Genomic DNA, 67,334 nt, shown 5'->3' with positions numbered 1-67,334 from the left:
GAAGCGGGTGCGAAAGGGGACGGGACCGCTCGGCGGACACCTCAAACGTTTATCAGAGACGGCTCAGAGTTGCTCTTGCCGCGAAACGGGCGATGAAGCGCAGCGAGACGCGCGCCAAGGGTTTGTCCGCGAGGAGACTGAGAAGAAGACGATACGCAATCCAGAATGGAAGCAGCGGAGGCGGAGGCCCTGGCGCTTCAGATTCAGCGAGATCTCAATGAGGAAGGTGAGGCTGCCGCGCGGGCGTTCGCTCCCCTCTCTGCCTCTCAGGCTGCAATTATTCTCGTGGAGCCTGCGCTCAGAAGAGCCAAGCAGCTCCGCGAGCGTCTGTTGTACAAGAGGAGGAGGTCACGCGAGAGAGATATGCTACATTACCACGTGAACTTCACTTTTCTGGGGAGCACACTCTTGATCTCGCCTTTAGCAGGACCTCAAAGCACCAGAAGCCGTGTGTTGCGTATAGGTAGTTGACGAGACAGACACGCACGTACCGGTGCTGTGCTGGAGGCCTCGCCTGTGTAGGCCTGCGGGGAGTCTATCGGTGGAATCGAGGCTTTTTTATCTCCTCGCTTATGCGCCTTGTGTGCAGCTGACATGTTGCGTCGAGACCGCCGGATGGCGGCCTCGATATACTTCTTTTACGGTTTCTGCCTCATGGGCTTCACTGCCTGCCTCGTGGCGCTTCTCGTCCTCTACAGGCACGACTGGGATCGCGTAAGCTGACGCGCGCTGACGGTCTAAGGTTGAGGCATTTCTGGATAGCGTTCTCTATCGGCCGCAGCCTATGCAAATTTCTGAGCTATTTTCCCAGTTGACTTGGCATTACCCACCTCTCTCATTCAGTATCTACATTCATCTACGTTTTCGCGTCTATGTATATATGTTTGCCTTAGCTATCGGCACACACTGAGCGTGTGAGGGCAGGGAGGCAGGTGGATATTGTCTGTCTGAGTTTGAAATGCTGCGTGTGGGGCTGCCGGTCGTGCGCAGATCTCCTCGATGCATGCCATCCCTTCTGTTTTCGAAGATAGTTTGGTGAAAGCAGCTCCCTTCACCCGCGTCCCTAGCCTTTTCTCCGTGTGGCGACTCCCTCGCTGCCGCGTGCTTTGCTTCCGTCCTTGTCTGCCTGTCTGTCCATGTGAATCTGCCTGCATATATGTCCGCATGAGGGCCTGCGTGCCTCCTCGTGAGAAATAGAACGGTTGCGTTCATATACATATCCACATAATTATACATCTATATTGAGTTGTGTATGGCGTATCCGTTTCGCGTGGGGCTTTCGCGTCCATCCCGCTCGCTTCTCGTATACAAACATGTGACTTGTGTGCTCGTTGCGGCGCTCCGGTTCTGTCTGATGCCCTGCGTAGACGATGTGTGCTTCACACCCCACAGATGCCAGCGTGCGTCTTTTTTTCAGGGTTGCGACGCGGGCGTCAAGCTGTGGGGTCTGGTCTGGCTGGGGCGGATGATTGTTCAGCTCGTGTTGAACACACTCGTGACCTCTTGGCGCATTCGCGCGAGCCTCGCTACCGTCCCCCGAGTCCTGGTGATCTTGACGCGCCTCGTCCACGCCTTCGGCTTCACCTGGTGGCTCTTCGGCGTGGAGCAGCTCTACTTCGAGCCTCACTGCGGCGAACGTGAGCACCGCCTCGGAGGCCACGCTAGTGGGAGCCCTTCGCCGTCGAGCTTCATGCATGCGCATCCAGGAGCGGGTCCTGGGGCAGAGATCCACTGATTTTTGAGTGCGCATGCGCAGTCGATATGCTTGCTAGTGCGAATGCGGCTTTGCCGAGAAGGCGGAAGAAAGCGGCGTGACGGGTCGCTATGCGTCTTGAATGCTGCTGCTACGGCGGTGGCGAGCGCGTGCCGTCTCAGCCGCACTCCGCGTCCACCTCGCGGGGGCTGGCGCGGAGGAAATCGTGAATTGCTTGCATGGGCGCCCGTGGGGTTGTTGTGTTCCTTTCTGCGTGCGCCGGTCGGCAGAGAGGCTGACTCTGCGTCAGCGGGCGGAGCGCTTGATGCGTAGGGTCGCGAGATCTCGAATGATTTCTCTTTTGTCTTTTTTTTCTCTGTTTGCGTCAGCCACGCTCGCCCGAACGGTCGCGCAGATCATGTTCTGGGTGACAGGAACTGTCTATCTTGTGCCATTCCTCGTCTACACTCTCGTAAGGAAGCTTCAGGCTCTCGCACTGAGATTCACATGCATGCGCAGAAGAGGCGCCTCGCCCGACTCTATTCACGGGGACTCCATGTGTAGATACATGCGCACTGCTATAAATGAAGGCACTTGTGTGCGCATGCACGCGTGGTGTTACCGACCTGTGCAGGGGTATCTCAGCGATACAGGAAGCCCAACGGCGCACTCAGATGCACGCAGATCTCTATTTATCTATATATCTATCCTTATATAACTATCTATGACTATATATCTATATCTCTATCTGTCTATATCTACCTATATCTATCGCTCGACGTATGTGCTGGGGTTGAGGGTTAGAACCGCTGTTGGCGTTTTTTATGAACGGTAGAGGAACTTTGGCAGCGGTTGTGAGGTTCTCGCCGTATATGCGCAGGTGCATGCGCATTTATTCGGGACTCGCTGTGCCTCAGCGATGGGCGGACGGGCGCACTGTTTCGTGTCGTATTCGCCTTGTTTCCATCCTGTCGGTGTCTCCTGCCGCGGCGCAGAGCTGCACGCGACAAGTAGAACGGTGCGAGTCTAGATGTATAGATTTTCGGAGCGCGTTGAAGTCACTTCCTGCATCGTGTCGGTTTGCCTGCAGATCTGTCTCTGTCTCCCCTGCATCATCTACTTCATGGTTCGCTTCGCTGTCCGACCGGCGGACCGGCAGCCCACCCCGCCGTTGCTCATTCAGCAGCTCGAAGTGAAAACCTACCGCGATCTCGTTGAAAATCTTCGGCGCCAATACAGTACGTGCGATGTGTGAGGGGGGCAGCGGCAGTCTCCAGCGCGCCGCTGCAGGCGTGATGTGGACTTGAACGCGTTTTTAGCTTCGAAGACCTTCAGCTGGTGTGTGTGAATATTCGTGTGAGGGTATGTCGCCTGAGGCCTTCCGCAGGCGGTGTCCCTCTAGCCCTCGCATCGTCTCCGTTCGGCCTGCAGTTCGACTGTGGCGGCGGTTTGCCCCGGCTTCCATCTTGGGGGTGCGATTCCTCTGTCTTCAGCGCTCGACACTCACGAAGTCGACGTTCAGCAGGAGCGCCGCTCGCTTCCAGGCCTTTCGTTTGGGACGGTGATCGACAGCGTCTCGAACTTGCTCGCCTCCGGCGCGCCGTCGGTGTCTCCGTCTGCGCCGCCGCCGGGCGGCTTCGCGCGGTTGGGCTCCACGGGCGCGGTCGGAGGCGGGGGTCTCCCGGGCGCGTCCTCGGCTGGGGGACTGGGCGCCAGGGCGGTCAGCAGAGAGCTGGGCGAGGGCGGCCCGAGCGCCTCGGGGCTCCTCGAGCGTCAGTCGATCTCAATCAACAAGTCGTGCCCCATCTGCATGGTAGATCTGGATGACGAGGACGAAGTTCTCATCATGCCCTGCGACAGCAGGTACAGCGGGAGCCGCGCAGCAATGGCCATGACTCGGCGTCACAAACGCTGAGCTCTGAGGCACAGCACAGAGACGCAGGCATCAAGGAGACGCAGAGAAAGTCCATGGAGCAACGGCGCATGCGTCGCAGAGGCGAGGCTTTCACAAATTTTAACCTTGTTTTCTTGTCTCTGACGGGCCCCCGCGTGTTCGCCACGGGTCTCTGCGCAGAGGCCTCACTCGCCTCCGTTCATCTGGTCGCTTCCACGGCTCTCCCGCCTTGCCGCTTCCGCTCACACACATATGTAGACGCATGCTTACGTTGCAGGCATATAAGCTTGTAAAAACATTCAGACTCGCGCAGGGTTCGAAGGGCAGATGGATGCGATAGGCGTATGCGCCGTGGGAACGCGGCTTGGATTTCTTACTTCTGTCATCCTCATCGTTGTTGGAATACATGGTGGCTCCTCTCGCGGCGTGAGTGTGGAATATCACGAGGACCACACCGCCGTCGTCTGCCCCCGGAGTCCCTCCCTCCTTCATTGCATATTTACAGAAATAGTCTATGTTTCTGTTGAGGAGACTGCAGCGCGGTCTCAGGCGTGTATGGCGCGATCTGCCTTCTGAATTTCTCGCAGGCATTTCTTTCACAAGGCGTGCGTGGAGCACTGGCTGGAAACGAGTCAAGCGTGGTAAGTGAGCAATGTGTGTAAAGGACTACGTTTTCACAGGCGTGTCCCTCTCTGCAGCATGCATGCAGTCAGTCAGGGCCTGGTGTCGCCGAATCGTTTCCAGGTCTTCATCATCTTCCCTCTCCCAGTAGCGTCGGATTTCCTCGTCTGTTTGGTTTGCTGAGTTCGTGCGCCTCCTCCGCTCGCGCCTGCGGCGCCGAATCTGGATTTTTTTTGCGAGTCTCGTCGCCGTGTTTGTTTTGCTTTTTCGCGCCCTCCATTGACCATTTGGTCTGTGGCTCCGGCCGTGAGGCGCAGTTTTTCTTGACGAACTTTTGTGATTTTTTTGCAGCCCGATCTGCCGCGCGAATATCGTGAACATTCTGATTGGGACGCCCTCCGATCCGAATATGGCGCCGGTAGACCAGCGAGATTTGGAGATGCAGATCTAGCGCTAACTCCTGATCTGTGAACGTTTTCTGCGGCATCGCTTTGCCTCAAAGAGGGAGCTTGCAGAGCGACGCCGAGCGACTTAGAGGCCTTTCGAATAGGTATCGAAAGGGAGAGGACGCGGTTCATTGATGGTGTGGCATCGGCGTTCCCGCTCGCGTGCGGCTGAGTTCGGCTTGTTTGTAGTCCATGGGCGCACAGTCTAGGCGAATGAAATTGGTTTCCATTGTGACGGAGTCTGCAAAGTGCGTCTCATAAACGTCTTCTGACTACTGAGGAGAGGCGGCGGTGTGCGCAGGTGTCTGGGACGGCGTCGGCCTCCCGTGTTTTGTTCTTTGATCTCTTCTCGCCCGAAAACCCCCCCCCTCTCTTCGACGTTTGCGCCTCTTCTCGTTTTTCGACGGGTTTCCATAGTATTCGTTTTCGCATAGCTGATTTCTCGCAGTGATCGTTGGCGCCAGAAAGCGTCTCCGCTTCATTCTCTCGCGCGACGACCGCGAGAGGCAGTCCGCTGTCTCATTCCGCACGCGCGGCCTCCGCCGCCTTCGAGGGCCGGATGCGTGCGAGCTAGGGCAAGGGAGAGACGCACGGACTCGCGAAAGCTCAGTCGGCTAGGGGCTTTGAAGGCCATATTTGCGGTGCCTGGCATACTATGGAGCATGTGGTGACTTCTGTGAACCAACCCGTATTGGGGTTCTGATGTCGTCCTCTAGAGCAGTGCTGCTATCTCTATTTCGTAATAAAAAAACAGGGGATCTTGCGTCAGTCGTACCTGATTGGTACTGCAATACGCATAAGCCATAGTTAGTGCGAGAGCGCAGGGGCTCGCGACGACTCAGATCGCTCGAAGCTCACACCAGCGCGCCTTTTCATTGGGAGCTAAAACACAACAGGAGGCCAGAAAACACTGACGCGCGCCTGGGGGGGTGGTGAAACGGCAGCTGCCGAGACGCACGCGCCAAGCGACGAGAAGGGGCGCTACCCACGATGCGTCGTGTGAAGCAGCAAGAAAGGGGACTAGATCCGGAGTCGCGAGGAAGAGCCTGAAGAGAGGCGGAGAGAAAGTCCCCCTCCCCCCGCTGGGGCCCCGGGCTTCTTGATCGCGGGTATAGTCTGCCCGCGCCCAAACGAAAGTGCGGAGAAACACGGAAATGAGAACTTCTGAGGGGAAAATGCAATGAAACGCAAGGCGTCTCTGACGCGGATGAGGCGCCACAGGCGTTGCGGCGCGCCAAAGGAGAAAGCCAGGTCAAGGATGCCTGGTTTTCTCTCACGAAGAACGAAGCAAAACAAGAGGCGCAGCCGCATCTTCTCATGCGATGATGCCGAACAAGGGTATAGGAGCTTTCGTCACGAGGCCGTCACTGCCGGCCGCAAAAACTGGAAGCACAAGTTTTCTCCAGCGGAAGCAAATACACTGCACGTCTACTTTCCTTCCGGATGCGTGTATCGACGAGAGAGCAGATACAGGCAGGTAGCCGAAATTGTCTGCGTCACTCGAGAAACCTAGAAGTTTTAAAGTGAAACACCGGCACACACTCTAGTCGAAACTAATATCTGCGGATATCGAATCTCTGTCAGACGAGACTCCAGCATTCGCATTTCATTGATGCTTTCGCACTGGATCCCTCTTACCATGTGCTTTCCTAATGCTTCAGATACCTCAGAAACGAAGTGAGCCGGATTTCGGTGACCATTGGCATGCCGCGGCTGAGTCTGCTTGCTCAGTGGCGTATTCACATACAGAAATATATATATATATATATATGTTACATATATTCATAGATATAGATATGCATATATGTAGGCTGCAGAATGAGTACAAATATTTATGAATAGAACTTCATAGGCAGGTCTACTGTTGTCCAAGATCGGTGCCGAGTGCGCCAGCAAAGTTTCATTCTCCTTCTGTTGCTACCCGCTGGGCTTAGACTCGCGAACAAAATTGCAAGCGCGTGGAGGCTGTTTGCGTCTGTCTGCCACTCCGCATTGCACCAGAGGCTGTGGCAGCGGCATTTTGTTCCGGGGGAGTCTAATCCGTGTAGACGCCATGCAGCTCGGTCCCCAGTAGCCCTCCTCACTCGAGTGAAGACACCGAAGCACTGAGGGAAGAAAAATGGCGAACGACCGCATCGGCCCCTCGGTTCACTTGTTGACAAGCGATCCCGCAAAGCTTCGACAAGACACGTGCAGACACACACACGATGACCACTGAACTCAAGGGGAAGAGGCAGACAGTTGACAAGGACGCGCACTTTTCACCGAGGCACAGGGAGCAGAGAACGACAATGGCCAAACAGAGCGACGGCGACGAAAACGCGCAGCAGCAAGTGCGAGCGCCGATATAAGCCGCCGCGACGACGCCTTCGCCGGCGACAAAAGAGAGCACGTTCTTTCCTCTACATTTCAACTCTTTTTCGAGATAACTGCGTGTCCAGAAAGCCAACAAGGCATGGCACACGCGTCGTGATGGGCGCGCATTTTCTGCATTTTCCTTGTTTTTCTCACTTTTTCCCCGCCTCGCCTCAGACGTCAAGACCTCCACGGAGACTTCCGTGAGAAAAAACGGGCGCAGCGCCTCCTCTTGCCTGGCGCAAGCTCGAAGGAAATTGATGAGAATGAGGCTTTCTCTCTCGCTGGAAAGGTCAGGAGCTCAGCTCTGAGAGGAGTTGCAGTTTGTTTCGAATGTAAAATCCGGGGCGCTCGATTCCGCCAGCGCTGTTGGTTCGCTTGGCTTGGAAGAAATTCGTGATGCGGCTCTGCTTCGCCTTGTTCGTCGCTGCCTCCGCCGCGTCGTCGTTGACCTCCTCGTACCTGAAAAGAGAAGGCAGCTGCCGAGACTAAGCCCGAAATCACAGAGAAATCCTGCGTCCTACGCGACGCCCCTCCTTGCCTCCAAGTTCCACTCCCTCCCTCTCTGCCGGGGCGGCGGCAAGCCAAAATCCTATACCCTGTCCCATTCTCTCTCTTGCTCTATCTATCTATCTACCCATATAACCATAAACTCTCTCCATATATAAATATGGTATATATATGTATATATAGATGGATAGATAGAGGGGCGGAGCGATCTGCAGCGACCTCCCTAGCCCCGCCTCTGGCTCTCCCCACATCGTTTAAAAAAGAAGGGCCTCCACAGCCTTTCCCGCTACGAGGTTGCGTGCCGCACATGCCTCCTACCAGTCTACGGGGACTCCGCGTTTCTCGAATATAAGCCGAGCCGTGGACCAGCTGTAGCGCACGAGGGGATCGAACCCGAAGACGGGGTCGCAGTTCTTGTTCAGGAAGGCGACGGTCTCGGAGTCTGAAGGCACGCGAAGAAGAAGAACGAAGCTGAGGAAGTTCTGGATATGCAGGCGAGGAGAAGGGTTTCGTCAAGGGCGCCACATGGAGTCGCCACGGGGGGGAGGGGGGGAGTCCTACACTCCGAGACTCTCGTTTTGCACAAGCGGACAACGCGAGCTACTCGAGCAGAGAGAGGAGCCACAGCGCCTGGAACGCCAGAAGGAAGCTCCGGGGCGACGCGCGCCAAGGATGCTCCAAATACGTGAAAAAAAAATTTTTTGTCCTTTTGAAGCGCCGGAGGAAGGCGAGAGTTGCGCACCTCCAGGATAGCCGCTGCCGAAGCTCGGGTTCTGATGCACAGTCGGCGTCGACTTCTTCGACTTCTCCTTCTGACTCTTGCTCTGGTCCTCCGCGGCCTTTGTGCCCTCTGACTTGCCGTTTTTTCTGGTTTTTTTCTGCTGAGGAGTTGCCTCTTCATCGTCTTTCGCTCTCTTGCCAGCCGCCGGCGACTTCGCGTCCTCTGTAGGCGCGTCGCGCCCGTTTTCCTTCTCGCCTTCGCCGTTTGTCTCGCTCCCAGAAACGTCCGCAGGCTGCCACTCGAACAGCATGCGGTCGCGCGTGACCTTCGCGAGGATCGACGCCGCGCTCACGACGGGAAACAGTGAGTCGGCCTTCTCGGCGACCTGGAGAAGCAAAACAACAACTGCCCAAACATGCAAGCTCTATCCGGCTGGGCATAAAAATCAAACGCGCCTGTACGGTTCCAGCGCCTACGGCAGCCGATACGGGCAAGCGAATTCCAACACGCGCAGCCACATCCAGACAGAGAACAACACGAAAAAAGTCATCGATAGTCGAATCTCCCAGCAACGGTGCCAGACGTCTACAGAGGCAGACCTGCACGGCCTGCAGAGTCGTGTAACTGGATAAAAAGCTTTATATTGCATCGCATTATGCGAAGCAAAAAGTCACCCCATCAAAGACCTAATCTACGATATATACCGCGCGGCTCGTAGTTCTTTGAGGATGCTAACAGCGAGAAGGAAAGCAGCAGAGACGCATCTGGATATGGATCTACACAGAACGCAGAGCTGAGACTAAAACACGACACGCCCATCACCTGCTTTCGACAGAAGAGTGCCGCGCAACTTCCATATGCCAATCCTCGTATCACAGTGCGCACGCACCCTCTCCGCAAAGGGACGTAAAAGCACATCTCGCGCTGCCAGATCTAAAACAAAAAGTTCAAGAGATACGGTTAAATTGGCTGGATGCGCGAGACACGCTCGCACATCGAACAGACTAAAGATGGTCGCGCACACAGACGCTGGAACAACAAGGAACGCGAAAAGATTTAGTCTGCTTGCCTTGATTTTAATTGAGGGAAAGCGTTTCTGAAGTTTCGCCTGGTAAGCCTGCGCGCTTCCGACTGTGTCCACGAAGACCTGAGACGGCCACCACGACCCCAGCAGCCGCAAAGTTTGCATTTTTTGTACGCGCCCTTCATAAGCGCAGACGCATCATCCACGCAGCTCACCCGACGCGCATGCATGAGTGTATCTTGCGTGGAGCAGGCAGTCCATGAGGATGAGCGATAAGCTGTAAAAGCGAAAAAAAGGCGACTTGATAGGCAACCTAAGTACATCAGAGTAGATATGTGTATACGCGTATCTGCCATAGATATATATGTTACTATGAAAACGGGCATTTGCCAGACAACATTCGCAGCAGGCACAGGAGTCCTTGATTCAACGAAACAATATCTACACATGAACTAAATATCAGTTTTTTCCGTTTCTGGCTTTTTCCGACCCACTTCGGTCACGTTGACGCCGTGTTGAACGGTGCGCTGAATCAGCGAGATGGCCGTCTCGTGCGATATTTCGTTCAGGCTGAATTTCTTCCTAAAAAGCGCAAACAAGACAACCAAGGTCGCCGGGAAATCAGACAGATCGCCGCCCATTCAGCGTGCGCCCCCCACATACGAGTATATGCACAGACATATGCGCATATATATATATATATATATATATATATATATGTTGGAAAGATGCGTATGAATATGCGCGACATAGAAACGCGCGTAAACACAGAGACCTCGTCTGGAGGTACCTCTCGTCACGCCTGTTCGGCCCCACCTCACGTTGCATCAGTTTCTCTGTTGATGCGCCTCGACCTCACTTTCGAAGCATCTTTGCCGAGATCTCCTCAGGACGAATTGCGTGAATACTCCACCTAAAAAACAAAATTCGAAAATTAGGCAGCCCTCGCCACATTGGGCGCAAAAAAGCTGACTCGGCGACTCCTGATCTACCCCCAGAACCCCAAAGAGACGCCCTGGTAGATATGTTCATATACACACGCACGTATACGTGTGTAAACGCAAACATACGTGTACAGACATGCGTGCGCCCTCGAGTTTGATGGTGCGTGCCTTCGCACCTCAATCGTACACCCGCCATACAATAAAAATATATACGGCACATATTCGGGTGTTCAAACATGAATATGTATACAATATGTATATGGATTTATATATGCAACTTGTTGTAATGTTCAGCTCCGGCGCACTGCAAAATAGAGGCAGCCTCAGATCACGTATATAAATGCGATACCAGGATGTATCTAGAGAGATACGTCTACATATATACTGGAGACCAACCTCCATATACATCAGCAACACATCGTAAAAGGTGCACTGCGTTGAAAGGCTCAAGAGAAGCTAGGAGTCCCCGGACGCGTACAGAATCAAAGATATTTTGCTATTCGATTCCGCTATTTGTGTTTCTATTCGCTGGCACCGGTCGAAGGCGCATGTGCGTCAGGGGGCCTCTGGACGCACCCAAAGATGTCTTTTCGCTCCTCGATGGCGGCAAACGCCTCCTCGCGCTGCCATTCCTTCAGCCTCTTGGAGTCTGTGCCACGCAAAGAACGCAAAATGCAGACGTGTCTCCCTCGACGGACTCTCCAGTTCGACGGAGAAAAGCTGAGCGAAAACCGCACTTTGAGGCTGACACAACACATGCACGCACACTCCGCTGCGGCGGCGGCAGCGAAGAGAAAAAATGAAAACAAACACGGGGACAGGCGACGCACTAAAGTATACCCGGCTACCCTACCCCACTCACCCACGACAAAGAAACATATAAAACCATGCAGCAAACATATTTATATACTTACGGCTTTACATATTTGTCTATAATATATACATGTATCTACACATATATATAGATATATATAAATATGTGTATGTATGCAAAAATTATCTATATGCAAGCGCCTCCGCGCGCGTGAGCTAGAGGCCTGGCACACATCCCTGCATTGTGAATTTAGAGGCGAAGCTGCGAAAATCGACATGGCCGCGAGGCTAATTACCGTCGACGTTGAGAGCCTTTAGCTCCTTTTTCTCTGCTTCAGCGGGACAGAAGAAGCACGCATACACCATGGCGCCCAGCACGCAGCCGCGTCCAGCCTCGTCGATGCCTGTAGCGCGAAGCACGCGACAGAAAAGCGCAGGCGCGCAGGAAAGTGATGCCGCGGAAACTCCCCCACCGCTTCCCGCGAACCAGAGCGTGAAAAAGCTTGCCGGAGTGTTGGAAAAGAAGACGAAAGCTGCGGGATGGCGAGAAAGCAGTGCCGATACGAACGCGAGAGAGAAAACATGTGGAGGAGAAAAGGAACCAAAATCGAAGCGAACCGATGGAGAGAGGAAACACGCAAGCAGAAGAGCAAAGGGAAAAGTGAAGAGAAGAAGACGAAGAAAAGGTAGAAAAGAGAAGGCCGATGCGAGCAGCAAGTCGACTGAGCGCGGTGTGCGCCGCCTGGGAGAAGCGTGGAGATTCGAAAGAGCCTGCAGAGAGAGAGAGAGGAACCTGGCGAAGGAGCTAGCGAACGAAGAGACAGAAAGAAGGCAATTTGCTGCTCACCGAGGCGAACGGGTTTGCCGCCGCATGCGTTGAAATTCGAAGAGATTATTGGCAGCAGCAGGCGCGACTCCATGGTGCCGGATCTGGAGGTTCCCCCGGAGAAGGAGAGCTTCCTTCGCGACTCGCAGGTTTCGCGAGGCGCGACAGCGACCGCGTCTCGAAGAGAAACAAGACAAAGAGGCAGCTGTGAAGGGCCCACCTGAGGGTGAACACGTTGGCGCAGTCACAAGCGGGTACGCAGAGAGAGAGAGAGAGGCGGAAGCAGAGGAGACTTGCGGCTACACTTTGGAGATACAGGGAGACGGCGATCCAGGTGAAGCCAGAAAACGCAAAAGAGGAGACAAGAAGAAAGGTCTCGCGATCCGAGAGACAGGGGCGAAGAGAGCCGAGAGGGACTGGCCGGCGAGGTAAAGCGCCTGGCTGGGTGCGCGAGAGAGACAAGAAGCGCGGCGACAGAGCAGCGAAAGAAGGGAGAAGAAGGGGAGGAACGAGGGGGAGAAGGAGCCGCTTTTCGCGAGTCTGACGAATCGCGGCGAGACGTGTCAAGTCACGCGAGAATGTGCAGAACACCCAGGGAAAACGCCGCGGACACACGCGCGAACGCCGCTGACTGCATCGCGGCCAGAAGGCGAAAAGAAAAAACAATTCTCGCGGGGGAGAGCGAGGAGAAGAGTAGAAGACATCTGAGACAAGCAGACAAGACACTGACAAGAAATCCTCGAAAAAAAAACAACTTGGGAGACTGCATGCGCACACCGCCGGAGTCGCGGAGAGTAGAAAAAGCCGATTTCGTCGAGAGCCGAACTGCACAGATGATGGAGACAAACGAGAAAGAGGAGAGGGAAGGCGCGAAAACGAAAGAGACTGCAGGAAGAGCTGCGGAGAAGTTCTGTTGGTGAGAAACGTGTCTGGCTGCATCTGCGCACGTGTGCGACCGCGCAGTCGCCTCAAGCGATTTCGAGCGCCGCAGCGCGTGCATTCCACAGTTTTTCTTATTTCCAGCGGCCATTTTCCTCTTCACTGTATCGAGCCAAGACCCTCTCAGCTGCGAAGCTGTTTTTCTACTCTGTGACAGTCCTTTCCCTCGAGTCTCGCCTGTCTTTGGCACGCGAGAGCTCACCGCGTGCGCGGCGGCGCTGACGCTGCGCGTTTTCTCAGATTCAGCGGCAGTTCGCACCTCGCCTCTGGCGTTTCGGCCGCTCCACTCGCGTTACTTCGAGAGAGAGTTCGTCTGCATATCACAGAAATCAAGGGCTGCTGGGCTGTCTGTAGTCAACGCAGAGGAATGGCGTTGCATCTTCTCACTCAACGCAGTGATGTGCCCGTGTTCCAGGGCAGCGACCAGCTGGCGAACAGAGCGCTCTGTCTTTCTACTTTATCTGAGACAATTTAGAATTTGAGAGTGAATCAACTGGCTTGAGCCTTGACCAGTCTGTGTGCTGAGGGGGTTCGACAGCAGCAGGCACGGAGCTAGACAGCAGCGTGTTTTCCGCGCAGCACGCGACTGTCCTAAAGCTCTACGCTCGAAGGTGTCGGTTGCTCGATTCAGTGTCTCACAGACCGCTACGCATCCGCAGAGAAGCGCTGGCGCTTGAGAGGGGCCGATCGGCGAGATTCGATTCTTCTGTTCGCGGCGACAAGAGTCCGCCCTGCCGGCCTGGCGCTGGCTGGGAGGAGGTGGACGTGCACCGCGGCGCGGGCGTCGGCGCCTCGCGTGGAGAAATGCCGCGGAACTCGTTCGCGGAGGCGGAGCCTCCTCCCGCATCATCTGCAGCGTCTCTCGCGTGTTGCACGGCTCTTTTTTTCTCGCAGAAGTCGTTCCTAGCGACCTGTCCAGACGCCGTCTACACCGTCTGTCGCACGGTCTCCAGGCGCGCGCAGATTTTTCAACTTCCGCAGCATATCTCGCGGCTCTTTTCCTCGCTTCTGAGCCACCCTGCGACGCAAAACCTCCTCGCTGCCTGCGACGGCGAAACACGAAGCGCGCGAGGCCGCGCGGACTGCCGCCAGAAGGCCGAGGGCCGTGAGCCGAACACGCCCGCGGAAGACGGAGACACGCAGGCGAGAGAGAGACTCCAGCGCCTCCTTCCGCCTCGGAAAGCGATTGACGCGGCAGTTCTCCGCAGCGTCCGCCAGCTCCTTCGCTGCGCCGCCACGCTTGACCCCCCTCCCGCCTCTCCACCCTCCTGTAGTGCGTCAAGTTCCTTGCGGGCCGCGCCGGCTCTTCTTTCTTCTTCCTCCTCGCCGTCTGCCTCGTCTCGACCCGCCCTGCGCCTGTCGAGCGACTGGCGCCTTTCGCTGCTCCTCACACTATCGAGTAACGCTGCGCGGACTCCGTTTGCGGGATTTCCAGAGAACGCAGTCGTGCGCCTCACTACGGCGCACGCAACTGGCGACACACATCCGCGACACGGAGAGGGGAGCGGCGCCGACGCGCCGCGAAAGCGCGCGCGGGCGACAGAAGACACGCGACGCGATAGAGAGGCCGTGGACGAGGCAGGCGGCGCAACGGATCTCTGGACGCACGCAGGAGAGAGTGAGGCGTCCACGCCACCTGAGAAACGTTCCGGCAGCGTGGAGCCTGTCGGATGCATCGCTCGCGATTCTCTCTCAGTCGCGGCTTCCGCGCTGGTGTATTGGACTTCTCTTCCTCTCCCTGCCCGAGAAGAAGAGCGGCAGGGCTACCCCCACGGCTGCGCGACAGGCAGCTGTGCGTCCGCCCGCGAGCCGAAGAGCCCCGGCGAGGAGGCGGACAGGGCAGCAGAGGCTCCGGCGTCCTGCCTGGCGAGCGCACCATTGTTTTCTTCCCCCTCCTCAGCCTCGCCGACTCTGCGTCTCTTCGCTTACGCTGAGCGCCTGCCGGCCGACGAGGCCGCTTCTTCGCCTCCGCAGTCTCTCGAGTCTCTCTCCTCGCGAGCGTCGCCAGCCTCCGCAGGTGCCGTGGCTGCGGCTGTGCCACACGCGGGGCGGAGTGTCGCAGCGGTGAAGACGACGAGCTGGGTGGCGGAGCGCGCGCGGCTGCTAGAGGAAGCGACGAAGATCGAGGCGAAACTTGGGGAGCGCATCGAGGAAGTCCTCCTCATGAACGACGCCGGCGAGATCCTTGAAGGTGCGCAGAGCGGAATGCCGTCTCCACGCGTCGTTGGCTGGCGTGGGCACCGCGAGGCCCGACTCCTCACCCATTTCTGTGCGCGTGTACTGATAGTCACGCAGCTGGCTATGCAGTTGTCTCTTCGCTCTCTCGTTTTCGAGTCTTCGTCCAGGCGGTATCTGACCCTTCTGTCGGTTTGAGGGCTGCGGGCGCTCGGTAGGTCTCGCCGCGCGCGCCTCTTCGCGAGCGCATCCCGTTTCCTGCGTCATGTCGCGGTGCGGGTGAGTGGTCGTGTGTGTTTTCGCGGACGCTACGTCTTTTCAGGCTTGAGCAGCAACTTTTTCGTCTTCAGCGACGCGCGGGCGACCCTCTTGACCGCAGACGCCGCGCGCTGCCTCCCCGGAACTGTGCGCGCGCTGGCGCTCGACGTCGCGCGGGAACGAGGCAACGTTGAGGAGACTGCGCCGGTCTGGGGGCGGCGCGACGCCGAACAGTGGACTTCTGCCTTCATCTCCTCCAGCTCACGGCTTGTCTGCCCCCTGCGCAAGCTCGTCGTCTGCGGCAGACGGCGCGGAAATGCGGCGGGCGTGTCCGGGCGGGCGCCTGGGCGGCCACAGCGCGACAGGGGGAAAGGAGAAGAAGGCGAGACGAGCGGCGAGGGCGAGCAGACTGCGGGGTGCGAGAGCGAGGAAGCGGACGCGGACAAGAGTCTCGAAGGCGAGCGGAATGCGCTAAGCGTGTCTGAGGTCATGGAGTTCGATGCCGGCGAAGCCAGCTTCGCGGGTCAACTCGCCGCCGCAGTGCTAGCGCGCATCGACGCAGCAGCTACGCCAGTCCTACGTGAGCGCGAAGAGGAAGAAGTGGAAGAAGAGTAAGAAGAAGAGAACGAAGAGGAGGATCAACTGGAGGAGGCAAAGCGAAAAGGCGAAGCCTTCTTCGGGAGCAGAACGAGAGAAGGCGCGGCGCACAAGACAGATGCGTCGCTCCACGCGAGACAGCCACGACACTCCAGAGGCGAGCCGCAAATTCTTCAACTGGAACATGCAGGCACTCGAAGAGGAGGAAGACTCTGCACGCTTTGGCAAGCAAGGGAAAGAGCTGCGGTCCACGTATGCGGAGGACAAGAGACGCCTGAAGAGGCCGCTGACACGATCGGGAGTCCACAGACTCAGCGCCGAAGGCGGCGCGCGCAGGTCGGCGGCCGGGGGTAGAAGGAAAGTCTAAACACGAAGACTGCGTTCGCGCGTCGTGTTCCTTTGCTAACAAATCAACTTTTTGTGACCGTTTGCTTGAGACAGCAGTCCGTCACCACATCTAGAACCTCGTCGTCTCGATCTAGGGTTCAGGGTTTAGCTCGATAGCGCCTGTGTCTCGCAGCGACGACCTCGCCGCCAGCGAGATCTTCTGTTCAGAATGGCCGGCGCATTCCAGGCTCCAATCGCGCCTACAGTGACTTGATTCGGTTCACTGAATTTCCTGGTTTTCTTTTGTCTTTTTAGTTTTTTGAAAGCCTATGTGGTGGCCGCTCCAACCACATGCTACCTCGTCTCAGAGAGAAGAAACCCAACACTCGCACTTCGGTTCTGCAGTTCTCAGACTACGGGTGACAGCAACTTCCACGTGTCCTTCGATGCATATATGAAGGCGCGCACAGCACTACAGCCCATCCAGTCTCAGTCGAGGGGCCATATGTACATATATATAGCTACATATCTCGTTATATATAAAAGTATATTTATGTGTGTCGCGTAAATGCGAGCAGGCGAGAAGCGACTCGATGCAGCCATGCAGACCGGAGAACCGTGGTCGCATGCATGCGTAACTCGACTTCCACATCACGATGGGAGACTCCTTCTCGCCGCGTTCCTGGCATGCCTGCGCAGGGGCAAATGTCTGTGACCGCATACCTCTCTGCTCATATCCCACAACAAATATATATATATATATATATATATGCCTATATGTAAATATGCGTATTAAAATGCATATAAATTTATATAATATATATATATATATATATATGTCTACACATGCATATGTATGCGGACACAGGGATATGTGAATTTATGCATATATACATATATGCGCATCCGCAGTTGCATTCAGGGGCATATTTCCGGCCGGGGAGGAGCCCGTTTAGGCAGCCAGTTTTTCAAAGTTTTCTCCGCTCGGCACCCCCGCCAAAACGAGCCCGCAGCGGCACATTGCGCCAGGCCTTTGGCGCGTCGGAAACCGCTTTTCAGTCTCTTTTTTCGAGTCCGGTGTGAGCCTCTCACTCAGGGCCGCAGTGTATATACCGTCATGAACCCCGGCCACGTGCGCATGAACCTCTAAGGGAGAACGTCTTTGCTGTATAAAGCCTCGGCGTACGGGCGCCGGGCTGCGCGCGAGAAACAAACAACAGAAGCCTGTCTCCGTGAACGCACATCCTCAAAACCACGCCTTCGAATACACATCAAACGTATATATGTGCACATGCACGCGGGCACGCATGCAATTCAAATGGATACTATCGCTGCAGGCGCACGCACGCGGTGACCCTTGCGAGCGGACTGCCGTCAAGCAGGGCCGCTCTGGGAGGCGGCCCGTGCATTTTCACGAGAAATCGACTGGAGCCACCGGCGAGAGAGGACGCGGGCATCCGCTCAGCGCGCCCGGGGCTCCTGCGGCGCCTCGCGGGCGACAGCCGCGTTGGGCAGACTCTCGCGCTTGATCGCCTGCAGGGCGGCAGCCTCAGCGGCCGCCAGGCTGGGGAGCACGAACTCCGAGACGAAAAACCTATGCAGGCGCGTGTCCGCCGTCAGCTCCGGATGGAAAATCGTCAGCAGCAACGGCCCCTGCGCGACAGCTGCGGCACCGAAAACGCAGTCGACACACAGACACTTACAGACTCGCACGCGCTGGATCGGTAGAAAAGGAACTCGCCCCCCCCCCTGCCCCCCCCAGGATGGACAGCCGCGCGCACGCGGACAAAAAGACGCGGCGCTGGAGCGGAGAAGAGAGCGCCGCGTGTCTCTTCTCTCTCCGTTCCGCGGCGAAGTCTCGCTGGAGCTTCCCCCCGCGCGCGAATCGGCCCATACCTGCAGTGACTGTGACGTCGCGGTCGGGCAAGTCGACGAAGGCGAGAACCTCAGTCTGCGAGGAAGCGACCGAGAGAAAGCGAGAGGAGAGTCGCAGCGACAGATGGAGAGAGGCCGTGCGAACGCGAGGGGAAACGCGAAGTGCGTCGCGTGCACAAGTGCCCAACAACACGAGAGGCCTACGGCGCCGCCTCGTTGGAAGAGAAGTCCTCTCCTCGCGCGAACAAGGAGTCGCGACTCGCGCGGTCCCGTCCTCCAGCGGAGCCGCAGCTCGACGCCGCAGGAGAAGAGCAAACACGTACCTCGGGAGAAAGCACCTCGAGGATCGCCGGCGCGCGGATGCAGACCGCCGTCATGTCCGGCGCCACGCGCTGCAGGCGGCCCTCCGCGCGCAGCGGCGCTTCGAAGCTGTCCGCCTGAAGAAGACAAAAAAAGAAAAAAATGATGGATGCCAGACCGGGCGCGTGACGACGGAGAAGACGACCAGGAGAGAAAGGAAAAACAGACAGAGAGTGGAGAGGCTGAAAAAACAGAGAAAATAAATCGGTTGCCCAAAAGAAAAAACGCGAAACGCACCCACACGCCAAAGGGTCGAACGAAGACCGTCTCTTCAGAGGAACGCGGATTTTGTTCCAAAAAAGACACATTTCCCGCGTCTGCTAAGCGTCTTCAGACGCAACGCAGCGCCAGCTCCGCTTCTGCAGCTCTCGCTTGCCCGCGCACAAGCAATTCTGAGCCCTCACTTGTCGGCCGAAGAAGTTGCGGCAGGTCTTCACGCCGACGCCTCCAATGAAGTCGCCGTATCCGTCGTTGCTCTGCTTCTCGACGAGTTTCGTGGCGCCCGATGCCTCCTCCGGCTCCAGGCGGCAGACCGAGTCAGACAACAGAATGCATCCTGCGGGAGCAGACAGCAAACCCTGGCGATTCACCCTATCTTACCGCCGTGCGGGCTCGCAGTCTCTCGACTTGATCAATTGCACTTGAACCCCTATTCGCGTCCTTTCCGGCTTCCAGTCCCCTCGCTAAAAGCCACTCCGTGTCGCGACGCGAGCCAAGCCTCCAACGGCATCACCCCCGCGCGCCCCAAGCACCGGGTGCATCGATCTGTCGATGCGACTCGCGAGCTCCTGAACGAGTCTCTTTTCTTCCGCGGCGGCGCCCCGGGAGTGCGCAAGCAGCTGTACGGGCTTCTCACGGCGGCGCCACCGCCTGTGAAGAAGCGGCGAGACACACGCGCGCAAGTCGCAGGACGTGGAGTTCAAAATCGCGAGGTTCCTTCGCGGCGGTTTCACCTGCGCACGTGCCCCATACGGGCTTTCTCTTTTCGTGGACGAAGGCCTTCAGCGCCTGAAGGACGACAGAACAAGAGAGAGCGCAGTGAGAAAGGAGGGAAGCTGTGAGACACCGGAATTCACACAGAGCAACACGCGCGGCGCTTCTCAAGGTGCGAGGCCTCCTTTCGCACCCGCGTGTGAAGAGAACATCAAACTTTGCTTCAGCGGAGTTGATGCTGACATGTCCTCATCTGCGGCGGGACGCGCCTGTCTGTGCGCGCCCTCCAGGTGCTTCCTGGCTCCGACTCCGGACTTCTAAGACGCATTCCCCGAAACGCTATTTCGTTCACACTCTCTCTCTGAGTTTGTGTCTGGATGATCAGTTGCCCTCGAGGCTCATTTGCGTCGCTCGAGGCTCGTTTTCTTCCTCTATCGCAGCTGCTGTGCGTCGCGCGCCGTGCGGTGTACGTACACTCATCATTTCCTCGCCTGCGATGATGCGCATGGCGGTCGACTCGCCGCCAGGGATGACCAGCGCATCGACCTCGTCCAAATCTGCTGGGGTTTTGACCTGAAGAGAACGAGAAAAACGACCAACAGACGTGCGAGTCGCCAAGTCCTCAGTGCGAAGCGCGCAAAGGTGCGTGAGGGAACGCGCCAGAGAGGACGGCGGCGCGAAGAAACGAAGCAGAGCCCAGACTTTTTTCCGCAGCGCCTGACGAAAAGAACGAGCCAGCCCCAAAGAGAAAAGAACACGACGGAGAGAGAGGAACGACGGAAGAGTCGAGAGAGATAAAGAGCCGAGAGAGAAAAACAGAAGGAGAACAGCGGAGAGCCCGCAACATCGGCAGCAGAGATAACAGGCTATCACATCGAGAGAGATTGAAAATGCCAGCGCAGACGCAAGGCACGCGATGGAGATTGGAGCGAGGAGACTCTCTCAGCTTCGTGCTAGCGCCAGCCTTGCAAGGCCGAAACACAGACGCATGAATTCTTCTGTTTTTGAAGGCGAACTTGCCTGCGCGAGGCGAAGACTGGGGCCGTAGCCGAGACGCTGGAAAGACTTGATGTGATCCTGGAAGGCTCCCTGCAGCGCCAGCACGCCAATCGTCGCTTTTTGACCTGTCTCCATGGTGGCACGAAGAACTCAAAAAGAAGAGAAGGAAAAAACGCGCATGACGGGAGAGAGAAGACACACGCGCGCAAAGAACAGAAGGAAAGCTCCGCGGAGATGAGGACAAGCGCGGGGGACAACCAGAGACCGAAGAGGGAGAGAGAGGGAGCGTGACGTGCGGCAGACAGGAAGCGCCAAGCAACGCATACCGAGATTCAAAGCACGGCAGAAGAAAACAAACAGGAAAGTGGGAGAAAAGATCCGGAAAAGACGATTCGAGAATGCAGGAAAGAAACGAAGATGTGCAGAGACACGAAGCAAGGCTGCGGCGACGGTGACCGAGGCGAGGGAGAGACATACACAGGGCCCAGAAACAAGGGGAGGACGCACAGGAGCGACGCAGCCATTCAGAAGGCCTTTTAAGCAACAAGAGAAAACGGAGAAACAAAAAAAAAAACAAAAAGTCTTCCTGCACGCGTGGAGGAAGCTGCGTTCTCGACAGAACAGGCTCGCGCTCCCTCTCGGTCGACGAGAGACGCTTCCGCGCGCGTGGCAGATTATCCGAAAGCACCGCGAAGTGGAAGCAAACGAGCCCAACAGTGCGTCTTTGATATCTTCCTTCTTCCTTCTGTCTGCCAAGCGTTTGATGTCGTCGCTTCCGAGTCCCAACTTTCTATTTGATCTTCTCTCCCGAGCGGCTCGCAGCGGCGCTCGCCAGAGATGCATGTTCGCGTGAACGACTTTGCACACGCGAGGGTCTCCATCGCCGAGCTTGAAAAAGCAAATTTTTCCTCGAACAAAAGGGTTCTGAGGAACACATCCAGCACGTAATCAAGCGCCACAAAGCACACCCTTTTGAAGGAGAGTTCTCCTTCGATTTTTGCAAACTCCTCTCTCTCTCGGCGAGACTTGCTAAGGGCGCCCTCCACGGTTCGAGCGGCCAGAGCCGCTCGAAGACTTTTTAAGAAGCTTCGAGGCGCTCGGGCCTGAGCAGGTGGAAGGGCGAGGCGCGGTCGATCCTCCGTCTCTTAGTCCAGGCAATTGGGGTCTTCACCTCGGAAAGCACCGCATCAGTGTGCGGCGGGGGCAGAGACAGCTAGCTCACCGGAGAGGCAGGTCGGCGCGGTGCGAGAATCATCGCTAACGAGCCGCCCGCGAGACGCTTCTGCGAGACAAAGAGTTCGGCTCCGCAGGCGTGCCCTCGAGCGCGCGAGATGCTCGTCCTACCTTCGCAGCTGCCTCGCGTTGACTCATAGACGATCTAGGCTCCGTCGGAGTGTGTGTTCGTGCCTAGCGTGCGTGCTGCTGTTCAAGAGTCGATTCGCGCGAATATGAAGAAGCGAACGACCTGCGGCTGCGCGGGGCGTTCATTTGAATACTTTTAGCTCTTCGTCGTGTGCGGAGAGACGGGAAACCTCTGAAGCCGCGCTGTGAAGCAAGAGGCTCCCAGACTGCACGCTCATGCTCCGCCTGGCTCCTCTCTCTCTCTTTCTCCTCTCTCTCTCTTTCTCTCTTTCTTTCCCTCTCTCTGCATGCGATTCGTTGAATTGGGGATGTGTATGCATGGCTAGACGCGAGAGACGTTTGCTCATCGGAGGGCGAATCCTTTGTTAAGAAGCAAAATGCCTCTCGCCTCTTCAGCTGCGGCGAACTCGCGCCGCGCATCGGGCACGTTGCCGGCTGAGGGCGCCTCTGCGACTGCTCCGCGGGTGTCTCGTCTGTCTGTGTCGGCTTCTTCGTCCCCTGTGCCCTCCTCGTCGCCTCCGCAAGGCCGTTCTTCGAAGCGTCGTCCGGCGCCTTCTGCCTCCGGGCGCCTCGGCGCTCCTCCCGCGTCCCGTTGTTCGCCGATGCCGTCGGGCGCGGCGTCTTCTCTCTCCTCTTCAAGGCGCAGCGCGACTAGCGAATGGCATGCAGGCTCTCAGCCTCCGCGCGCACCAAGCGGAGAGGCGCGCGGAGGGGCGGCAATCGGGTGCGACGCGAGTGCACACGCGTGGCTGCGGGAGTTCGCGCCGCCTCTCCGGCGCCTTCGGCACCGGAAGGAAGTCCTCAGCGAGGGTCCTACGCAAACCCAAGTCCTGCCGAACGGCCATGACAGAAGCGTTCTATGCCTCGATGTGCACGCCTCAGGTGAGACCTGCGCGAGAGCTGGCCAGCACTCAGACTCTAACCTAGGAAGACGGCAGCCCGCGCCGCCTTCCTAGGGTTGAGAGTCGAGCGCAGACACGCCGCGTGTGCGTAGAGGTGGGGCCTGGCTAAGCGAGATACAGCTGCTCTAGCCCCGCTGGTCGAAGATACAGGTGTCTCTGCCGGCCTAGATGGCCGTGACGTGTGCTTCTGCAGCGTGTGTCGGGTGGCGTGTTTTGTGGTGAAGCGCGGACCTCTCTTTTTCACTGCGTAGCTGCGCAGGGCTCGGCGCGGCCTCGCAGGAGTCCCTCTGCAGGTCGTCGCAGCCCAAAAGAAGAAGCGTGAGTCGCGCGCGTCTGTGTGTGCCGGGCTCGATAGACGGAGATCAATGGAGGAGGACGCGACGAAAAGCGCGCTCCTTGTTTCCCAAGCGGGCGGCTGAATGTCGGGTCCTTAAGCAGCGCGCCTGCTGCAGTTGACAGACATATGCACGTGTGCGTGCACACATTATTCTCCTTGTGCGCTACCAAATATGTGCGCATGGAGGTTCATAGCCCTTCCTCCAGTCGCCTTCTGTGAACCCGGTTGTCTCTGTGTCTTCGCGTGGAGAGTGTGGCGCTTTCTTCTGCTGCGGCCTGATGCGTGCGGCGTGTGTTGCCGCAGGTCTGTTCGCGGTGTCTGGCAGCGCTGACCACGCGCTTCGCCTCTTTCGGCTCCCCGTGGCTTCTTCTTCGTCGCTCGTCGGTGAGTTATTCCGTCCCAAGGAAGGCCACTCCGACTGGGTGACCTGCTGCACGTTCACCGCGGACGACTCGGTGGTTTCGGCGGGCATGGACGGCAAGCTCTTTCTCTGGAACACGCAGAAGTACCTGGGCGCCTCCTCATCCTCCACGGCTGCCGCCCGCGCGGTGCACGCTGCCGCCTCCTCTGCTGCTCCCTCGCTCTCTCGCGCGGCGCTTCCCGGCGCGTCCGCGACCGCCGGCGGGCTCCAGGTCCCGAGAGAGGGCCGCGAGCCGGTTGCGCTGCCTGAGCGAACTGTCGAGAGCCGCGCGTCCACGAACCGCATCGCGGCGCGCGAGTTCAGGGGCGCGCATCTGGCATCCGTCAGCGGACTACAGCTGGCAGCGGGCGGCGCATCGGCTTCGCCTTCGGCGAGTAAAAGCGAGTCCGTTGCACGCGGCGCTGGAGGCGCGGCTGCGACGGCGGGATGTAGTCACTACTGCATGACGTCGGGCTACGACGGGTTTCTCCGGCTCTGGAATCTGCAGACGCTTCGAGAAGTCGCCGCGCTGTCGAGCGTGCCTGGGGACTCGGCACAGATGAATCCGCCTTCGCCTCTGCTGCACTTTGTCTGGGCGAACGACTTTGCGTGTGCGGGCACGAAGACCGGCGACCTGAAGGTGTGGGACGTCAACGCTGGTCGCCTCGTCTCGGCCGCTTTTCCGCGGACTGGGCGCCGTCCGCACCGCGCGGGCGGAGTGGGCTGTCTCCGGCTCTGGGCCCCCGACGCGGCGTGTGGGGCGGAGACAGGTGGAGACACCCTGTCTCCCCAGGGCGCGTGCGCGGTCCCGCTCGTCTTCTCAGGAGGCGTCCAAGAGGGCTCGTTGTGCGTCTGGGACCCTCGCGCCTTCGCCAACCCCGCAGTGAGTCTGCAGGCGCACGCTGGGTCGATAAACGAGATTCTCTTCTTGGCCGGAGACAGTGCGGCGCCCAGTCCCGACACGGTCTGCACGTTAGGGGCGGATGGGGCCTGTCGCTTTTGGGACCTCCGCAAGGTCGCGGCTGCAAGGGCAAGCCCGCCTCTGGGCGAAGTGTCTCTGGGAGGGCCCGCGCGGGGCTTCCTGTGTGGGGTGTCTCTGGCGGAGGGTCTCGTGTGTGGCGGCGCGGGCGACGGGTCTGTGTATCTCATGCGCACGCCGGATAGCGAGAAAGAAGACACAGAGGCTATGGGGTCGCGTGGTTTAGCAGAGAAGAAAGGAATTTGCTGGGGGTTCGGGTGCGACACCAAGGGCGCGGTGCAAGTCATGAGGGCTGTCAGACGCTTGGACCCCGAAACAGAGGAAGGGGGAGAAAGCGCGGAAGCGACACGGCGAGAAGTCGTTCAGGCTGTTGTCACGGGAGGCGACGACGGCCATCTTTCGTTTCTGGGGTTCGAGTGAGCGGCTGGCGGGGGTGGGACCTTGTGCTGGGCACAGACGTTATGTTTCAGGCAAAGCGACCCGTCGTGGGAAGGGGGAGGGAGGCGACCGAAAGCTGAGGAAAAATGCAGGGGAATGTTCACGAGACTACCGAGAGAGAGACGGCGTAAGGGAGGAAAAGGGACACGCCAAAGGCGATTTTGTGGTGCTGGTAAAGCCACTGTAAAGGTCGCCGAGGCCGCAGCGCGAGCCCGCATTCTTCGCTGAACGCATTCCTGCTTGAAGCACGTGTTTTTATCTCTTTTGTAGCACTCTAAAACCCTATAGCCAAGCCTGCTGCTGCACGGCGGGTCATACACCGCGCAGTGCACATTTCCTTTTTTCAGCTACACGACGCTGCGGCCGTGTGAATGGGATTCACATGTCCGCATCGCATGTTTCACCGAGAGTCGCCACATGTTTCCCTGAACGCACAGACCCACGGAGAAAGCGCCTAACGTCTCGCTGTCTCTCCTTAGCCTGCCAACACCCTCTCAGTGCGACCCTCACCCCATTACAAGTTAACTGGAAGCCTCCAAGTCTCTCCACACGTGCTACCTACACCGCCGCACACGCTGACGACTTGTTCTGCACTCGTAGATTCTGTGATTTCCAGTGATCGCTAGCATGAGCACTATCTCGGCGAGCTTTTCGCGTTTGCTCTCTGCGGTTGGCAAGCCCGAACCGTAGCGCCACAGGAATTTCGGAGGTAATGCCACGGACGGCTCTGCAGAGTTGACGCAGATAGGTCGTCTCAGTGTTTTGGCGGCGAGCTCTTCCGCGGAAAGCGATCTTCCTTGCAGAAGAGGAGCTGCTGCAAGAGGTGGCGTGTGAAAAATCCTATCTGTGTACACGCCAAAGTGAAGTGGATAGCTACCCTATGCTGCGGCGTTGGAATGGAGGGGGAGGGTGGGGGGGGATGGTTCGAGAGAGCCGAGAGCGTTCCCCCGAAACCCGTTTGTGTTCGCACTCGCCCTGGAGAACCGGAACTTTGGCGGATAGCAAGTTTGATAGAAACACCTGCGCAAGAACATGGCGAGTTCGGAGCGAGTCGCAATTCCTGTTAGGAGCAGAAATGGGCACTGCCACCGCCGAGGGCAGTGTCACTCTGATGCGAAACTTCGTCGCCAGTACAGCGTCACTAGAGACACGTGCAGGTCACACGCCGCCTAGACTCTTGTAGCTCCAAACACCGGAGTTGGCAAACGGCCCTTAAGTGATCAACCTTTTGGCGAGCAGACACCAACATGCAGGCCCTCCCTCATTAGCACAGACAGGGGGCGGACTGCGCCCCGAGAATACTGAAGCTATTCGGGGGAGTGGTGGTGCACTGTGAGAAACTTCCACACACGAGACTATGCTGCGATTTCTAACCTGCACTCAGGCGGCTGCGGCTGCGTGCGAGCCATTTAAAGAAACCAGGGCGTGCAGGGTTCCCTAGCCGCCCTCCGAGACAACGAACGGGCTGTCTCGCAGAGAGCGGCACGTGGCGCTTTTGCAAGGCGACAGGAAGGCCCTCCCCTGCGAGTAGGTTTCCGCATGGCGACAGAGACGTGGCCTGTTTCGATTCCAGATTGCCGCTGTGCTGTTGCTGGCTTCAGTGCGTTGGTCGTTTTCTAAGGGATAGAAACTCCCCAGCAACAGGAGCGGCCGGCTTCTCTATGGGTTTGTCCTGCTTGGTTGCTGGCTTCGACGGCTCCTCCGTTAGGGGCTTGACCCCTGCAGCTGTAGTAGTAAGTGCTTCTTCCCCGTGGGAAAGGGGCGCTCCGTCCTTCTGCTCCGTCTTGTTTTCGGTTTCCGAAAGGACAGCGGTCCCAGCTGCAGAGGCAGACGAGAGGGGGCGTGGCGAAGTTGTCGTAGTCGTGTCTGCTGGCGCCTCCTGGACCCCGGGAGCGTCGCCGTTTTTGACGACTTTGTCTCCCGTCAGGGCCACTTGCGCGACCACTGTCTGGGGCAGAGGCGCTTGATTCGCGAGCATCTTTTTCCGCTTTTCTTCAGGAATTCCGGCCAAGATTTCACCCGAGTTGGGATGGTTTCCAGAGGGGTGCGTGGGCTCCTGCCCAACAGCAGCGGCCGGGGGCGCTGGCGCTACTGCAGGCTTCTCTGCAGGAGGCTCCTGTTCATCAGACTTCGTTGAGATTCCCAGCTCGTCTCCTACCTTCGGCGCCTTGTCTGTCTGCTTCGGGGCCTCGGTGGAGGTTGAGGAGAGCTGCGACGGCCCTTCAGCGTTTCCGTTGTCTTCAGCGGCGTCTGCTGGCGAGGACTTCTTGCACGGTGCGCCCTTCGCGGAAGATGCGGCGTCGCAGTCAGGCCCGAGGTCCGCTTCCGAGGTGGTTTCTTCAGAGGATTCGGTGCTGCCCAGGGGCGCGCTGGTGCCGGCGTACACGCCGGCGTCTGCATACGTGTCCATCGCCCCATCGTCGCTGAAAACGTGCGCGAAGATATCGTCTTGGTATGTGGGGACGTAGTTGAAAGCGAACTGGTAGCCGAAAGAAGGGTCCAAGAGCCCCTGGCTAATGAGCTGTTCAATCACTGCCTGCTCGTTCAGCAGCCAGAAGCGCTCTTTCATTTCCTCGTACAGATTATACATCATGCGCTCCGGAAGGTGCTTCCTGTCGCGTTGCGCCGAGGACGCGGTCTCGTGATCAGAGATCGCCTTCAGCATCTGAAGGTACACCGGCGCCACAGCGCTCCTAAACCCGGAGTTGTCAGTGGCATTTGCGTACCCCCCGGCGTGTTCTGCAGGATCTTTGGGCTGAACAGCAGTCCTGCCCGACTTCAACGTAGAGCGCACATCCGAGCTTGCCTCGGAAGTCGCGCTAGTAAGGGCGAGGAGGCTAGCCACGAGCGCCGCCTTAGAAAAACGCGCTGTCCGAGACGTGCTAGTCTTCATTTTTTATCGGAAATAAGGTGAGGGTCGCGAACAGTTATGGTGCAACGCGGCAGGTCGATATATACGCCAGCAAAGGCCTACCTACGCAGGCGTCTGGGACTGTGTACTGAGCGAGATACCTGGAAATATCGCTAATAGACCGCACGTGAGACAGAAGACCTGTAACCTGCATAGGAGTTCAAACATCCAGAGACCTTGAACTTTCACTTCACGGACGAAACCGCAGTGATTGCGCAGCTCGCTTATCCTAATCTCGAGAACAAATTCCCAGTCAACAGCAGAGTCACCACAAGAGCGAAGACCCTCGCCGCATCATCAGCTCGTTCTAACCCGATCAGCGAAGGAAGTAGGGGAGAGTCCCGAGTCGTTTTGAGGGTTCAGGGCTTTCAGAATATGTGAAAGCCCTCTGCAAGGCAGGTCATCAACCTGACGCCAGGGGCGCTGCACAATACACCGCTACGTTGCAACGAACTGAGCGGCGAAAGCCACGTGTTGGGGTCTCGATGTGCACGCTTTTGACCTGTCTTGAGAACTCAAAAATGGACTAGGCGAAAAGCTTGGCCTCAAGACTCGCCATCCAGCTGTGCGGACCTATTCCCCCCCCTTTTTGCCTAGCGTAGCCGCGTGTCGAGAACGCCACCTTGCTCATCTATTGTGCGCGGCTCACATTTTGAGGCGTGGACCCCAGCTCCTTTCTTGCAGTGACCAGCACGAGCCGAATCTTCTTCTCGATGCGCGATATTCGGCGCGCCCTCTAACCCCTCTTCAAGCAAGTCAGATGCACACGCGGGCTGCGTAGTTTCGAGGCCACTGTAAACTGCCACAGTGTCGCGGCCAGAAGAGCTGACGCAGCAACGGCCTCAGCAGCTGTACGGATAGGGAATGAGTCTGATGATTCGCGCGCGAAGCCGTCTCGGGTTCGCAGACTCCAGAGTCCAAGCGCAGTCACGCAAGTTTCTTCAGGTGGTACTGTCGCGTCGAGGGCAGGTTTGGCGGCAATTTCGCAGGCTGCGCCCCCCCCCCCCCCCCCCCCCGCCCCCCCAAACACCGCGTACGATACAGCGCCCCGAGAACCGTATGGCGCCGAAGGTATAAACGACGATTAGCTGCTCAACAGGAACGTAGTCGATCAGAAGACACCGGTACCCACGTTTGCATACTGCGATTCGTCCTAGCGGTAGCTAAAACCTTTCTAGCGCCTGCCTGCAGGTGACCACACCCCGAGTCTTGTTCGCACACTGGGCGCGAGCTGCTTAAAACCTGCAGCAATTGGACTCCTGGACTTTGTGCCCGCTGAGAGCCAAGAAGCATCTGCCCTCCCACTCTCGGCTGCTCCATCATCAAGCCAGGCTCACGACGGCATGTGTATCTTTCTCAACTGGAGTCTTTCTTAGTGAGTTCAGCAGACGAGCTGTTGAAGCTCACAGCGAGTTTTGCTTGTTTCGCGAGGCTGCATTCGGTGTGCTGCGCTGTCTCCATTTCGCGTTCGAGTCACCGCTCAGCAGAAAGTCTGGGAAGGGCGTTGCGGTGAGCGGCGTGAAACCGTTGACTTGCTCACTCTCTGCGAGCTAACAAGAGATTTGCCGCCGCAGGGCACACCTTCCGGCGTCGCTTGGCGGCGCTCGCGCCGCGTGCGTGCAGCTGGCGACCCCCCACGCACGCGCACTCATGAACCGGTTTTTTTGCGGGCGCATGCGCCGACGCGAGCATCGATCGCAGGAGAAGAGAGCAGGCGCTCCCTCCTCTCCTGCGATCGATGTCCCATCTGGCAACTGAGGAGATCCCTTGCGTTCGCTACATTTGCGAGTTCCTCTCGGGTGGGGACATCGACGGTTTTCCGAGTTTCGGCTCGCTTCAGCGGCTCTCGCATCTCACGTCGAGTCAGACCGGGTCCGCGGCTTGGGGGCAGCCCGTCCCGCTGCGGGCGGCCGTCGGTTCCTTCTTCTCCTTCCGCGTATCCGCTCGAGTGCGCGCTTCTCAATATTTGGCTGAAGTTTCAGATTTTCCACGCCAGCGACGCGTGATAAGCCAACGACCAGCAAGCGGAGGTGTCTGGGGCTGCGGTGGAGGGGCGCCGCCAGCCCCCGAAATTCGGGTCCTGCGCGCGGAACTCCGTGCAGTCTTGCTCTCTCTGTCGGCGAATCCGCTAGGCGCCATGGCGAATCCGCTAGGCGCCATGGCGACTCGCTTGCCCGAGGCGAGCTCCGCTTTGCGGGCGCCGCGTTTCAGAGAGCCCTTCGTCCCCTGTCTGCGTCTGCGTTCTCTGTTTCTGCTGCTCTGCTGCGTGGTAGCCGCGCACCTGTGTGCGCCCCGCGAGGAGGCGTGCGTCGCGGCTGCGCGGCCGCGCCTCTCCGCGCCGGCGGAAGACGAGAGCGACTCTGCTTCTAGCTGGTCGTCGTCGTATGGTTCTGCGTCCGAGGAGGAAAGCGACCCGTCCAGCAACGACTTTCCGCTGGCACACGCCCAGCTGCGCCCGACGCCGACGCTGCTGCTGCGCACGCCGCAGCCCGCTCCTCAGAACGACTTCCTCTCGCGGCTGTGGGACGCGACGGCCTCGAGAGGGCAGAGCTACCTCGACGCCGTCAAAGAAAGCTTCTCCAGCCCGCCCGAGTCCTACTCAGACGCCGCCTCGCAATTTATCTCCGCGTCAGGGAACTTCCTGCAGGGTGCCTTCGACGAGGCGCGCGACCAGCTCGCGACGACATGGAGAAAGTCGCAGCTCGCATGGGATGACTTCGCCTCGTCCGCATCTGAGTTCGGCGAGCGTGCCTGGCGCACGCTGCAGAAACCAGAAGACGTTGAAGAGCTCATCGTGCCGGAGTCCTACACGCCGCTGACCGACGCGGGCGGCGCGGGGACGCGCAGGGACTTGCCCCCGGCGCTGCCGCGCGCGGCGCTGGCGCCCTTCGCGAATGTCCTGCCGTCGGTGCTCTCGGCTGCGCTCCAGTCAGTTGCGGCGAGCAAGCTGGCGGCGGAGGTGAGCGAGCTCCTTGGCACTGAGGAGACCGCGCAGAATTGGGCCGTCGCGTCCAAGATGCTGCGGGAGACTGGCAAACTGGATCCCTCCCACCCCGCAGTCGTGGACCTCGTCCAGAAAGTCGTCGTCGCGGTCGCCGTCATGGGCGCAGCCCTCGACGGCCTCGCAGCGCGCTCGGGGTTCATCGGAGACGCTGTGCGGGCCTCGGGAGTCTCGCTCGTGGTACGCCTCCTGAAGAACGCCCTGCAGCGCTCCCCACACGTCGGCAGCAGCGGCGCGGACGACCAAGACGCAGAGAAGGCCTCCGAGAGGGCGCGCGGCAGCGAGGACAGGGGAGCCGACGACGAAGAGATACGCGCCAGGGTCGTCTCGGAAGCCATCCACTCCATCAAAAGCATGCCCGGGACGGGCCTCGAGGCAATCGAACGCAAGTACCAGAGCATCCTGACCCGCGCGGGAGTCCTGCCAGGGCAGCTGAAGGCCGGGCTCCGGCGCGTCCTGGGGAACGGAGCCGTCGCCGAAGAACCTGATTCGTACGCGTCGGTCTACGCCCCGCGAGAGACGCCATCCGCGCCAGCCCGCCTGCAGACACCATTCGAGGACTCCGACGACGAGTGAGCTCTCGACGCGCACTCTGCGCGAGAAGGGGGGGGAGAGGGGGAGGCACTCCGAGCACAGGCGAGAGAGTCGCAGGCGGTGCTCCGGCGGGGTCTTGGGTCGCGACCGGGGCGACACGCACTGCGCGGGCAGTATCCGCGCACGCCGAAAAGACACATCTCTACGGATAAGCATATGTCCATATCTATGTATATATATGTTTATATGTGTATTCGTTGGGCGGGGCGGCGCATGCGGAGGAGTCCTCCCTCGTCGAGCGCCTTCTTCGGCGGCGCGTCGCGGCGCCGAGCCCCGCCCCTCTCCCCCCTTCGCCCGCGGGGCGAAGGTTTCTACAGGGGCGACGCAGGAGACTCATATTCAAGGGAGACGGGGAATCTCCTGCTGTGGGCCGCCCGAGGATTTTGGCTGTCGAGCAGGCAGCCGCAGAAGGTTTAGAAGTTTTAGTGTTTTTTTGCTGCCTTCCGTCGTGGTGGGTCGGACGGGATTTGTCTGCAGCGCCTGTCTCTGAGTCGAGGGTGCGGCCGGCTCGAGAGTCTTCAAGTGCGTGGAATTGGAACAAATAATCCAAGCTCGCGCGTGTGTCTTCCGCTCTCCGTTCGCGCTTCTCCGCGGTGTGGACTCCCGCCGACCCCCGGAACATTTCCGTCTTCGCTTCGTCATTTGCATGCTAGACGAAAAACTCGTGACTGTGAACATCACGTTTCTGCGACGCGATAGGCCGCCTCAGGGGCTCAGAAGCCTCCTCCTGTGCTGCTGCGCCTCTCTGCGGAACTCAATTGTGGAACCGACACCTCCAGTGTCGCGTGCCGTGTGTATGTTGTCAATGAATATCTTTCGATGCCAGCGCGTCCATGGCAGCCGACACAGCGTGTTTGAGACTTTTAATCCCCGTGAGGCGAGTGAAGGGGCTGCACGAGTCGCGACCTGACCCTCGTTCGCACCTGCAGCGTTGCACTTCGTAGTCTTACTTGTGTGCGATAGAGCGCTGGGATTCAACAACTTCTCGCGCTGGGATTCAACTTCTCCCTGCATTCAGAGTAGTCCACATCGCTTGGGCTCGAGGCTTGATGTCCGCAGCCCCGTTCTCAGAGTATTCTAAACTTGCCTCGTCGACGCGGGCTGCTGCCCTTCACCAAGTCATACGTAGCGCGACCCCGCATCAGCGCCTGAAACTGAAGGAAACGAAACTTTGGGAGTCTCACCAGCGCCAATGACAACAAACAAAAAGCGAAAGCGGTGCGGCAACGGATCTTGCCTTGCGTCAGCAGCCGCTCAGCCCCTTTGGTGTTTCGCTCATGCCTAGCGAGCCATGCCAGCGACTACATCGGTGATTCCGCGCTGTGAAACATAGATCCCATGGCTTCTGGTACTTTGTGAAGCAACATAAAGCCTCGCTGGAAAGGGGACTGCGCGAATGTTGACGCGCTCGCGTGACTCTGAAAGCCGTTTTCAGTCACGTGGAGCTTTGCTGTCATGACACCAGTCTCGCAAATCTAAGTGAATTTGCCTTCCTGCGGATCCACGTATACGATGAAGCGGTGTGCCGCCAGCATCAACATCTTGCGCTGCGGGTTCGTCAAACCCGCCCGTTTCGTGCCGGTCAGCCAGCGTTGCACAACTTCTGTACGCAGCCACTCTGCTCACGACGCGAGCATCTCACGGCTGACGAAGGCGTGCGTCTCCGCGGCGAGGCAGCCAGCCGCAGGCGGCATGGAGAGCATGTTAGGAATTGTGATGGTGCATCTACACCCTGCTGTCGCCAGAAAGCCCTTTTCCTTCTCGCTAGTGACACTCTGCGCACAGGCAATGAAAACTCTTCCAAACGAGCTACCGCAGCCCGCGTAATACCGGCTGAATCTCGAGAATACTCGATGCGCGAGCAACGTAATTCGAGCGATTGCCTGAAGGCCACGCCTGCCAGTCTCTCTCCGTGTTACTTTAGCTGGAAGCATCCCAATCTAGACAGCCAACTCGAAGGCAGCTGAACTGTAGTGCTGATTCACTTAGAAGCGGTTGAGAAGGTAGCGCGACAGGCGCCCAGAGTAGAGAAGTTTGTGACGAGTGTGAGAAGAACAAGAGAGACCGGAACGACAGGTCAAAAACGAGAGAGATGCAGCAGGTGGAGCGCGGCACAGAGAGGTCAAGCGACGAGCACGCCAAAAACAGAGGCGCCGCGACGAGAAAAAGAGACAGCAGATCAACACACCGCCCCCCGAGCCGACACCCACAGTAGAAGCTCCTCAGCATCTTCAAAGGCCTTTTCTTCAGCGGCGTGCCACGGAGGAGTTGAATTCCGACACGCCTGTCGGCGACGCAGGAAGACGTCAGTCGAAGATCGACGCCTTGCGGACCCGCTTCACCTCGGAAATGAGATTTTCCCTGTGCACAGCGAAACACCAAGCAGGCCCGCAGACAGGTAACGTGCGTTCTCAGGGCGCATGCAAGCGATGCGCTGCAAGACGAGTCCCTCGGCGCACGCTTTCCTCTGTCCACAAAAAAAGCGAAACGCCCTGCGGCGGCTCAGGGCTACTTCCTGGGTTCTAGGCGGAGTATAAGAATTCCTCTTCTCACTCATCTTCGATAGAAAACAACTGCTCGGATGCTGCCGCAGAGATGTGCGCAGCGCTTCTCCGGCCCTAGACATGAATACATCGGGCTGTACGCCTGCGCTGACTACTGGAGAAGCCTGTCGGTCTCCCGCTCCAGCCCCAGCGCGGGCCTTTGGCATCGCGCTGGCGAGGCGCGCCCTGAGCTCTGCACGGAGTTCCGACGCACCTTTCTGAGGCGGCTTTCCCTGCGGCTTGGTCGTTCGCCGGCACGCCCGCGTGCGCCATGCGCCGCTTCAGCCGCGTCTCGGCCTGCCTCAGCTGCGCGGTGAGCTGGGTGTTGCTAGACAGCAGGCGCACACAGCTCATCGCCGGCTGATCGGTGAAGTAGGGATGAAGCAGCGCTGGAGGCAGAAAAGAACGAACAGACAAGACTTCTCTCAGGAAGGGGTAGCAGCCCCTCGCCAGCCGCCGGAGCCGAGCCATAAAGGCAAGCGCGGGCTGGCGAACCACAAAAAAGCACGCTGCATGCATCCTCGAGAATACACGCCCCATGCGTGAGAAACAGCCGTCGCCAAAGCATCATTCGACGCCGCGGAGACGAGCGAGAGAAGACGCCGCGCCGGACACGCGGAAATGCGCAACTCGTATGGACGCGCAGAGAGAGAAAGGAACAACGACGACGACGACGGTGACGACAGGGTTGACACACATTCCATCGAAGCTGTCGCAGCCTGGGTGCGACGAGCCTTCCTTTGCTCGCGCTCGTGCGCTTACCGTCCCTGGCGGAGATGCGCTTCGCAGGATCGTAGATGAGAAGGCGGCTGAGCAAGTCGACGCAGTTGGCGCTCTCCTTAGGAAAGAGCTCACGCAGCGACGTCGAGCGCTTCTGCAGAGACAAGACGGCATCCCCCTTCGCCCGCAGACATGCACGGGGAGACTACGGGGGGGGGGGGGGGGGGGGGGGGGGGGGAGAGGTTGGGGAAGAAGCCGCAGGCGCCGAAGAGGCCGCCAGAAGGCGAAGGACTCAGCCCAGCTCTCGAACACGACTGTTCGCCCTCGACCCTGAACAAGAGAGGCAGGGGTCGTAGGCAGGCATCGCGGCAGCTTCGCTGCTCTCTCTGTCCGCCTCTCACCTGATTGGGCGGGGGCTTCAGCGTGCCCCAGCCTGGAAGCTGCGTGACGCCCGGCCACTGCTGTTCGTCAGGGGCGCCTAGCAGCGCACACATCAAATGGACTTGTTCTTGCTCAGTTTTCCCCGGCAGGAAGGGACTGCACGCGAGACAGCGAACGCAGGCAACCCCGTGAGGCGACAGACGCGCACAGAAACAGAGCGCGTGGCGCAAAAGACGACGAAGTCGCAGCTGGAGCAGCTGCGCGACGCCATCCAGACGCGACCGAAGCCGCGAGAGAGGAGACGAGTCTCTCCAGGGGAAGGCGCTGGTCGACGAAACGCAAGGAGCAGCCGCGAGACGCCCACAGATGTCGCCTGCCCGAGCTCAAAATAGTGCGTCAAAAACATTCTTTTAAAAAAAAGGAAAAATGACTCAAACGTGAGGGAAAAAAATTAGGAGGGCGGGTGCAAATCGCGTCACACCTTACGCAGCGAAGAAAGCGCCTCCTCGAAACGAGGACACGAGGGCATGCAGTACTAGTCAGATAACAACTGAAGCTACACTCCCTGTTACAGTTACTAAAATGGAAAGAGAGGAGACAGGCCCGCAGGAGCATGAGACAAAATGCAAATGCCGGGAGATGGGCGCGCCGGTCTGCGACGAGAAAAACACTCCACAAAGTGGGAACGTACTTGTTCGCCAAGAGCTCGCCGAAGATGCATCCGACGGCCCAGAGATCGATTTTCTCGTTGTACGTCGACGCGCCGAAGAGCAGCTCGGGGGCGCGGTACCACAGCGTTACCACTCCATCCGTCATTGTGCAGCCAGGCTCCGCGAAAGTTCTGAGAACAAAAACGCTTCACGCGTCTCTATCCTCCGGCGTGCGCCCTCTGGAACGCGCACCGCACCTCCTCCGAATCTTCTACACAGACTGCCTCGCCCCCCGCGTCTGTCGGCAGGCACACGGGCGGTCAGTCACGCCTATCCGCACCCAGACACAGCGCAGCTTCAGGAAATTGCGAAATGCGATGAATAGGGGAGCGCAGCCTCACGAAACGCTAGCGCAGGTATACAGACGACCGCGCGCGTGGACACCGACGCCGGGAGAGAGAGCGGTGGACCCGAGTCTGCGTCGAGATGAGGATTCGCGCGCATACAGACACACATCTTTGCGCGCCTGTATCTCAGACTCGAGAGGCTGCCAACCAGTTGCAGAGATAGTAGCCGCGGCGCTTTTCTGCGTTTACCTCGTGAGCCCAAAGTCTGCGAGCTTTATCGACCCGTTTGAGCTGATGAGGATGTTGGAGAGTTTGACGTCTCGGTGAATCACAAAGTTGGAGTGGAGATGATGCAGTGCCTGCAGCAGCTGCCGCATGATGTGTTTGATTTCACTCGCACAAAAGGGCTGCGTGCGTGAGTCGAGAAGGACGCCGAGGTCGCGCTCGCAGTGCTCAAAAACCTGAAAAAAGAGACAGCCGCACCCACGCAAACTGCCGAAATCTCAAACACAACTCAGGAAGGGAGAGACCTCCATCTGCCTGCGACGCCTGCTGGGACCTAGGGATTGGATCTCGCGCATCAACTCGGGGTCGCTAGATATCGTCGGGTGTTTCGTCTGTGTCGCACTCCCCCGCTCGATGCATGGAAAAGGGGGTATTTCATGGCACACAGGTGTTTTATCGCGAGAGTGCAATCTCTTTTTACAGCGAGAGAGAAGATGCCTACGAGGTAAACGGAGTTATTGCCTGAATAAGGCTGCGTCGAGCCCTCCTTCGTGCCCTTCGCTTTTGTCAAGTCCGGACCGCACACGACTTCCATCAGCTCTGTATTCCACACATGTGCGAAACATCAAACAGACTGAAAAAAGCAAAAAACAGTGAGTGTACTAGCCACTCCTGTGGCTACTCTGGCCGCCCTCCCCTCCTCTGCGTGTCTCTCTCGGCGCGTGTCGAGGCCTTATTTTCGACTAGAGCAGTAGTTCCTCTCCCCCCGAACCTCCCATACCGCTTCCGGCTGTCTCCAGCGACCTCTCTCTCTTTATCTCCCTCTCTCGCTGTTCGTGTCTCTTCTCCCTCTTGTGGCACGCGGCTCTCTCTAGGTCTTCCCTGGCTTTCTTCTCGCTCGAATCTTCGCGGTTCCTTCGCGCTTACCCACGACGTTGGGGTGTTGCAGTTGCTTGAGCAGACGTATCTCGCGCACAGCGGTGCGTGGAAAGCCTTCTCGCGCACTCTGCTGCTGCAGCAGGCACATCTGTTTGATCGCAACGACTGCATCGTTGCGCTTGTCGTACGCTTTCCAGACGCGCCCTGAAAAACGTTGACGAAAAAAACGCAACCGATCTTCCCCCGGCGGTAGTGGAAACAGAAAAACCAAGGCGCGACAGCAGGAACCAGAGGCGACGCCACCGCGACGAAGCTGTGGAGAGCGGGTGTGTGAAAAATTGAAAAAAAAATCGCACAAATTAGAAAGACGCGATAGAGAAACAAATGCTTTCAGAAGGTAGAGCAGTAAGGGCGCGGCAACAAAAAGAACATCTCCTAGAAGAAGCTGCCCACTATATTCGGTTATTTATCTCCTATCTTTCTCGAGCAGAGACACAAGAGACACGGGCGAAAAAGGACAATACGAGGGGCGAGGAAACGCGGGAGATTAATGGATGGCGCACACTCGCAGCGACACGGCGAAGGAATCCCTGCGTGTTGCGAGGGACTGGAAGCGGAGGAAGAGAACAAAAAAAACTGAGGAGAAAGGACAGAGGCAACTAACCGTAGGTGCCTTCGCCGATGACTTGCTTTATCTCAAAATCAGATATTGAGCGACAGCTACCGTATCCGTAGTTCCGGCGGCGACCTCGCTGCGGAGCCGAAGAAGAGAGAGAAGACGACAGAGAGGAAGAAGAGGAAGAAGAGGAAGAAGAAGAGGAGACGGAGAGCGACCGAGACGGTCCGCTGAGACTCGTCGGAGTTGTCATGAGCCGCGAGAGAGGTGCACAACAAAAAACAAGAAAAAACGGGAAAAGGCACTCGCAAGCGGAGAGAGGCGGCGCGCAGAGAAGAAGAAGCAGAGAGAGGATGAAGGGCGACGAAGCAGAACACAGGGCGTGCCAACGAAGCGCCGTCACGGATGACAAGCTTGCGAAGTATCTTTAAACTGTCGCCGATACGCAGACGAAAAGAAGAGGCCAGAGACCGCCATCAGGCCAGAGGAAGAGACCTCGAGACGAGACAACAGAGACGAGTTCAGAGCAACAGAAAAGAAGGGGAAAACCTCGAAAAAGAAAGTACCGAAGACGAGAAAAATAGAGCAAAGAGGCGGCCGCGTCGATGGGACATCATCGGAGCCTCGAAGAAACGCCTTCAGACGCGAGCACTCTCTCGACTTTGATTCATCACTTTTATCCGCGTAGAGAAGAAATCCACGAGAAAACGAGGCATCATGCTGTTCTCCAGAGGCAAGAAACAACGATCGCGGCGAAACAAAGGTTTTCGCCTCCACGAAGAAATACATTTCCGTCGTCGCGCATGCAGAGCGCGCAAAGTCTCGTGCGCATCGAGAAGCATGTGAGAGGTAAACACGCAGAGTCGTAGACAACCGCAGTGCTTATAAATGGCGTTTGAACAGTGCGAATAAGCACATGGTCTTTGAATGTATGTCTATGTACATATGCGTACTCGCGCGTCTGTCGTATCGGTCGCGTGAATGTCGGGATCGGCGTACCCAGCCGTGTCATGCCATACCTGGCAACAGGAGATATTGGGAAGAGGGAGTCGGAACACTCGAGTGAAAGAACATGAGCAAGCGCGGGAGAAAATACTCATGCCGAGGGAGGAGAGGAATCCCCTGCCTGCACAGATGCTTCGGGGTCTACATGCGTCTGCGTGTCTGTTGACGGACAGGTGACGCCCATTGGATACATGTATACGTATGCTTACAAATAGCGTATATTTAACTACACAGTTGTTTCCCTTATACACATGCACATATACGTACGTGTCGCTAGTTACCTAGACAGATATGCGAATATATTTATACAGACAAGTAATGGAGAGGGACGCGTCTGCGCCCTGAAACACTATAGAGCGTGATGTGAGCATCGACAAGTGGGTATCTAAGTTTGCGACCTCCCGCCAGAACGACAAAGAGCGCGAGGGCTGGAATCGCGCGGTGTTTAGCTTTTCTAGAAAGAGTGGATGAGTCCGTCGTGCGGCTGTCGTCGGCGGACGGCGCTTACTTCCCCCCGGCGCGACTGAGTCACTTCTCATCACACCGCGAGGCTGGAGTCCATCACACGCAGCATATCCACTACCTCTGTGCGATTGAAGGCAAAGGCATGTACCGTTTCCGCTGTAGCTGCACTTGAGTTGCCTCCGCGTTTTTGAGGGCTACTGTGTCGTCTTGAAACCGCTTCCTACAGCTCAGCTGAGGCTCACAACGCCTCGTGTTCTTCCCGCGCGAAACCCCGCTGCACGTGCCTCCGCGCCAGGCCATCTGTGGAGCAGCCCAGCTGTTTTGCCACGTGTTTTCTGCTAAAGGAAACTGTGTCTAAGGGTTGAGTCCCTCTGTGTCTCCGGTTCCTTCTGTTTTGCAGCATTGCCAGAGGCGTGCGCGACATACCCACACACCCCTCCCCCGGCAGTCGCGGGCTGCTGGGAGATTTTGAACAGGTTATACGCCTTTCGACCAACGAATCTACGCACACATTACCCACTTTTTGTCTGTTTTTCTGCCTCATGTCCCCGGAAGTGGTATGTCATGTGCCCTGTAAGCCACACGCCGAATCGAGAAACACCTGCAGGCGCATAACGCGCCGAGGGCGGAGACTTCTCCGCTGCTTTCCATCAAGGCAAACACGCGAAAAACAAAAAATGTGCTAGACTGGGAACACGTTTCTTCCTCGCTCGTCCCTTCCCCCCCCCTACCCCCCTGGCAATCTCCCCGCGATTGAGAGAGACGAAGAGACGCCCGACCCCAGCGGAAACGAGTCGCGAGAAGTCGTCTACAGCCTCCCCACGGCCGAAATGCCTCGTTCCGCGCACTTCCATGGCGCTTTCGCCTCTCCGTCTCGCTTTTGCCCGGAACCTGAAACTGGGCACGAGCTGCTGGATGCCCGTGGAGGAGCCATCCGCCACCAAGAAAAGAGAACGCAATCCAAACTGCAGGAAATAAAGGTCGCCTTCTCCTCGCGTCCACCCTGACATAAAACTCCATAAACGTAAATAAATATACAAATTGCTAGACCACTTCGTGGGATGCGGGATAATGGAAACTGCGGCTGCGCGAAACCACGGCAGCACAGCGGGTCGGAAGGAGGCAGACATCCGCTGCGCCGCTACACATGGAGCAAACTACGAAAAGATATCCACACAAATAAAAGGACAACATAAAAAAAGAAAACGAAACACGGCGCAGGACTTAGAACGTCACTTCGAGATCATGCATATCAACGTCCAATGCGATGCGGAAGTCCTGAATGCCAATGCGAACCTCGCCCTTAGCCTGCAAAAAGGAGAAGACAGATAAATCACGCACATGCAGAACGGCAAAAGCGCTGGAGAGGATACGAACATCTATCCACCTATCTGTCTGGTGATACACACTCATAATTACATTTGTTCGGACATATGCAGACTTCTTTAAGTCTCTGTGTAGTGCAGACAGATACAAACGTCCACGCATCTATCAAAGGGCCTCAGAAGTGCAAGCTCACTGAGGCTCTCGACAGGAGCTTCGCGTTAAAATATCCAATCAAAAAACGAAGTTCCCACACAGCCTTAGAGCCGCCCATCTAGATCGACAAAACATCCGCATCTACCGCTAGTAGTACGCGTCTCAACGGACGCATGCACGTAGATATATACAGATCCATATCTGTATTTACATGCATACATATATATATATATATATACGTAAATACATATTTGTTTCTATGTCTGTATGCCGCCCATGGAGCTTCAGCAACAAGGTCGCCTAGGGAGGCGCTCCAGCTCCTGGGCGCATGCATATCCCTGCAGGTAGCATGCTAAATACGCAAATAATGGCATGCACTGCCTTACGTCGATAGAGACATCCTTTCGCGCGCGGGAGACAATGTTCCGGACGATGGCGAGCGCTGCGCTGGTATTTTGCAGCTTGGGGACGATACGCACGGGAGTTGAGTGCGATACTTGCATCGGCGGAATCACGTCCGGCTTGTCGTTCTTGTCAATCACCACGCCGCCCAGAGACCTGAAAAGAAAGAAACACCAACGATGTGCATGCATGCGGCTCAGCACTAAAGCCAACATCCTGCCGCGTATTATCTACCTGCCTGTAGCATACTGCCGTGGATTAACTACCCGCCTGTCCATTCTTGAAACCTATCTATATCTATGCCAATCTATATACACGAACACCGGTCTTATACATATATATATGTATATGTGACTACTCGTCTAAAAATTCCTAGGCTGCCGCGCCCATAGGCACCTGCATCTTCCTCCATTTCTGGGTTTCGCGGAGGATCAGTGTCTCTTATATTTCACATATGAAAGCAAGTCGAGTGTTTGCTCACTGTCCCTCGTAGAAGGTCTCGATGTCGGCGTAGAAGAACTTGATCGGCACCTTCACGGGATTCTCATAGATGGACACGGCCTCGATCACGGGCACGAAGAAGTTGAACTGAAAAAATAAAAAAGAGAAAGTCACAAAACGTCGCATCCAGTGACCAGCCTCTTGCACACACCCTCTGGCTTCTCGCGCCTGAAAAAAAGGAAAACTCGCGGTAAAAGGGCAGAGGATGCCTCGCCCCTTGACACGCCGGGTAAATCATGCGCCGCGTCCCCACACAATCGCGAGAGGAATTCCTCTTTTCCAAGTCAGACTCGAGACACGAGCTGAGGCCGCGCTATCCATGCAATCGCGCGCATCCTTGAGCGATATTTGATCCCAAGGCATTCATCCTGATAGCCTCGACTTCAATTATTGGATCCAAATGGCAGTAAAGCGGAGGCACTCTTTCCTTTCGTGGCGACGGCCTCGGCGCCGAATAATATACTATTCAAATCACGCGTAGAGACAGTAGAGAGAATGGGGAGCGCGCTTGCGGCTTCTCCTCGCAAGCAAAAAGAAGCAGAAAACCAAACCCTGTTAATCCGCTGCATCAGCTCTCCCCCCGGCGAGAGCGAAGAGGGCGGTAGCAGCTGCCTCCGGAAAGCTGCTTACACATCGAGGCTCCATCTCACAGAGGGGGGCATCGAGGCAAATTAGCACAGGGTGAAAAAACACGTTGTGGACACATCCTTGAGAAATTCCATTTAAAGGGGCAACAAAGGCGAGCTCGCCACCGCGCTGCGCCCGAAGATCTTGCGGAGCGCCGCACATCGCCTCCAGACTCCTTTTCGAGAAAGGGGATTCGATGGGACGCGCGGTGCCACGCGCGGCGCCATTCGCTGCCTCGCTCCTGACTACGCGCAGGTAAATCTTCTCCCGCGAACAAAGCCGCGGGAAATCCTCCGCGCCCATCCCCTCTCTGCCCTCCGGCAGCCTCGCCTCTCGCTTTCAACGGAATACGCACAGCGCGATGGGACAGAGCTTCGGATACACGCATGCAGAGGAGCGCCAGCTACGGCGCGCGCCGCGCGAAAGAGTCGCAACGCCGATCGGCGCGAGGCAGCGGCGGCCAGGGAAGAGAGGAGAGGGAGGACACACGGCATCAGCACCTAGTGACGCGAGCCGGAGGTCCCTAGGCGGCAGCCTTGAGAAGGAGCCATACGCGGCCTGGAGGGGGATTGAAGCGCTGAAAGATTCCTAGGGGCGAAGAATAATTTTACTTACGGAGGGAAGACCTCGTAGCTGTATGGGTCCGCGAGTTAGGTCGGGTAGCCCAACCAGCAAATTCGCACCTCCACCGGGATTTACCGGCGCGAGGAGGGAGTTGACCGCCGACATGGGGTCAGCCTCGTTCCTTCCGTTCTGAGGATGCGGTGCGAAAAACAGGCGCGCCGCACAAAAGCTGACGTTTCTCCCGAAAGGGCGAACAAATCAGCCGAGAAATCCAAGACCCACCCGGCTAACGCGAAAACACCGGCATACGGTGAAGCAGGCGGGACACGGAAAGACTCTCGCCGAAAACTAAGACAAAAACAATGCACATACGTCCAACGAACACACCTGCCACGCAAATAGACATCATATTTCAAAAACGCGCATCGTTAAAGCAGGATCCGGGAATGTCCTCAGAGCCTCCTCTCCCTCGAAAGCCTCCATTCATCCAAGCAGCACCCACAAATGCATACATGTATCCTATATAGATATGTACCCATATATACAAAGATATATATATATATATATATAGCTGGATCTTCCTTCAAGCGTGCAGCACGGACGCCAATGTCCACCATTTCATGGGATCCGCAGTCGGGAACTGCTTCCGTCTGCGAGTTTTTGTTTTCTCCTCTAGGATGGGAGCGTGTTCTTCACCTTACCCTGAAGGAGATCTTGACGCCCTTGATGAGTTTTTGCTGCGTGCCGGGAAGGTCGACCTGCACTTCCACTTTTTCCAAGAAAGCGGCGAGGATCGGGTTCTGTGAGCTATCGGAGGAGCCGCGGATGACCAGCTTGCTGGGGCGGCCGTTCATGTAGTTGCTCATGATCACGCGTGTGCCAATGGCAACTTCTTCGCCCGCGACGTCGACAACGGGCCGCAGCAGCACAGCCTTCCCGACCAGCCAGCCGTCATCTTCTTTGCGCTGAACCGCGGCGCGCCGCGCCCGCGCCGCCTCGGCCTCGAGCTCCGCCGCGGCGCTCTCAAACGGGTCGCCGGCGCCAGCCGCGCCAGCCGCGGCGCTCCCGACCTCCACGTGCGGCCTCCTGAAGCGCCCGCGCCGATTCGACGGCACAAACATGTCCGCGATCTGCACCATGCCTGCCTGGACGACGTAGCCGAACTCGGGATGCGGCTCCACAAGCTTGAGCGCCGCCGCGGAGAGCGTCGTAAAGTCGCCGAGTTGCTCCTGCTTCTCGCGCGAGACCGGCGTAAAAAGATCCAGGGTCACCTTGCCCAGTCGAACCGTGAACTGATCGACTGCCTTCGGCATGAACAGCCGCAAGTCCGCAGACGCCAACAAACCGTGTGCTTTGCCGGCCTGGATGCCAAAGTTCTCCATCTGAAACGCATTCTTCACCGTCTCTGGATCCAAGCCCCCGATGCCTGCATGCACCACACGAAAAAAAACGACCGCGATCGGCTCTGTCTCCGCGCACATGAACGCCCCAGTCGCGCCGCGGGCAAACACCAGCCGCCACGCCGCGAGCAAACACCAGCCGCCACGCCACTGGATATTCCAGCCTCCCTCTACCCTCAAAGTCTAGCGACCGACAGAGTATCTGCCTCTCTACGTAGGCAAGTCTGCACCGACTGGGACCGCGAGGTAGATTTCCTGTCGCGCCGCAGACTCCGACTCAACGCGGCAAGAAATGCGCACGGGACGCCAGTCACTCGACGCCCCTCGTCCCCCAGACAGTTCAGTCCTCTGCTGTTTCCTCAGACTCTCTGAGCGCGTGTGTCCTGGACTCCACGCAGAGGCAAGCGCGACAGGACAGCATTCTTACATTTGAAGCTCTTTTTCAGGTTCACGGGGACGCGGCTGAGGTCGAGCGAGCCGACGGCAGTCTTCAGTCTCAAGTTCGCGTGGCCCCTGAGGAGAACTTCCAGCTCGCCAGAGTCGCTGACCATCGCGAAGATGACGTCCGCCATGGCCTGGTCAGAGTGGACGCGGAGGCGCATGTCGTTGAAGTGCACGCGCAGCTCCTCCGAACCTGCCTCCTCGTCGCCAGCCGCCTCGCGCCGCCCTGCAGCGAGGCCCGAAGGTCTCTGCGACAGCGCAGACGCCGCAGCGAGGCCGCGCGACGGCGACGCGGACGTGGACGGGCGCGCCTGCAGCGGGACGAGGTCCTTAACCTCGACCGAGCCGAGCCGCGTCAGGTTCCCTCCCGCGTCCTGCTGCCGGAAGATCGTCATTTCACTCGACAAAGTCTCCACCTGAGCAGAACAGGAGAAAATTTGGGTCACGTGACCACGCGACCGCATCCAGAACGACTCTCAACACGCACGAAACACACGCCATCTCCCCTTGCTCCACCCCCCCTCCCATCCAGGCACCGCCCTCTGCCGTCCTCCAGAGTCTGCTCACCTCGTGTCGGATTTTGAATTTTTCGGGGAGTTCGTAGAAGACTTGTACTTCGCCGGAGACGAAGGGGTCACGCGGCCCGCTAAAATCCACGTCGATGCTGACGAGCTCGACGCGCTTCACCATGTCGTTGACGGTCGCCTCGGCGTCTCCGGCGCGCGCGCCCGCTCCCCCCCCTGCTGCGGTCGCGGAGCCCAACATGGACGCGCCGGATACGGGGACGGAGAACTGGACCTTCGCGAGGACTTCGCGCAGCCAATGAGGCGCGCGGCCCTGGATGCCCGCGCGCGCAATCGCCAGCAGCGCCGCCTCACTCACGTCGCCGCCCGGCGCGGGCGCAGCAGACGAGGCAGCAGTTGACGCGGCGGACGAGGCGGCAGACGAGGCAAGGGACGACGTGGGGGTGCCTTTCACGCCGACTGTGTACTGACTCTGGAGGAAGAAGGAGGAGGCGAGTCTGTTGAAGGCGTCCAGCGCGTCGGGTTTGACCACGCCCTCAAGGCGGACTTCGTTTCGGCCGGGGAGCATCGCGAAGTCAGGCAGGACGACCGCCGCGATCGTCGCGTCCTCGTAGGTCACGTCGAAGGCCATGGGGCCGAGGTGCACGGCGATGTCGTGGCTGTTTTCAATCACCAGCCGCGTGGAGAGGTGGAAGGCCTGAACGTCTTCCTCCTCGAAGTCTGTCACGCGCAGATGCTCCAGCGCGCCCTCGGAGAGATGCTCCAGCGTGCGCCCCTCAAAGATCTCCATGCCGTCAACCGGCACGTCGAGCGCAATCGGCACCGCGCGCAAATCCAACTCGCCCAGCGCCGTCTCCAACACGACCGACGCGGACCCCCGCACGTAGACCGACAGCGACTTGGACGCCTGCATCAGCGCCAGCGCGAGCTTCGCGAACGCGCTGCCCTCGTCCTCGAAGCGAAGCAACGCGTCCGCCAGCTGGACGTGAACCTCCTCGCCGACCTGCCGCAGCGGCAAGTCCTCCAAGACCAGCCGCCCCACCGTCTCCAGCTCCGCCTCCGACACCGGCGAGACCGACGAGAGGGACAGCGCGGAAAAGGACGAACTGGTCCCCGCCGGTGCGTCACCTTCACTCGCCTGCAGGCGCCGCGCGGCGTGCCTCTCCGCGTCGGCTGCAGCCGGTCTTTCGCTGCTGCCCCCCGTGGCGGGCTCCCGACGCCGCTTCAGCTCGACATCGACGCCGACGCGGCGTACGATGAGCCGCGAGCCCTCGCCGAACGGGCTGTTCAGCGCCGCCGTCACGTCGGCGCTGAGGGCGACCACGTCGTCGCGGCCGCGGACAGCCTCGGAGACGGCCGAGAGTCCGACGTTCTTCAGCGAGATGTTGGCGAACGACCTGGCCACGAACGCGTCGAGGCCCGCGGCGGGCATCGCGACCCACAGGCGCATCGCACTCACCGTCTTCGACAGCCACAGCGGTGGCACGCCACCCTTCATCTCCACGCGCTGCCCGAGGATCCGCGCGTGCGGCGACGCGCCTTGCACGGCCGCGGAGAGGAAGGCGGAGACTTGGGGCAGGTCGGCCGCTGCGGGATCTAAGAGGCCGGTAACTTCCAGCTTCGAGACTCCAGGGCGTAGCGTGAGGTTTGCCAGCGTCAGCGAGCCGAGGAACGAGGCCGGCGCCGCCGCCCGCGCCTCCGGGTCCGCTGGCTTCGAGAAATCCGGCGTGTGAGGGATCTCGACTTGGAAGGCAAGCGAGCCAAGCGATAGGGACAGGTCCAGAGGCAAATGCAGCGCGACGACCGCGTCGAACGCCGCCCCCGAGTCCAGCGCCCGCGTCTCCTTCTCGCCGCGGAACTTGAGGTCAAGCAGCTCGAACTTGATGTCTTCCAGCAGCCCGCCGCCAGTTCCTGCAGCCTCCCCGCCGCCCTCGCCTGCTGGCGCCGCCGCCGCCGCTCCGCCTGTCTCCGCGGCCGGGCGCGGCCCCGAGCCCGATGCGGCGATCTGCAGGAGGTCGGCGGCCGCGCGGACTTTGAGGCCCTCGACCGCGAAGGCTCCGAAGGGCGTCGAGACCCTGGCGAAAACCGTCGCCTCGTAGGGCGTCGGGCCTGCCTCGTCGTTCACAACCGCCGCGACGTAGTCCCCAAACCGGGAGCCGTCCTCTGCGAGTTCCAACACGTCGCCAAACCGGGCGTGGCTCAGCGGCAGCTCGAGGTGCAGCGTCTCGCCCTCCTGGCGCTGACCGGCAGGCACACGGGACGCCAGGCGCAGGAACGCTATCGGCTCGTCAGACGACGACGCGGCGGCCGGCGAGAGCCGCGCGGGGCGAAGCGACCGGCGCGGGGCCCCGGAGACGCTGCTGCGGCGACGAGGCGCAGCGGCGACTGCCGGCGAAAAGAGCTTGATGTCCGCAGCGAACTCCTCGATCTCGATTTTCGCGTCCTTCCCGAGTGGATTGCGCGCCGTGACGCTCACTGTCGCGTCTGTCGCGATCCGTGTCGAGTCCAGAACCGCGATCGCCAACGACCGCAGCTGCATGCCCTGAACTAGGCTCAGAGCCGAATCAATGCTGAAAACAAAAAAACACGCGTTGCCACAGCCGCCATATTGCCTCCCCGCCCTGTGGAAACAGCGCGAGCGCATTTCCACGCGCTGTCACAAAAACATCCATATATATAAATATCAATATAATATATGTATGTGTATGTCTGGCAACGCATGAGGCCGGGACAAAATATACATCTGCAGACGCTGACGCTATGAACCAAGTCCCACAGGCACATATATAAGTATGTACATCTATGAATCCACAAAAATAAATATATATTTATTCGCATGCGGTCAGAGACTCTGGTGGGGACTGGGGGGGAAGGTGGGCGCGCGTACCCGGAGAGCGACGGTCTGAGTTGCATCTGGTCGATGGCGTCGAGGAGCCAGAGGGGCTTGGTTTGGCCTTCCCGCATGCGTCGGTTGCTTCTGATGAGGAAGTGGACTTGTCTGTCGCTGCCGACAGCATCTCGCATGAGCTGGAGGATCCCGGAGTCGGGCGTGCCTCTCGCGCTCGAGTCATCAAAGAGTTCGCCCTCCACAAGGAGTTCTCTGCCTCGCCGCTGCTCCGAGCTGAGGTCGCCGACCACGGCGTTCTTTGTCGCCACAGTCCCCACAATTTTTCCTCTCGCGATGAGGTCGAAGGCCAAGTCGCCTGCATGCACTTCCACCGCCTCGACGGCCGCCGCCTCCGCGGCGCGCTCGGCCTCGCTTTGCGCCTGGGCGTCGCCCTCTGCGGCCACCTCGCCGAGGCGGACCCGCGCAGAAAACAGAATGCGGTCTTTGCCTTCGTCGTCAAGCACGACGCGCTTGACCTCGAAGGCTTCCATGCGCACGCCACTTATGAGGCGCTTGAGGATCGCATGCATGCCCGAGAAGGGCAGCGTCTGCCGAATGGCGATTCTCTCCACCTCCACACGGCCTAGCGGAGTCTCCACAGCCACGCCGGCGCCGCCCTCGACGCGAACCACAGCGCCAGGCTGTCGCGAAGACGCGGCCTCGCTCCCCACCGCCGATGCGGCGAAGGCCGCAAATGCCTCAGAATCCGTGATGACCAGCGAGCCCGCGAACGGCAGGTCGACCGCGCACGTCCCCGCCGAAGGCTGCAGCGCACGCGCGGCGCTCTCGGCGCCTTCTTCCTCAAAGGTCGCGACCCGAGAGACGCCGCTCGCCGCGTCGACGCTGTGTTCAAAAACGCATGGATGAGTCCGCCCGTCACCAACGGGGGGGGCAGACAACGCCTCACGCGCGCCCTTTCCCGTCGCGGCGGAGGGCGCGACGCCTGGCTGCAGTGAGACGAGCTTGCCGAAGACGCTGTCGCGGGTGACGTCGCGCAGGTCGGCGTCGAGGGCGAACTTTTCAATGGCCAAGAGCCCGTCGGGTCCGAAGGGACTCTGCAGCCTGAGCCGCAGGAGCGTGTCCAGCAGCACCGGCGCCAGCGACCCCTCTTGGACGCGAATCAGCAGCGCCTTCAGCACCACTTCCTTCACCAGGTCACCGGACAGGATGCGGCGCCCGTCCACCGGCGCCTGCAGCTCAAAGCCGTCGAGCCCGACTTCTAGCCAATGCGGCAGGCTCTGCGACCCGGCATACGAAGGCGACAGCGACAAGGCCGCGCGATCTGCCGAAGGCAGGCGCAGCGGATACGCGAGAGCAAGGCCGTCATCCTCGAGAAGCTCTGTGTCGCCCCCGTGCGGGGAGTCTGGCACATCGGCGCGGATGTTGACGCGGATGGTCACGAAGGCGCCCGGCGCGGCTGTCCCGGGCTCCCTCGCGTCTCCGCGACCCTCCTCGCCCTCTGCCTCCGCGTCGTCGCCCAGCGTGACCTGCTCGAGGGCAGCTTTCACTAGCGCGTTCAAGTCGTGGAGGCCTCGCGCGGTCGCGTGCCGGAAGAGGTGACCGCGAACACTGAGTTGCGTCGGCAGCGGGAACGGCTGCAGCGCGACTTGATCCGCGAGCCAGACGTGCCCCAGGAGCGTCTCGTTGAAGGTGACGTCGAATACCAGGCGCGGCAACAGCAGGCGAACCGGTGCAGGATTCTGCATCGAGGCCGTCGCCGTCACCCACACGCCGCCCTGCGGATGCGCGCCGTCGAACGCGAAGGTCTCGAGACGCGGGGCGAAGGCGCCGCGCACGTCTTGGGAACCTAAAAAACAGGACACGCAGCCCGACAGAGGAAGCCAGTGCAAGTCCTCAGGCAGACAAAACGCAGCCAGACGCACGACATCACCCCCTGACGGCCATTCTTCTCCCCTCCCCAAAACAGACAGATCCAGCAAGGCGAGAGTGCCCCCCTCATCTCCTCAGGCCGCTTCGTCGGCCCCTATTTTGCTCCGTCTCCCTTTTTGTTTCTCATCAAAACTTAGGCTTCACGACCACTCACCGGCTTTCAGCTCGGTTGAGCGGCCAAACACGAGTTCTCTCTCGACGGGCAAGCCGCGAATGTGCAGTGCCGCAATGTCGCCAATCCTCAGCCGCACGGAGGCCTCGCCCGCAACCACCAGACCCAGCCCCCCGGCCGGGTGTCGCAGGTACGCCCTCACAGTCTGCCCCAGGCCCAAGCCCCCGTTTTCCAGGACGAGTTCCGAGCCTTCAATCTTGATGTAGACGTCCATGAGCGACGACTGCGCGGCGTCCGTTGGTGCGGCGTCTGTTCGCTGGGCAGCAGCCGCAGTCGCAGTCGCAGTCGCGAGGATGACCTGCGTGGTCGCGGGGGTGTCGGGTAGCGAGAGCCGCCCGACGGGCTGCCCCTGGAGGTCGGTGACGGCGGCCGCGAAGGACACAGACTCGACTTGCATCGGCAGGCGCGCGTGACCCAGGGGATTTCTCGCACGGACCTTGGTGTCTGCTTCGAAGACGAGTGAGGCGGGCGCGGCCTCAGGGGCGCCGGCCGCCGCGACCGTGAGTGCGTCGAGCGAGAAGTCCTCCAGCAGCGTGCGGACATCCATGCCTGGGATCAGCTTCGCCAGCGGCGGGATGTCAGGGAGAATCTTCGCCCGCCGCAGCGCCTGCGCCAGCCACCGCGGCGCCCGCACGCGCTCGCCGCCCTCCCCGTGCGAAGGCGCCGACGTGTGTGAGACCGCGACAGACAGGTCGAGGTCTTGGTTCAATATCGCCCGCGAAAACAGCGAAGACACTGCGTGCTCTGTCCCGCGATTCAAAATTATGCCACCTGAAGAAAAAATCCAGACATATATATACACACGCATGCATACATAAAAGAACGAATATACATGCGCACGATCATATGAAGCAACGCCAGACTAGAGACCTGTGCGTAATCCATCCCCCGGAAAATCTTTCTATCAATCTATATAAATCTATATATATATATATATATGTACCCGGCGCCTGCCAGTTCTTTGATACACTTTTTCTGCCGGCACGTACCAGTGAGGTTCAGGAAGTTGTCTCCAGGGGCGAGCAAGAGTTTCGCTCCGCGCATGCGGCCGACGGTCGTCCCGAGGTGAATAAGGTCAAGCTCGACAGCGCCCATTTCGACAGTCGCCTCAGACGGGTTCCGCATCTGCGCCGTGACGGTGAGGAGAAGTCCTTCTTCCCCCTCTCTCTCTCTCTGTTTCGCACGCTCTTCTGCCGCCAGACGCCTCGAGGGGGCGAAGGGCTCCCCCGTGCCCGCCTCCGCATCCTCGGCGTGCGCACCCTCGCTCCAGGCGTCGGCGCGTTCTGGAGCTGCAGCCTCCGGTGCCTCGAGCGCCGGCGTCTCGTCGGCGAAGAGGAAGGGCGCGAGGCGCCCGACGCCGCGGATCTCGAAGCTGCGCAGCGTGGAACCCTTGAGGCCATCCAGCCCCTGAAGGCGGACCGAAGCAGTCACGTCGACGTTGCGAATCTGCACGTCGCCGAAGCCCGTGTGGACGGTGGTGTCTGCGAACCCCGAGACGAACATCTCGACTCTCTCTTGCTCGATGAACGCGCCGACAAACTCACCAAACGCACTCCCGTCGCCCTCTAGTTGCAGCGGCACGTCTAGCGGCACAACCAGCCGAAGGACCGACGCGTTGAACGGCTCCGCACCCACCTCCGCCTCCGCGAAAAGGTGCCCTACGGCCTCGGACTGGAGATCGCGCAGCTGAGTCCGCAGTCGCCCGACGACGACGCGCCGCGTCTCGCCGCTGCGGTTGTTGGGCGCATCCGCGGCGAAGACAGGTCGCACGGTGCCGCCCGGGGTTGGCACCGCTGCCGCCTCCACCGGCAGCTCAACGCTGAGCGCGACGTCGAGAACAATCGCGGACATGCGCAGCGCCAGGCGCTTCCCCAGCGGGTTGTTCAGGTACAGTTCGATGAAGCCCTTCATCGGAACTGCGCTGTCCAACGGGCTGCTGCGCTCCGTGGCTCCGAACCCCGCGGCCGCCGGCGACGGCAGCGCAGGCGGGCGCGGGCGCGCCTCGGCGTCTGCTGCTGACGACGGCTCCTGCAGCGCATCGAACAGCACCATCCGCAGCCCCGTCATGTTCACTGTGCGCAAGAGGTTCGCAGAGGAGGCGATTTGAGGAATGGGGACTTCCATGACGACGCCCTCGAGTCCGTCCTGAATCCATCGCAGCGGCCGCTTCAGCGGCTGAGCGCCGCCAGCGAGAAGGAAGGCAGGGGCGCCCAGGTCGTGGCTCGCAGCTGCGTCCTCGTGGAGGAGAGAGTCGAGAAGCGTCGTGGCCTCGGACGAGATAGACACCACCATCGTCGGGACTGCGGAGGGCCTTCGGTCTCCGCCGAGCCCATCGCCCTCCCCCTCGTCCGCTCCGGCGGCGCCCTCCGCGTAAGCCGCGTCCTCGGCGCGGACCGAGCCGCCCTCCTGGGCGTCCAGCTGCGTCTCCGCGTCGCGGCGCGCGGCTGGGGTCGCGATTGCGCTGGAGAAGAACTCCGAGACTGTCTCCGTGGCGTCTAGCGGAGGCTGGAGTCGCCCGAAAAAGGTGATGCGGTTTTCGCCCTGCGAGATGTAGACGTCGCGGCCGGCGACGTAGCCCATTGGCACGCCCTGGAAACTGAGCTTAAGGCCGAGGTTGCCCAGGTACACCGACGCCGGGGCCTTGGAGGGGAAGACGACGCGGGTGGCGATGAGCCACGCGCCGGGGGCCTCACCCATCACCTCGAAGCTCTCGACCTTCACGTTGCGCATGTCGCCCATCGAGGCCATGGCGAGCGTCTGGTCCAGTCGCACGCGCTGCAGCGAGAGAGGCCCAACGGCCGTCACCGCTTGAATCTCCGCCTCGGACTCGGTGAAGGCGAGCGAGACGAAGGACGAGTTGACCGTCACCACCTCGCGAATGAAGGCGGAGAACGGCCTGCCGTCCTCGACCAAGTTGATCGCGCCCTGCATCTCAAACGTGATGTCCATCTCCGAGGTGTTCACCAGCACGTTTGTCTTCTCCTCAGGCAGAGCAGCGAGCGCCCGCGGCGAGCGTTCCTCCGCAGAAGACGCGCCACGGCTCGGGACCGCGGTCGTCGTGCGGGCGAGGAAGGCGCCGGCCGAGCCCGCTGCGCCCTCGGAATAGTTCACTCGCTTCTCCTGTCGCTGCAGGGACGTCTGCAGCTGCGGCGCGTGCGCAGCGATGCCGCTCGCCTCCTTCTCGTCGGCCTCCCACGAGTCCGTCACACCGCGGTTCAGAGGGATCTCGGGATTCTCCACGCGCTGCGGAGGGCCCGTCGCGACCATCACGCCGTGGATCACTCCCACGGGCGTGCCTTGCAAGCCGCCGCGCCGCAGAGACGCCGAAATCGTCACCTGAAAGAGGAGAAAACCAGAGGCCAGAGATTCAGCTCAGGACGACCCAGGCGCCCTCGCGCCCTACACCCTGAAGGCCAGACACGCGCGGCAGCCGCGCACGGCACGGCGGACATTGCGCGTCCAGACTGATGCGATGCAGCTGTGATCCGACGCGTGCAGTTTCTACTGGCTTCACTTCTTACCTGTCGAATCTCCAGCGGCGACGTCTTGCCGAGGGGATTAAGGAATCGTACGGTGACTTTCGCGGAGATGCGGGCGCGATTCTCACCGTCTGCGTCCGCGCTGAGGTCGAGGTGATCGAAGCGCATTTCCTTCACAAGGCCCTTCCCGCTGCCGTAGCGACTCGTGCCGCTCACACCGCCGCCGCCGCGCTGGCGCACGTTCATCGCAGAGACTGGCGTCTCGGAGGCGTCGAAGAGATTCTCCACGGGAGTCTCGACAGACAGCGCGCGGACGGCCGCGTCGAAAAGCGGCTGCGTCGCGAGGATTCCGAGTGTTCTCACGCTCACCTGGCCTCCAGAGAGCGAGCTCGACATCATTTCTGACAGCGCGCCGCGGAAGGCGTCGACGTCGGCTGGAGAGGGCATGCGCGGGGTCGCGGCGATCTCTTCGACGCTCCGCGCGGGGAGTCCGCGCTCGGCGCCGGCGTTTTTGGCCTCGGCCGCTTCGGCGCGGCGCGGCGTCAGGCCCAGCTCGAGCGCCATGGGAATCACCTTCGGATGGATTTCGCCGACAAACGTGTACTCGTTGACGCCGCGGACAAGGCGAATCGCGCCGTCAGAGCGCATGACGCCGACAGGCGTGCCTTTGTAGAGCATGAGGAAGCTGATCTCGCCAAGCGAGTCGATAGACGTCGTGCTCAAGTTGAGGAAGTCGACGTGCACTCGGAGGCGGAGCGTGTCGGCGTCGCTCTCAGTCAGGTCCATCTGCTTCACCTGGAAGATCTGCCGCCCGCCTTGCTTCCCCTCCTCGGCCGCGAGTCGCAACGCGGCGGGCGTGCCAGGCAGCGGGGGACCCTCAATCGCCACCGTTTTGTCGAACGGGATGTCGTTAAACGTCAGACCGAGGGCGCGGATGCTCGCACGCCCCACGATGCGCCACTCGCCCCCGCCCTCGCGCATCACGCTCGTCAGGAAAGCGTCCCAGCGCGCGCGATCGGTCACGCGGAAGTCAGACGAGAAGGCCACTGTGCGCGTCGACGAATCCATGTTGAAGGCCGGCACCGTAGTCCTCCCCACCTTTCGGCCAGACCAGAAGATCTCCACCGGCAGATCTGCGACGCGCGCGCTCACCGGACTCGCGGAGTCGAACTCGAAAACAATCGTCGACAGAAAGCCGGTCGCGTCGGGCTGGTCGATCGATGTCGACAGCACCCGAATCTTCGCCGCCTTGACTTGCTCCGCGACGATCCGCGGCGCGACCAGACAGAAGAGAACTGGCAAGCCTATCACCAGGAGCAGCAGCAGCACCAGCACACCCAGACACATCCACTGACGACGGCGACTCTTGCGCAGCCACAGCGGCAGCTTCGCGTAACTCCAGAAGCCACCCCCGTCTTCTTCGCCGTCCTCCCCCCCTTGGCAGCTCTCCGGCGCGTCCTCCTTCTCCGTCGGCGCCGGCGAGTCGTCGCCGTCGGTAAACAGATTCTCGCCGCCCGGCAGCGTCTCCTCTGTCCCCTCGCCCTCGCGCCGCTTCTTCTCCAGCGCCGACGACGGCGGCGCGCCGGGGGGAAGCCCCGAGTCTCCACTCGTGACCCGCGCGTACACGCAGGGCGGCTGCTCGCCTGACGCGCTGCCCTCGCGCGCCGTGTCCCCCTGGGTGCCGCCCTTCCCATCCCCGCCCCTGCGCTGGTGCCAAAATCGCCACGTGCCCAGCCACGAGGCCGCACCGCCCGCGCCAGCTGCGCCCTCGTCTCTATCGGACTTCCGCGACCATCCCCGGGGCACGAGGAACGAATAACCCGACGCGTCATCTTTGCCACTGCGCACCCGGACGTTCGGCGCGGCGCCCGCGCTCTGCGAGCCCTGCTCCTCGCCCCCTCCGCCGCCGCCCTGCGGACACGCGTCTGCATCTGAGGGCGCAGCGGTCGCAACCGCCGCCGCGGGCTGCGGCGGCCGCTCGGAAGGAGCCCCTTTCGTCATGGCGCCGCCAGGCAAGGCGCGAGTAGCAGCCGCGCTCTCCTCTTGGCTGGCCTTCGCGTCTCGCGCGGACGCCACGGTGCGGTCAGACTTCCGCGTCAGCGCACTCCCCACGCTGCGGCCGTCGTCGAGTGAGGACAGACTGAAGCTCGACACGCGCTCTTTGTCGAAATCCGGCGGCGCACTCGCATGCACGAGCTCGTAGCGGAAGGGCTTCTTCACCGGCGCCCGAGGCGTCGAGCCCGTGCCGCACGCCTGCCTCGGCGATCCGCCTGTCTCCCCCGCGAGCGCGGGCCCTGTGGCGGCGGCGGCGGCGGCGGCGCCCGGCGGACAGAAGGCGAGGCCGCCCCCCGAAACAGGCTCCAGGAGCGCCGCGCGGGATTCTTCGCGATCCATCCGCTGGACGGCCAGAGACGAGGACGAAGCAGAGGAGGAAGCGAGGGAAGAAGAAGACGAGGCGCGTCGCGCGTCGTCCTCGCCTGCGGCGGCGTGTCGAGGAGACCGCCTGCAGCTTTCAGGAACGAGCGGCGACAGCGAGTTGGGCGACAGCGAGCTCGGTGACAGCGAAGTCCGCGGAGGCGTGACAGGCAGCCCCTGCTGCACGGCACGATAACTTCCTACGCCTGCGCGCAACGCGCCAGCCTCTCCAGGCGAGGAGAACAGAAACGCATTCTGCGCCCCGACGATGCGCCGTGTAGGCGACGCCCGGCGGCAGTCGCGCATGCCTTTCTCTGTCTGTTTGTCGCTGGCCACGAGGCGCAGAACGGAGCCGAGGCCCGCGACTGCGGGCGACACGGAGGCCGTCGGCGTGCCGGCGGGCGGGGAGCCGTCGCCCATCGCAGCGAGCCGCCGCGGAGACTGCAGACGCGCGGAGACTGGCAACGACGAGACGCCCTTATCAAACGCGCCACCTCTCGGGGCGCTCGCTGATAGCTCCACGCGGCGGCGAACTGGCGGCGGAAACAGGGCCGCAGCGACGTATACGCGCTCGGGGATGTCTCGCCCGTGCGGCGGCGGCGGAGCTACCAGCAGCGGGGCGGGACCCGGCATCAAGAGGGAGGAAAACTTCAAATGAAAACGGAATACAGACACGGAACTGAAGCAGCCAGCAAGCGGAGCGACAGCAACTAACCGAGGTCAACAGATGTATCCCCCGCCTCCCGTCGCATCCGCAGCGTCCACTGTGGGGACTCAGGGCTCCTTGCACTCCAGGGCGACTAGCCAGAAAGGAGGAAACGCGAAACAAGACAGAGTTGTTGGCGAAACCAGGCCACGAGAGCAAGTCGAAGGGAGCAACGCGGCGTTCAGAGCATGCAGAGGCGCAGAGACGCAGGTCGGGAGAGAGGGAAGCGCGCCGGGAATCGGCTCTCCTCGCGCCTCCGTCGCCCAAGCGCAGTCGTCCCGATGGCGAGAGGCCCTGGCTTCTGAATCAGCGCTCTATCAGAAATCTCGAGAGGCCCGACAGAAGAGAAAATTTTGAAAATACAGAGACGAAGCGAATACTCCGGGAAACATCCAAACAGGGAGAGAGCGTGACGTCGAACTGAACACGCTCGAAGACCCAAAGATCTTGCGTCCCTCCGAGAGAGACAGAACGAACAAGCTACGTATTCGACAACAAGAGACGCCCGTCTGGCTCTCGAAGTTTTAACAGAATCGAAGAGACAGCACGTCGCTACACAGAGAAGACAAACTCCTACGCAGAGGATGCGAGGCCAGACAACACGATGTAAGCGTTGCAGCAGAAAAAACAAAACCCAGCTGCCCTGGGAGACTAAACCCCGTGAAGCACGCGGCGCGCATCAGCATCCAAGCGGGGCATGTGCGCCTCCTCCTACGCGAACTCGCCTTCTCGCCCGCACATACACATCTCAGCTGTCAATCGGAAAGAGCGTTCAGCCAAACCGACAAGTTGAGTCCTCCCTTCCTGCTTCTTTCTCAGCCTGCAATGGCAGTACACTTTTGCTTGAACGCCCGCCCTCCGCGGGAAGTCTCTTTGCCACCTTCCTCCGTTCGCTGCGCCGAAGGGAAGACGCAAGGGACGCCACGTAAGACGGACTTCGCGCCTTCTTCACGCGTCGAGACAGCTCGCGAAAAAACAGATGAGGGAGCGCGCCACTGCCTGGCAAGCTCCGCGGAGTGAATAACAATGCGACAGCGCGCTGGGTGTGCGGCAGACCTGCATGCGCGCCTGGCAAACCGGAGACCGCTTCGAATTCGCGGGTCCGCAACTTCGCAACCACCAGTCAGCCGCTGCCCTGGCAGTGAAGCGAGTGGACTCGATCCGACAAATGCGGAGCTTTTGAGAGAGTCGCTCGCTGCGAGTCAGCCTAGGCAGCGCGGGATGGAGGGAAGAGGCAAGACGGCAGTCCCCGAAGCGACAAAGACAGAAGACGAAAGCCTCTACAGCGCGCCACTGGAGTGAGGAAAATAAAAGTGCGTGCCTTATCCTCTTGGATCGTACAGAAGCAGACGGAAGGAGGGGCGGCGCGCTACAGGACAGATGAGCGACAGCCCCGAAGGACGAGCCTGGGGGAGACAGGCCGACGTAGGAACGAAGGAATGGAGGAAAAAAAGTGTGCCTGCATATTCTTCGTTGCGGGGTGAGTGCAGCCTTCGAGGAAACAGTCAAAAGACAGGGAGAAAGAGAGAACTCCGTGGACGAGTTCTCTCAGAAGACGTGGCGACAGAAAAACTCTGGACAGCAGGCAGTCAGAAAGCTAGACACACCCCTGGGGGCGCCTGCCATCGTGGATGTGGGTACGGAAGAGCTTCTTTAAGCAAGTCTCCTAGAGTTCTTCTGGTCGGGGGCTCACAATGAAGGAAATGGCGACCTCCAAATGTCGCATATTTTCCCCTGCGTGGCATCGAAGCCTCTTCTCCGCCACCCCGCTGTAAGCTTCGCCGCTTCAGAACAGCACCAGTGAACTGATGAAAAAACGAGACGGCTCCGCCAGTCGGTCTACTCTTCTCCAGGCGTCGAGGACGCACTCGCAAAAAACACCTAAAACGGGCTCCCAGGTAGCGCAGATCCTTGCGCGGGTGAAACCGTATCGAGGGCTGAAAAAGGAATGAAACATGCGGAAAACCGAGTGAGTGAAACCCGATCTGGACGAGAAGGCAGAGAAAAGAAATCGAGACCGAAGAGGATGCGTGACACCGGACGGAAGCATGCGCAGTCGGGGAAAACAACTAGACAGTAGTAAGCGTCCTGGCAGACAGGAGCGAAAGCAGAGACAGACAGCAAGGCGAGGAACAGTAACAGCAAAGGAGACGAATAACGAGAAGGGGTGCGAGAAGGGGTCGGCGCAAGTTCCGCGCAGGAATTCTTTGCCTCGTTTGTCGGCGAGCGGCCGCCCTCACAGCATCTCCCAGTGTAGCCTGTTGCTTCCGGCGATGCCGATGACAGGCGATTCGATTCAGGAAGAAGACGACGGAGGAAAGGTAGGAGATTGGAGGTCCTCCCTCTTTCTCGCATCGAAATGCCGAAAAGTTCACAAGAGACAAGAAAAACCGTAAGGACTCGAACGGCGTTTGTGCCCTGGGACACTCACGACGTGTGCGGTCAAAAGGCTGGCGGCGAAAAACGCGTCGTTTCCTGACTCTCGCCAATGCTCTCTTCCCCCGTCCCACAGTTGCATCAGACTCGATTGAAAGCTTCTCGGGATCCTGCCGCTGCAAATGGTCGAACCTCCCCAAGACACGGCCTGAACAGAGACGTACCGTTGACACCGCGGCACGCACTCCCGGCGCCGTGCCTCCTCTCCTTGCGCCGGTTCAAGCGGACGTGAAAACCAAATGGGAAAGGACAGGAAAGGGCCCGAACACATGCGAAGCAGTACAAAACGGACGCCTTCAGTCGCTATCCTCTTTTGAGTTTTTCGCCCTCTATCCACTGCCCTCGCGGTCTGCCGTCATGCAAGCGGGTTTTCGCTCCTTTACCGGTTCCCCGGGAATCCTTGATTCAGCATCTCCTGCCGCAGACCTACGCGCGGGTGTCAGGGACTCGCTCGATCTCTCCCTGGAACAGAGGCTGAACCTTGGTAAAAAACGCCGGGCTTCGTCGCATGGATGGAAAGGAGGGAAAATAGGCTGAGGTCGTCGCGCTCGGTGCCGGTGAGACGGTCAGGACATGCAGGCGACCAAAAACCTCGCAATTATCAGTTTTTGCTCCCTCCCGCCGCTCTTGCGCGCGAAAGTGTCACACCGTTTTCCAGGCGCCCGCGCAGCAGCGTACTGCGGGGGGCAACGGCGATCCACTCGCCTTCGCGCGCTGTGTGGCTTCACAGCGAGCTTGTCGTCCTCCCCTCCGGCTCCACAGGCGCGTGACAGACGCTGCTAAAACGTCCTCCCCGCCCCCCTCTCACGCGGAGAATTTGGCAAGAACCAGTGCAGTCCCGTTGCTACAGCGATAGATGGGACGAATTTGTGCGACGCAGACGGCGCGTGCCTCAGTATCTCCAGGGACAGTTCGGTCCTTCCCCTTCCTCTGCCGCCTCCTGCGCGATAGGCGCGCGCGCGCCGTGCCCATGATGGATAAAAGAACGGCCGCGCAAAAATCTACAATTCCTTCGGTCCTCGAGCGCGGGCGGAGATGCTGCAGAGAGTCGCGACAAAGGTCACGGAAAATCAACCAAGTCGCAGTGCCGATGGACTCGCACTTAACGATCAGAGTCAGTCCACGATACCGCGCCACCACCACAGTCCACCACACAAAGCAGCCGAGAGCCCGTTTCTCAGAACGAGAGTGGCTGCGTCCTCTGGCGCGTGTTCCGTCTCGCGCTGAGCATCTCTCGAACGTTGGCACGCCGCCACTCAGAGTGTTGAGCAGTACCGCCCAGGTCGCGATCACCTGTGGCGAACGTGTACTGTCTGACGAGGGGAACGAACTGAGGTCTCGTGTGCCGCGGAAACGCGAATGTGTGTCCGCTGCCAGTGCGTTCTTCGCCAATCAATGACAGTTGGTCAGCCGTGACTCCGTTGTCGAGAAAGCAGCCTATGTGCAGGGGATACTGAGAAGGAGGGCCCCTAGCACAAGCAAGGCGGCGCAGCGGCCACCTGCTTGATCAGGAAGGCCGTCTGCCCTTTCGACAGGTTTGGGAACCTTCTAGCCGACACGGCCAGGAAATTCAACGCTCTCTAGCATCTGACATGTCTTCCTCTATTGAACGGTATCGATGTGTGATGACGCCAACTTCGTGCACGAGCAGCGGCAGATAAGGGTTGGGGTGGCGGCGCCAGTAACCAGACTCGTTGGACTCACCATCTCCCGCGGCGGGGTATGCGACGGAGAAGCGTTACGTCAGCGCAGAAAAACACCAGGTAGGACAAGCGTGTGAGGAGAATACACAGGGCACGCCGGTCTCTAGGCCAAGAAAGCCTGAGGAGACCGGCGGGATATGGCCTCAGCAGAAGCCTCGCTGCCTCCGACACGGCTGTCACGCGTCGGTGCCCTGCTGCTTCACGGGGTTCCAAACGTGTACGACCCGTATGTCGCAGCTAAGCCCTCGAAGACACTACGCGTGACGTGTGGGGAAGGACGTGTGCGTCAACCACACAGGCCGAAGGCCTAGTCGCCTCTTCTTCCCGCCAGCAGAAGCACTCTTCCTGGACTCCGGTCACCGGCAGCGGGAGCCTCATTCCGCCTTCAGCTGCCGAGGGGTGGGAATATCGCCTGCGCCTTGGTGCGAGTGGGGGTCCCGGGCGACAAGCGTTTTCTTCGGCGCGTCGTCGAAAGAATCTTCGACCACAAACGAGTTGTTCCTAACAACCCCACAACCGGACGCAAACCGCTGTCGCACTTGGGGCATCCTTAACAATCGACAAGGTACAGAAGGAAGGGCGTTCGAGGATGGAGTATCCCGATGCTGATGTGTCTCACTGTTCAATTCAAAATGCGGCAAGCCCGCTGCCACCCTGCTCGCTTTCCTCGGGACACATAAGCCGGTGCGGCCGCGGGGCTCCACCTCCCCGTCAGCATGCGCCGAAGGCGTTTGCGGCCTTTTGAGGCTTGAAAACGTAGGACGAAACCGTAGAGGAAGGAAGGTTCGCGTACCACCCTAAACCCTTTTCCGCTGGGGCGCTCTTCCGGGGAGATAGAGAGAACGACACGGCTAGCCCTAAACTAAGGGATACTGGAGACAAGAAGAGTGTGTCGTGCCAGATCTGCAGAGCTTAGCCTCGGCAGCAGAGAGGCGAGCCACCTCGCCCTGTAAAGTAAAGTAGATGAGTTTTGTCAGACAACCTGTGAACGCTGGCTGACCTACGGGAAACCAGGGTCCGCACAACCGCGGGGAATCATCCTGCTACAATGGATGCACAGTCGTTGCTGCTCTGCCTCTACCCCCCCCCCCTTCCCCCCGAAGTGCGACACAGAGTTCGTGCATTCCTATTGCTGGTCCCTTTACACTATATAGGTCGTAGGCCTCCAGCAAGATATGCTACGATATCCTCGTCAGTGGACTTTTGGTGTACGGGCGTAGCTCACGTAGAGTAGATACGTGTGATTTACTCTCGCCTCGTTTTCAGCGGGGACGGTGACCCCCATGTCGTCCTTCGGGACGAGGACTCGTCATGAACTCCCCATGTTAGTGAAGCTGGCAGGGGCCGTGGATCGCCGTCGCGACATTTGTCTCGCTAGACGGGTGCTCGCAGCACCGAGCTACCCGGCTCCTCTTCCCAACCCAGGGCGTGAGTGTGCGCCAATCATTCGATGGACCGAAAACACATCTGGCTCAGATGCAGAAGGAACACTTTTCTTTCGTCCAACGAAAAACGGTTGAGGGCACGGTGGCAACTGGCATTACACCAAGATGACATCCATCAAAAGTGGGCAGGGCGCAGGCGAGTTATAGAGGTAGAAAAGGCGAAGAAGAGGCGGCGTCTCACTGACGGATCTGTGAGATTTGCAGACCATTTCGGCGATGGACGCAATGCAGCGTAGCCAGTGAACAGGTCCTGGAGCCCCCGGGATCGCGGGGACTGCAAAATGTGTTTAGCAAAGCATACCATAGGGGCTTCCGACAGAAAGCGCGTGCCCGTGGACCTTCCAAGACATTTTCGCCAGGACCTAAAGAAATTCCACAGAGACATAGAGTGGGGCCAGCTGTGTTAACGCCCTTGAAGCCCCGGATAGGGAGTGTACGTAGCTTTCTCCTTCATGTTGCCTGGGCGCCTGGGTCAAGCGCAAGAGTTTGATTCAAGCTTGAAGCCTTGAAGGACTACGACGTCGGGTGGCTGGTCTCTCTGCCTTGTGCCCCACTTTTCTTTCCTTAGTTCTGCATCATCCATGTCTGCAAACTTTTCGTTTATGTCCTCGGGTGACGACACAGTGCTGGAGCTTCTACTCGGGCTCGCGCCCCTGCCGATCTGCTTTTTTCCTCCCTGCATGTCAGTCCGCCTCCTCTGCTTTCATCTGGGTGACATGCCGTGCGGTACTCTGTTTCAGTCGTTTTCTGTGTGGTTCTGGCGCCTCTAGCTCGGAGCAGGCGGGAAGACAGCGATAGCTGCCCTCGCGTAGCCTCGCTGGACCCACGGGGCGGAAACACGGAGACAAAACATTTTTCGTTTCATCACTACTCCGTCTCACTCCTGCAACAAAGAGCAGGAGCACTTTTTCCGTGTCCGTCCCTTTTCCGGCGTCCTTCGTACCCGATCTCGGCACGTACGCGGTGAAAAGCTAGCCCTCTTCTTTTCTCTCGCATGCTCCCACGGCGAGTCAGCTTCAGCTTGCGGCTGCACACGACGCGAGTTTCTTGGCACTTCACGCTTCTCTAGCTTCTCTTCTCTCCCGTTGCCTGTAATGCTCCCTTGCATGCGCGTCGGGCGCCGCTCATGATGGTTTTCTGCTGGCTTATGACTGCTTTCCAATGTGTGGCGCTCACACACCTCGCCGCTGTCAGCTGTCCCGCGTCGATTGCCAGCGTCTGCCTCTCCTTCCGCCCGACTCACCGAGTGCTTTTTCCGCCTCGCGCGGAAGCTCGCCCCTCTCCGTCAATCTTTGCGCTGCCGCGTATCCCAAACGCTCTGTACCGTCTCTCTGTGTCTCAGCTTCCCTTCGTGCGTCTGTGACGCGGTTGGATCCGCGTTGCCTGTCTGCAGCGTACCCCTCCCTGTGCAGGCAAGCGGACCAGTGTTGACTCTGCGATGTCTGCAGCTGTTCCTCACGTTCTGTCGCTCACGACGTCTTGCACTTTCTGTCGTCTCCGCACAACCTCCACTCACAGTTCCCTCGGGGCGCCTGCAGGTTGACGCGTGGCGCAGAGGTGTCTGTACCGTGGCCAGGAGTCCCGAGCTGAGACTTTACCCAGCCCTCCCTTCACCGTGGGCAAAGCAGCTTGTCGCGGACGCTGCCTTTCCTCTGCTCCCTCTGCCTCCGCTTCCCTTCTGTCTCCTCCAGCAGCCAGCCGGATCCCGCGCGCTCCTTCTCAGCTCGGCGCACCGGGCGTCGCCAGTAGAGACGTCGCTTTTTTTCCGCCGACTTGCTTCTTGCGCGACTCTCTCGCCTGGCTGCCCTGCCTCTCTACACCGCTCGGCAGGCTGCGCAGCTGTGTGTCTTTTGAGTGAACTCCTATCCGTTTCCCCGCTCTATGTGCTTCTCCCGGACGCCCACACTCGGGCACGCCTCTTGTCTGTGAAGGCGACACAAGCCTCTGTCGAGTGGCGGGCTAGGGCGCTGCGAAGCCGGAAGGCGCGGGGTGGAAGTCTGAGTCGCAGGAAAGAAGTCTGCCGGGCTAGAGTCAACGAAGAGCCATGCAGAACAATGAACGCCGCGTTGGAGAGACAGGCCACTGAGTGCGGCGTCCGCACTGTGCCTGTAGAGAGAAAGTTCATCGACGAAAAGGGCCTCCGCCACATCAACAACTACGTCGTTGGCCGCCGACTCGGATCAGGTGCGTGTGCAGAGTCCCACCCTCGACTTTCTCTGCGTCTGCGCGCTCCCGTTTCTCGCCTTCGCCGCCGTTGCGTTGCCGCTCCACCCCCGCACGACGTTGCCGCCCCGTAGCGAGAGGCTCTGCCTGCATGCGACAATGGACACTTGCATCCTTCTCCTGCCTGGCGTTCGGGAACTCACCCGCCTCGCGGCGTCTTCCAAATACTCCGCAGATATAGCTTCCCACAACACCTAGTCCCCTCTTCGCGCATATCCAAGGCGTTTACATATATATATCTACATCTTTACTAGTTGTTTGTAGCTATGCGGCTCTGTATGCTAGTGGTCAGTTCTCGTGTGAGGCGCTGCGTCCTCCGCGGTACGTGTCTCTTCGCGCAGTCGACCGACCCTTTGGAGGCGCGGGCGCGCGGACGGGTTTGCCCCAAAGCCCGCGCCTCGAAGAGTCTGTTTGTAAGGGTCAGTCTGCATTGAGCGGGGTGTGTGTGTGGCGTCTGCGGTGTGTTCACAGGTCACTTTTCCAGCCTGAAGCAGTACGATCTCGTGGACCCCGGGACGGGAGCAGTCGCTGGCCAGTTCGCCTGCAAGCGCTACCGAAAGGCGGTGCTGGCGCGGAAGAAGCAGTTTCGCAAAGATCCGGAGACGGGCAGGCCGCAGATCTACAGCAAGCTGCAGGAAGTGCTCGAGGAAATCAAAGTCCTCGCCATGCTCAACCACCCGCACTGCCTGCACCTGCGCGAGGTCCTCTCCACCTCCCGCTACGACGACAGCGAGGACGGCAAACTCTACATCAGTGAGCCGCGCGTCCAGGAGACTCGAGAGGGACTCGCCTTCAGGAGTACTGAGGCTTGGTTTGTAACGCGTGCTTCTGCATCTTCATTCGTGCATGTCCTGCAGACCTCCCCCGCGCCCCCTCTGCGACCGCACGCGAGGTCCTTGACCTCGAAGCCCGCTGTGAGACCTCGTGCGGCTTGGCATCTTTTCGCTGCATACACCTACGGGGCACGTTCTCGCCGTTCAACCTACTTGTGTTTTTTTTTTGCCTGTGCGACAGTCACCAACCTGCAAGCTTGTGGCGCCGTCATGAGCCTGGAGGACGCCCAAAACGAAGACGACGAGGAGACGTTTGTACCCGCTCTCCCGCACAAATCGACGATCCCCGAGGCTGTCTGCCGATGCATCATCCGCGACGCCGCCAAGGGCCTTCTCTACAGTAGGTTTCCTCGCTCACGCTCCCCGGTGTGCCTCGTCACGTTGCAAGTCGATGGAGTTGCGACCGGGGTACTGCCTGCCTCTGTGCCTGTTCGTATGCCGCGACCCTCCGCGCCTCTCTCTGCGCATCTTTGCACGATGCTTACACGCCAGAGGGTCTCGCTCACTTTGAAAGATACAGCGCCCTGTATCTGCTGTCGCAGCACATCGGTGGGGCGTGTGAGATGTTGCATTGATCCAGTCTTCAATTGAGGCTAGGGTCGCTTCGCCTGCTCCCTCGCAGCTAGCCCCTATTCCTTTTTGCTGTCCCTTCCTCGTGCTTCGCCGCGCACGACGATGGGCGTCCTTCGGAGTCCTCTTCGGAGTCGTCGTCGGGCTCCATTCAAGCCCCGTGTCTCTGACTCGGCGTCACTCAAAGACCAGCCCCAGCTGCATACGGCGCACGCGGATCGATTGCCGTGTTTTGTTTCAGTGCATGAGGAGTTGAACGCCGCTCATCGCGACGTCAAGCCCGACAATCTGCTTATGGGTGAAGACGGGACCGTTCAGCTCGGCGACATGGGGACAGCGGAGTTCATGGATGCGCGAGGCCGCGTTCGCCACACCAAGGTACTCCTCGCCCTCCCACAAGCCAGAGCGAGCATTCAAGCACTGACGATTGTGCCTGCTTTTCACTTTTTTCTCACTAGTGGCTCCCTGCGCGCGAACAGACCTGGCGGCTGCCGCGCGGGTCCTACAGCGGCCTCGCCTTGCGCCGCAGATCTGCCTATCCTGCGCGCGAGTCGCGTCCACGGCTGGGGAGCTTCAGGCGCGAGAATTTACGCATGCGTGGCTTTGACGCCTGCCGTCACCCCCAATACCCCCCCCCCCGACCCCGGGCGCCGGTCTGCCCTCCGTCTCCCCGTGAGAGGAAAGCTCTTTCGTTGAGCGCGCGTGTGCTTATACCTACTCTCGCGCCTTGGGTCTGTGTTTGTTTTTCAGGGCACGTATATGTTCATGGCGCCCGAGTCGATGCGCGTTTCCGGTGCCGACGACGAAGCGCCCTACACGGGTCACAGCGGCCGCGCGGCGGACGTCTGGGCTCTAGGCATCTCACTCTACGTGAGAACCCGAAACAGCAGATCTTTCTCCGCGCGGCTGTCGCACCACGATCCTGCGCGCGCCGCCGAATAGGAGCGTTACCGGCCGGCGTGGCGGGCCGCCTGCCCCCACACATGTGGAACTGCAGCAAGCCCGCCATACAGGAGTGGATTCCGAGGCACATGTAGAAACCAGGCGGGCGGATATAGGTGCTCCAACACTCCTCCTACGCGTCTGGCTATCTGCGTGCGAGAGGCGTAGTTTGATATCCAGTACCGTTACACACAACTCGTCTGCGGATATGCGCACACGCGCGGTAAGCTGCGGGGGCCTCTGCGCGGAAATGCGCGGCCAATCAAGGAAACCATAAACCCTGACCGGAGCGCCGACGTGTGTCTGCTGCGTGGAAGGTGATGCTTTTCGGGCGAACGCCGTTCAAAGCGACCGCATGCATGGAGACGCTCTTTGAACAGTTGGAGCGGGGCCACGTGGAGATTCCGCCGGGCGAAGAGTCCGCCGTGTCTGAGCAAGGCAAGGAAGTTCTGGGGGCCCTCCTTCAAGCCGAAGTGAAGGACCGAATCACGCTTCCCCAGCTTTTGGTAAGGCCCCTTTCGCAAATAACCATGCGCACGTGAAAATATATGGACATATCTAGGTATATATATAAAAGTGTATCTAAGTATATTGAAAGATGTGCATGCGCATCTGGTCCTGGAGGTCGCT

General features: G+C 59.5%; 10 protein-coding genes across 10 annotated transcripts in view; 5 read left to right on the top strand and 5 right to left on the bottom strand.

Annotated features, from left to right (window-relative positions):
- Positions 1-165: 165 nt before the first annotated feature.
- On the top strand, positions 166-4,659 carry BESB_031040 (zinc finger, C3HC4 type (RING finger) domain-containing protein; the record flags this gene model as incomplete). The annotated part of the gene is made up of 8 exons (XM_029361772.1): positions 166-463; positions 590-714; positions 1,418-1,637; positions 2,083-2,165; positions 2,784-2,931; positions 3,187-3,556; positions 4,175-4,228; positions 4,560-4,659. 8 exons carry the CDS (start codon positions 166-168, stop codon positions 4,657-4,659), a joined length of 1,398 nt encoding a protein of 465 aa, XP_029215239.1.
- A 2,643-nt stretch (positions 4,660-7,302) lies between these two features.
- BESB_031030 (putative ribonuclease H1 large subunit) lies at positions 7,303-11,941 on the bottom strand (the record flags this gene model as incomplete). The annotated part of the gene is made up of 9 exons (XM_029361771.1): positions 7,303-7,471; positions 7,838-7,961; positions 8,262-8,625; positions 9,310-9,387; positions 9,759-9,846; positions 10,124-10,177; positions 10,785-10,857; positions 11,318-11,425; positions 11,869-11,941. The coding sequence occupies 9 exons, from the start codon at positions 11,939-11,941 to the stop codon at positions 7,303-7,305; spliced, it is 1,131 nt and encodes a 376-aa protein (XP_029215238.1).
- A 1,649-nt stretch (positions 11,942-13,590) lies between these two features.
- Positions 13,591-15,834, top strand: BESB_031020 (uncharacterized protein; the record flags this gene model as incomplete). Its single annotated transcript, XM_029361770.1, has 2 exons — positions 13,591-14,977; positions 15,284-15,834. The coding sequence occupies 2 exons, from the start codon at positions 13,591-13,593 to the stop codon at positions 15,832-15,834; spliced, it is 1,938 nt and encodes a 645-aa protein (XP_029215237.1).
- A 1,770-nt stretch (positions 15,835-17,604) lies between these two features.
- On the bottom strand, positions 17,605-20,445 carry BESB_031010 (putative glutamine amidotransferase subunit pdxt; the record flags this gene model as incomplete). The annotated part of the gene is made up of 7 exons (XM_029361769.1): positions 17,605-17,807; positions 18,040-18,094; positions 18,342-18,455; positions 18,783-18,934; positions 19,332-19,386; positions 19,786-19,868; positions 20,328-20,445. 7 exons carry the CDS (start codon positions 20,443-20,445, stop codon positions 17,605-17,607), a joined length of 780 nt encoding a protein of 259 aa, XP_029215236.1.
- Positions 20,446-22,049: 1,604 nt separating this feature from the next.
- BESB_031000 (WD domain, G-beta repeat-containing protein) lies at positions 22,050-24,710 on the top strand (the record flags this gene model as incomplete). Its single annotated transcript, XM_029361768.1, has 2 exons — positions 22,050-22,554; positions 23,215-24,710. The coding sequence occupies 2 exons, from the start codon at positions 22,050-22,052 to the stop codon at positions 24,708-24,710; spliced, it is 2,001 nt and encodes a 666-aa protein (XP_029215235.1).
- Positions 24,711-26,325: 1,615 nt separating this feature from the next.
- BESB_030990 (uncharacterized protein) lies at positions 26,326-27,621 on the bottom strand (the record flags this gene model as incomplete). Its single annotated transcript, XM_029361767.1, has 1 exon — positions 26,326-27,621. The coding sequence occupies one exon, from the start codon at positions 27,619-27,621 to the stop codon at positions 26,326-26,328; it is 1,296 nt and encodes a 431-aa protein (XP_029215234.1).
- Positions 27,622-29,377: 1,756 nt separating this feature from the next.
- Positions 29,378-31,216, top strand: BESB_030980 (uncharacterized protein; the record flags this gene model as incomplete). Its single annotated transcript, XM_029361766.1, has 1 exon — positions 29,378-31,216. One exon carries the CDS (start codon positions 29,378-29,380, stop codon positions 31,214-31,216), a length of 1,839 nt encoding a protein of 612 aa, XP_029215233.1.
- Positions 31,217-33,540: 2,324 nt separating this feature from the next.
- Positions 33,541-37,848, bottom strand: BESB_030970 (putative cell-cycle-associated protein kinase; the record flags this gene model as incomplete). Its single annotated transcript, XM_029361765.1, has 9 exons — positions 33,541-33,595; positions 33,992-34,166; positions 34,540-34,651; positions 34,899-35,034; positions 35,570-35,719; positions 36,125-36,336; positions 36,603-36,700; positions 37,028-37,183; positions 37,644-37,848. 9 exons carry the CDS (start codon positions 37,846-37,848, stop codon positions 33,541-33,543), a joined length of 1,299 nt encoding a protein of 432 aa, XP_029215232.1.
- Positions 37,849-40,289: 2,441 nt separating this feature from the next.
- Positions 40,290-56,479, bottom strand: BESB_030960 (uncharacterized protein; the record flags this gene model as incomplete). Its single annotated transcript, XM_029361764.1, has 11 exons — positions 40,290-40,373; positions 40,931-41,102; positions 41,428-41,534; positions 42,690-42,827; positions 43,340-44,064; positions 44,466-44,895; positions 45,047-47,573; positions 47,891-49,697; positions 49,935-50,723; positions 50,942-53,288; positions 53,474-56,479. The coding sequence occupies 11 exons, from the start codon at positions 56,477-56,479 to the stop codon at positions 40,290-40,292; spliced, it is 12,132 nt and encodes a 4,043-aa protein (XP_029215231.1).
- A 7,711-nt stretch (positions 56,480-64,190) lies between these two features.
- The window catches only part of BESB_030950 (putative protein kinase), a gene marked incomplete at both ends in the record, with an annotated part of 3,710 nt that continues 566 nt past the window's right edge, over positions 64,191-67,334 (top strand). Inside the window, 6 exons of the mRNA XM_029361763.1 lie at positions 64,191-64,320; positions 64,831-65,112; positions 65,374-65,532; positions 66,004-66,140; positions 66,513-66,632; positions 67,022-67,210. Coding sequence (XP_029215230.1) covers positions 64,191-64,320; positions 64,831-65,112; positions 65,374-65,532; positions 66,004-66,140; positions 66,513-66,632; positions 67,022-67,210 — 1,017 coding nt within the window. The remainder of the gene's footprint in view (positions 64,321-64,830; positions 65,113-65,373; positions 65,533-66,003; positions 66,141-66,512; positions 66,633-67,021; positions 67,211-67,334) is intronic.

Source organism: Besnoitia besnoiti, chromosome XIII (assembly GCF_002563875.1).
Source record: "Besnoitia besnoiti strain Bb-Ger1 chromosome XIII, whole genome shotgun sequence".
Taxonomy (NCBI): domain Eukaryota; phylum Apicomplexa; class Conoidasida; order Eucoccidiorida; family Sarcocystidae; genus Besnoitia; species Besnoitia besnoiti.
Note: the sequence above shows the minus strand (reverse complement) of the source record. Positions and strands in the feature narration are given on the sequence as shown.